Source organism: Prionailurus viverrinus, chromosome C2 (assembly GCF_022837055.1).
Source record: "Prionailurus viverrinus isolate Anna chromosome C2, UM_Priviv_1.0, whole genome shotgun sequence".
NCBI classification, from domain to species: Eukaryota; Metazoa; Chordata; class Mammalia; order Carnivora; family Felidae; genus Prionailurus; species Prionailurus viverrinus.
In genome coordinates this window covers 808047-880135 of record NC_062569.1, presented here as the reverse complement: position 1 = coordinate 880135, position 72089 = coordinate 808047, and the positions used below count along the sequence as shown (strand labels likewise).

General features: G+C 43.9%; 1 long non-coding RNA gene and 1 pseudogene across 3 annotated transcripts in view; one reads left to right on the top strand and one right to left on the bottom strand.

Moving 5' to 3' along the window:
- Positions 1-1352, top strand: part of LOC125175161 (uncharacterized) — a 5006-nt gene extending 3654 nt beyond the window's left edge. For 2 of the 3 annotated variants that reach the window (XR_007155679.1, XR_007155677.1), the window contains exons 4-5: positions 145-207; positions 819-1352. This is a non-coding gene — a long non-coding RNA (uncharacterized LOC125175161). The remainder of the gene's footprint in view (positions 1-144; positions 208-818) is intronic. The other variant, XR_007155678.1, reaches the window with a different exon arrangement.
- A 12088-nt stretch (positions 1353-13440) lies between these two features.
- LOC125175081 (60 kDa heat shock protein, mitochondrial-like) lies at positions 13441-69763 on the bottom strand (annotated as a pseudogene).
- Positions 69764-72089: the final 2326 nt, after the last annotated feature.

The following is a 72089-nucleotide window of genomic DNA, read 5'->3' as shown; positions in this document are numbered from 1 at the left end:
TATCCATCGTCCTGCGCGTGGCCCGTCTGAGAAGACTGCTTGGCCTGGCCTCCCTCGTCCAATGTGGCCATGTGACTAGATTCTGCTCCGGGGTGATGAGTGGGAGTGGTGTGGGCAGTTTCTCCGTAGTGTCTTCTGTTCTAGGCCGGCTTCCCCGGAAGTAGATGCTGACAACAAGAGTCCAGCACAAGCTGTTTACTTGAGAAGGTGATTCTAGGAAGCATGAGGAGGGGAGGAGGGGAAGTGTGTCGGTCTGGATTTTCTAAGTAGGTGCCAAGTGGAATTACACGTACGAGGATTTTATTAAGGGAAGCACGTATGGGAGGGACAGCGGGGTGGGAGCCAGATGAGGCCAGAAGGGCTGGCGGACCAGCCGGCAAAGGTGAGTCTGGCCCGAAGTGAAGAAGAGGAGGAAGGCCTTACACTGCCTGCCAGGCTGAGGAGAGGTAGCAAAGCCGGCATCAGGGGGCCCCAGTTCCCCTGGGAACGACCTGCGTTGGGGTCCTTGTGACAGTCAGCGACTGGAGCAGTCCGCGGGAAGAAGGCCTTGCGCGGGCACAGCCGGGGGCTTCGTGGCACGGCGGCCAGCCTTGGTAACTGTGCCCTTCGGGTTGGAGGCCAGTCCTGGGTGCATCCTCCCGCCACTGCGGGAAGCGAGGCAGCGAGGGAAGGGACGTTAAGAGTGCACCCCGGGCCGCGGAGGCACCACCTGCTGGCATCCTCTGGGGACCGGGTCAGCCCCCACCCGAGGGGCGTACAGCTGAGGGGTGACACGCCCCCACCTGTTGAAACTGCTGACGGGTTTGTCTTCGCTACAGGAGCTGCGCGCGCAAGACACCTTGAGAAAGTGGTTTTGAGGAAGCGTTTCCACTGGCTCCTGCGTGGAATCTTTCCCGCAGAGTTGCTAACAAACTGAACGTACGACTGACTGGGGTTATGCATCCTCTTTCTTCGTGCTCCTCACCTCCCGCCCCCCTCATTTCTGCTGGAGAATTGGAAAAGCGTGAAATGCCCCCCAGAGTGAAGAACACAGCACAGGGGACTCTGGGTAATCCACCCCTGCCCGCTGTAAGGACACGCTACCCAGTCCCGGATCATAGCCTTTTCTCTTTACAACTCCGCGAGGAAACTTACGGTCGGGAGGAAAACGACAAAAACAGAAAAACAAACTAGGAAGAAATACACCAGAGCAAGTACGGGCTGGAAGGTGGTGGAATTACGGATATTTTTCTCTTATTCCATAATTGAATGCGGTTCTAACTCTTTTACTTAAATGTTTGTAGTAAGGCTATTTTTCTACTTTTCTGTATGCTTAAATACTTCCATAATAAAAATTGTATTTTAATTTCAAAGCAATTGTTCCTCTTAGCCTTCCCATTTTTGCAACCCTGATATCCACTGCTTGCTTCCTGGTCTTCCTTTCACGGCCCCATTCTCCCTGCCATCAAGACCCGAAAGATACCATTGGTTCCAAATCCTTGGTGGTTCATTAGGGACACAGGTGATCTTGGGTAGATGGCAAGCCTCGGTCGTTCCCGGCTGGGCAGTTCCCTGAATCTAAGGGGTGATGATGGTGGGGGCTCACCTGAGGGGAAGCTGGCAGGTGAAATTTTGTCTGAGCTTCTATTCGGTCCTCTGAAGAAACGTCATTTTCTCCAGCAAAACCGACTAGCTAGTCATCCAATCTGTGTCCTCTTCTCCCCGGGAACAACCGCGGGACCATATTTCCCAGATCCCCTTGCAGTTCATAAGTATCCATGTGACGGCAGCCCGTGGAACAGGAATGGAAATGACGGCACCATTTCCAGAACTCAAGGTGTTAGGAGCTTGGGTCCCTAATCGCTACTTGGAGGGGAGCTGCCCACACAGCAGGAACACCTATTCTGGACTTCACTTGGTAGAGGCAATTTTTTTTTTTTATTTTTTTTTTTCAGCGTTTATTTATTTATTTTTTTGGGACAGAGAGAGACAGAGCATGAACGGGGGAGGGGCAGAGAGAGAGGGAGAGACAGAATCGGAAACAGGCTCCAGGCTCTGAGCCATCAGCCCAGAGCCTGACGCGGGGCTCAAACTCACGGACCGCGAGATCGTGACCTGGCTGAAGTCGGACGCTTAACCGACCGCGCCACCCAGGCGCCCCATTAGTAACGTTTTTTGTTTTTTGTTTTTTGTTTTTAAAGGATTTTTGCTTTTTTTTTTTTTTAATTTTTTTTTCAACGTTTATTTATTTTTGGGACAGAGACAGAGCATGAACGGGGGGAGGGGCAGAGAGAGAGGGAGAGACAGAATCGGAAACAGGCTCCAGGCTCTGAGCCATCAGCCCAGAGCCTGACGCGGGGCTCAAACTCACGGACCGCGAGATCGTGACCTGGCTGAAGTCGGACCCTTAACCGACTGCGCCACCCAGGCGCCCCGGTAGAGGCAATTTTATTAAGCCATAGAAATATGGCAATTTTATTAAGCCTTAGAAATATGTGTTTGTTACAGCAGTGAGCCTACCACAACTAATACACTGTTAATGTCTCATATCTGCCAAGTTGGCTCTCGATCCACAGAGTCCAAGGTGAGTTTGACTGCAGAGAGCAGTGGAGCTCCGCTTTTTCAAAGACTTGCAACCTGGACTCGTTTGCAATCATAATACAATGGAGAGGCGGTGCCCTTGTTGTTCCCAATCTCGTAACGTCCTCTAGATTGCAGTAACTCTCTCCAGTTGGAGCAGCTTTAGACAAGGAATCCTGGTCATGTGTCCCTAATTGACGACAGTGTGATGCATGAATCACTCAACCCCTGCGAGCCTCGGAAGATATCCAGTTCATTTGAGAGACAGCCAATCACAACAATACTAATAGCTAACTGTGTGCTGAGTGAGAGAGGCTGAGCACTTTGAATAGATTAACTCATTCAATCTACATAGGGGCCAGGGATGCGCATTATAGCCTCACCATTTTGGGAACAGGAGACACCGAGGCACAGAAAGATTAGAACATCGCCCAACGCCACAGCTAATAAATCAGTTTCAAACACAAGCAACCTAATTCCAGTGCCAGAAACAAAATTCTCAGGATTCCAAAATGCTGTTTTTGTACCAGGATGAAATCTTCCTGGGATTGCAGTGCTCCTGATGCTGGCCTTGTGATCACCCTGTACTTGGTCATTCCAACCATCCTACTCTTGACATCCAGACTCCTCCTTTTGATGGCTCCTGCTCTGGAAATGTACAGCCTTGCAAGGGATGACACGATCCCCCTCTTCCTTGATCTACTTAATCTGATTAGACACAAATTGTAATATGCCTTGATTCAGGGAACTTCCCTTTGCCAAATTAAGTCCCCTGAGATCTCTCACACACAGACCTTGATTTATGAACACCAGACTCTTTCAGTCCTCTGTGATTTTCTTTATTGAAACCATGCAATGCCAGCTCTCGAGCAAAAGAGAGCTGGTGATAAAATCTTGGTTTCCTATGAATTCAGAGAATTCAGGGAACATCAGAGATTATGTGTTTCAAACACAGAGTAAAACACTTTGACTCCACTCACCGGGATGACAATTAGAATATGACAACCAGACAAGCCCTGGGCTTTAATAGGACACTTGGTCTAGTACCAAAAATACTAATAAAATGATCTGTTACGATTATTTTCCGTAATTCAACATTTCTCTCACAAAATGCCTCATCTACTCTGAATTTCTCCAAGTGCCGTACACGGTGCATGAGGATAAAAATATTTGCCAGTTATTAAGCATCCATTGTGTTCCCAGCACCATGCCAAGCGGACATCATGTACTTACTGTATCATCCCCATTTTCGAGATAAGGAAACTGACATTCATGCAGGTTACCTTACCTGTCCAAGGTGCGGTGGGTAGAATAATGCCCCCTGCAAAGATGTCCATGTCCTAACCCCCAGAGCCTGTGAATGGTTACCCTGCAAGGCAAAAGGCACATGGGAGGCATGATTAAGTTAAGGACCTTGAGATGGGAAGATTATCTTGGATTATTGCAAGAGTCCTTATGAGGAAAAGAGTTAGGCAGAAGAGTCAGAAAAGGAAGTGCAACAAGGAAGCAGAGGTCAGGGAGATGTGGGGTCATGAGTCCAGGAGCATACAGACAGCCTCTAGAAGCTGGAAAGGAGGGGCACCTGGGTGGCTCAGTCGGCTGAGCTTCCGACTTTGGCTCAGGTCATGATCTTGGTTTGTGTGTTCAAGCCCTGTGTCGGGCTCTGTGTTGACAGCTCAGAACCTGGAGCCTGCTTTGGATTCTGTGTGTCTCTCTCTCTCTGTCCCTTCCCCATACACACTCTTATCTCTCTCAAAAATAAGTAAACGTTAAAAAAAAAATAGAAGAAGAAGAAGAAGCTAGAAAGGAAAGAAAATGGATTCTTCCCTAGAGCCTCCAGGAAGAATAAAACCCTGTCAACTGACTTTAGACATATGACCTCCAGAACTATTTGTGTTGCTTTATTCTACTAAGTTTGTAACGATTTGTTACGGCAGCAATAGGAAACTGCTAAGCAATGTCACATGGATGTTGAGTGGTAAAGGCAGGATTTGAACACTGTTCCCTATGATGGCAGAGACCATGCTCTTTATCTGTAAGTTAAAAGGCCTTGGAACTTAAGTCTATGGTGTTTGAAATCTGGGGTTTATGTTACAGAAAATATTATATTAAGAAACAGAATATGCAACCCTAAAGATTTTTTTAAACATAAAATAGGAGGGTCGAAAAATACAATAGACCAAAAGAACAAACAGAGGGCATAGAACTCGGGTCATCTTTATATGGCAAACTGGTTCAATGATGAAGGTAGTGTCACAAAGCCGTGGGTCAGGATGGATTGTTTAGTTGTGACAAGAAACAGGAGTTAAAAAACAGTAATAAAGTATGTGTAATAAAGTAAGGCTACAGCCTGTCCTCATACCCTGACAGGGATGACTCCAGATTGATTAAAGTTTTAGATGTAAAAGGGAAGATGGTAAGGCTAATAGAGGAACATGTATGAGAAAGATCTTCAGAGCCAAAGGTGAGCAACCAGAAGGCAAATAAAGAACAATGGATCTAATTATATTAGGTAAAATGATTTCTGTTTGGTAAACAAATATGAACAGGTATCAGCCTGGGAAAATATAGTCACCATGATCTAAAAAGGTAAAGAATTTTTATACTTTACAAAGAGCTCCTGCAAATTAATAAGAAAAGCACAAGAAACCTCATAGAGAGTGGGGAAAGGATATGTGTAGTCAATTCACAGGCGAGATCCTCAAACTCGTATTAATGCAGTCAGGTTAATGCAACTGAAACAGTGGACATAACATATTACACCCATCAGAACAGAGGATAAATAGAAAGGCAATCAACAATGAGGGCCGATGGCGTTGTGAGGAGATGGGAAATTCTGTTCACTGCTGGTGTTAGGGTGTACTGAGATGGTCATTCAGGGAACCTATCTGGCTTATGCCCTAGGACCGATGGCTCCTCTCCTAGATAATATCCTAAGGACCTGCTCAGATAGGGTTGCCGGGGGCATTTATAAGGACACTCACATCTGTGTTATCGGGTAGGAAAGAGTTGGAGGCAACCCAGGGGCGGGTCCTTGGACACACTGGATAACGTGATGTTATCCACAGGGCACACTCTTAAAACACAGTGCTGACTGAAAAAAAGAAAGAAACAGCAAGTTTCAGTACCATATACACAAATTAAAACACAATAACACTATATTCTACAAAGAAGCATAACTTATCCAAGGGCTTTCATCCAACACGTTGAAGTGGATGCCTAGGGGAAGAAAGGAATAGAAGGAGAGATCAGTGATAAAAAGGAAGACAAATCAATAGGACAGGAGCAATGATTCCTACAGAGCAATGATGCTAATATGTTGTAACTTCAGTTCTTTCTACACCTAAAATAATAAAAATAATAGTTCCAAGCAGGGGAGGGGTTCTCACTAAGCTGTGCCATACTACAGAAGCAGGTCCCCCGGGGAAGTCACTTTTCCCTGCCATGTTGGTTAGAAAATGTGAAGTGTTGACAGGTACCTAATGTCACCTGATTCTGTAAAGCACTCTGAGACTTAAGAAGCACAGAAACAGAATAACCTGCATCTTAAAGAGGCCTCTTAAAGTAAATCCACTTAAAATGGGAACCAAATGTCATTTCAAGTAGTGAAAAAAAAAATCAGAACAGCATCTTTTTAAGCTTCCAAAGTGAAACAAAACATTTCAGAGATGTTTTGTCTCCTGCCTTACACAACTGTACTATTAATGCAGTGCTGGTCTGCTGTATCGCCCGGAGCTGGCGGCCATGTGACAACTCTTTGTTAGATGAGCAAACGACAAATGATGACCGGCTCTTAGGACACAGGTGGAATCGAGTGTTACTTTTTTCTCCAGAGCTTGCCATCATTCTTTTTCTCAACTTTTAACTAGTTTAACTCTGCAAGATGTTTTGGTTTTGCTGGGTTTGCATGTGACTGTAGCGATCTGTCACCTCACATTTATCAACCTTGTGATAGATAGGCACAGCCACTGTGATTTCTCTTCGCAATTGATCTGCATTATATCTGTAGGGCCGGCGTAGACAGGGGCATTTCGACGGGAACCGATTACACAAGTGATGGTTGAGAAGTGACTTTTTGATCCTGACGTTCACTTCTGCTCACCATGCAACCCTGTTTCTCTGAGAACTCAAATAAAGAATGCTCAACTGGGTGTTGTATGGAAACCAATTTGACAATAAATTTCATATTAAAAAAAAAGAATGCTCAGGTTACAGAGATACTCTTTCCTATCTCCACTTTGCAGGTTCTCAGTGGTTGAATGCCCACCCAAAGTCTCATGGCTGAAAAGTGGCAAACCACAGAAAGCGCCATGGGAGGGAGCCTCGTCCCTCATATGACCCCCAAGCAGCTCTATTAGGGGGTCTCTGTCATTGGTCCCACTTTACAGACGTGGTGCCATTGAGGCTCCGAGAGATTAACTGCCCATCAGGAATCTTAATAAGTGGAACGCAGTTTGAACCCAGGCCAATTTTGGATTTTCATTCCTGGCTACTGCTTCTCTGCCTCCTCTGGTTTCTCAACTCTTAATTTTCCCCCCAATGTTTGTGTTGTGATAAGATACACATAACATGAAGTTTACCGTCTTAGTGATTTCAAAGTGCACGGTCCCGTAGTATTAAACTGCTATGTAATCACCACCACCATCCATCTCCATAGCTTTTTTCACTTTATGAAATCAAAGCTCTGTACCTGTTAAACTGCAACTTCCCATTCCCCTCCCCTCCCAGCCCCCAGCAGCTCCCATTCCACTTTCTGTCTTTGTGATTCTAACTGCTCTAAGTCCTTCATAAAGTGGAATCTTGGAATATCCCTCTTCTTCTCACTGGCTTATTTCACTCGGCATAATGTCCTCAGGTTCATCCATGTTGCAGCATATTCCAGAATTGCCTTTCTCTTTAAGGCTGAATGATATTCCATTGTCCGTATACACCACATTTTGCTTCTTTGTTCATCCATCAATAGACATTTGGGTTGTTTCTACCTTTTGGCTCTTGTGAATAATGCTGCTATGACCATGGGTGTACAAATACCTCTTCGAGACCCTGCTTTCATTTTGGGGGGATACATGCCCACAAGAGGGATCGCTGGGTCATATGGTAATTCTAGCTCTAATTTTTTGAGGAACCTCCACACTTTTCCCCAGCAGCCAGGCCACTTCACATTTCCACGAATAGCACACAAGGATTCCCTTTTCTCCACATCCTTGCCAACGTCTGTTACTTTCCAATATCTTGATAGTAGCCATCCGCATGGTCTGAGGGGGTATCTCATTACAGTTTGGATTTGCATCTCCCTCATGACCAGAGACATTGAGCATCTTCTCAAGTGCTTATTGGCCATCCGTATATCTTCTTTGGAGACATGTCTGTTCAAGTCCTTTGCCTGTCTTTGATTGATTTATTTGGTTTTTATTGTTGTTGTTAGGTTTTAGGAATTCTGTACATACTCTGGAGATTACTCCCTTATTGGATATATCAGTGACAGATATCTCCTCCCATTCTGCGCATTGCCTTTTGCTTTGTGATCATGTCTCTTGGTGCACAAAGTTTTAAAAGTTTCATGAAGTCCAGTTGGTCTCCGATTTTTAAGTCTTGTTCCCAATCTCATTCCTACCCTCTTCACGCCATTTCCTTTGCAACTGTTTGGAAAGTTTGTCTGAAGAAACAGCATGGTTGATACTCATCTCTCTGATGGCAGATCCCAGCTTGTTTTCACAAGGCCGTACAGGGTGAGCGCTGTTATTACTAAGTCTTTATTGACATCATGCTGCACATGTGTCACAGCCCGAGTCCTCCCCACTCCAAAAGCAGACTCTGAAATGAGGACTTGGGTGCAGGTGATTTCTCTGGGAGGCGATTCCGGAAAGTGGGAGTGAGGGAGGTGGGACAGGGAGAAAGGAAAATCGTCACGTCGAGGACGTCACTATGAGCAACTGGGGTTAAAGACCCCAGTAGACATTCTTGGGATCTTAGGGGACGCTTCTCAGAATTGTCCCCTGCAGGTCTCCATGTATCCATTAGTTCCTGTCCTCCATGGACTGACACTCTCTTGCATGTCTGGGCTGTGCATGGTGGGTGCTGAGGTGACCCCCAGATTTCCCTGCAGAGAGGAAGACTTATTCCCCCGGTGCTGGTAGTGTTGCCTAAGAATGTCTGTCCACTATCAGCCGTCCTGGGGATGTCTCAGGGGAGGAAAACTGCCTCATCCAAGGACCCACTTCCTTCCAGGGGACAGTCTGTCAATGCTGAGAGATAGGGGTCTAACCCACCCCCTTAAGCTGGGCAATTCTGCAGGGCCATCCCAGCTCCAGGGCGTGCTGAAGGGTCAGCTCAGGGTCTCCTTGGGACAGCGTCATGCCGGACTTCTTCCTCCGCCCACACCTGCGTCCACACCCCCTTCCTCGGGGGTTGATGCCCAGAGCCCTCCCCCGTGAGCCAGACCTGGCACAACATGTTTCCATGCTACATGTGGGCCTTCCCTTTGGGGCAAGGGAAGCCCCAGAGAGGGAAGCAGAGAGCACACAGTTTGTGGAGGGATGCTGCAGGCCGAAGCGGCGAGGGGACTCATGGCTCAGCAGGGCTGCAACTGCACGAGTCTTCAGGGGGTAGGAGGCAGAGCTGATCCCCAAACTGTCGGAGAAACCTGGGTCTTGCCCTCCGGAAGCTTAATGATAGAAATAACTCATTGCCATTATTTTTGAGCACCTCAGTATGCTCAGGTAAAATGATGCATTTCGCACCTGAAGGCAAAGTGGAAAGTTCTGACATCAAGAGCAGTCATGATAACAGACAAAGGCTAAGGACACATTGGCCACTGAGCCAAAAGCAAAAGTCCTGTTCCTTTCATAAGCTCAGCAGCTGACTTCCTGTCTCGTGCCTTTGGCCCCCCGCAGTGATGCTGGTGAGAGCTGGAGTCAGCGACATCCCACTGCTGCCTTCCAAGCACTGCACGGAGAGTGTCTGTCACCAAGGAGGGCCTGCGGTCAGCTCTTTTCCACCCAAGTCGCTGGGAGGAGCTGAGGCCCTCGCGGGGGAGCTGAGGCAGGAGCACGGAAGAAGGGGGGAGAACGGCACTACTGATCTCATTGTGGGCTTACCTGGTCCTCTGCCTGTGCCCAATGCTCTACGCTTTGCTTTGTTTTAATCCCCGTTTCAGATCTCCCACAATTCCTTTAAAGGAACTCTCCAGAAGGGAAGCCAGAAGGGAAGACAGCAGGGTTGAAACTCTAATAGGGGATATAGGGATTTTCTTTCATTTACCTAAGAACAAAATACAAGGAAAGATTATAATAGTGAAGAAAGTGATTGCAGCAGAGATGGTGGAAACACTGGCTGGACCAGAAAGATGCTGAAGGACCTTCAGAGTTATTGAATTGCACTCAAGGCATTTCCTTAATCGCTCGACTGTGGGCTGGGGGCCACTTCCTAAGGAATATTTATGAAGTCTGGGGGTCTGAGAGTCCGGAGATGTTCCAAATGACATCCGGGGAAAGAGAGAGTCCTCAACAAGACAACAAAGGTAACAATTGTGGAAGGGCTGCGCAATATCTCGCAGCACCTCTAGTTCTGTTCTTTTGGCAAGAGCCAAGCAGAGTAGCGTGTGCAACCTCTTTCTTCCCTTCCAAATGGAAATGAAGATAACAGTGTTCATGAGAAGGAACTTTTGCAGGCCCCTGAGTAGCTGACTGGGCAAGAGTGAGGCTCGGAATTCCCCATGGCAAAGTGAGAGGTGGTGGAAGCTTCTGGCAAAGCAGGCATTGTGGTTTGACAAAATCAGGTACCCGTTGCCAAAGGGAAGCATTGTTGGGACTTCTCTAGATCATCCGGAAGAAAAAGGCAAAATTATGTGGCTGTCCCGTCACTGCCGACTACTTTTAACCCATTCTCCAATTTACCCAACTGGGAGAGGCTTCGACTGGATTAGTCAGGCAATATCGTCACTGCCAGATTCTTCTTCACTGAAGGAAATTAACCTGCCGTGAATTCCTGTGACGCTGTGAGTTTCTGGAGGGCGAGGACTGTGTCCTGTCCTCTTGTGCCTGTGCTGTGCTTAGCATATAACATATGCTCGGGGTCCATTGGCTGCATGGGTAAAGGGACCTGGAGGTTGCTGATGTGAATACCCAACCTTCATAATTCTCCCTCTTGGCCATCTGTCCTTGTTCCTGCTCCCCACCCACAAATGACTCAGAGGCTTGTTTCTTGAGACCATATTAGCTACTATTGGCATCTGCTTTTGGCCTGGACTTTCCAGATAATCATATTCGAGAGATCTCCAAAATGAGCGGTTAGTGGGAAATAAAGATCAGAAATGAATGGCACTTATATTCCAATAGCAGAAATCCTAAGCAATGAGAAGAGAAACGCAGGAGGCAAGGCAGAGGGAGTATGCAGCAGAGGGGGATCCAGTAACACTGGTTTTGTAAAATTTAATAAAACGTATAATTGACCCTCATTAGATTTATTCACATTACAAAGAGAAAGCTGTTTGCTAATGAGAAAAGCTTTATTCCCCAAATTTCAGATCACGAATTCATTTCCCCTCTTCCTTGCTGGTTTGGCACATTTTTAAATGGCTTGGTTAAAACAATTATTAATCCTAAATTAAATATCCATGACAATTAATCCCCCAAGAGCCAAGGAAAGTTGCTACTGTTTCCTATCTCATTTTCTCTGTGGCCAAGTTGTTACTTGCTCTCTCTAAGGCTACTTGTGAGCTTTATTAAAGCAGAAGAAATATACTCTAGGTTAAAGGGGAGAAAATAAACAAAAATAAAACAGGGACGGTGAAAATGTTTGTTAATTAGGCCACAGGCGGGCATTTTTAGCTTTGTTTTACGGTGCACTTCTTATTAAGGATTATAGTTAAAATTGAAGGGGCAAACGTTTATTACTAGCTGTGTACCTCATCTGTAAAATACGGATAATAATTGCGCCTCACAAATTGTTGCGAGGCTTAAATGAGTTAACCTATGTAAATTGCTTAGAACAGCGCAGAGCACCCCACAAGGCCTGGCCTATGTCGGCTGTTATCATGATGTCCCCGTTTTGTTCTTTCCAGGCATTTCGGCTGTTATTTTGGCATTATATCAAATATCTTAAAAAATATCTCTTCGGCATATCATTTGGAGAGACTCTGAGAAACTAATTTTCTCTTAAAAAACCATGTAGTTTCTTCTGTTTGAAATAAAAGTAATTATAGATCTTCCTGTGCTTACCCTGGGGTTGCATCCCAATACACCGATCATGAGTTGAAAATATCATTAGGTCGAAAATGCAGTTAATGCCCCAAACCTACCAAACATCATAGCTTAGCCTAGTTCACCTTAAACGTGCTGAAAACAAGTACATCAGCTAGGGTTGCACAAAATCATCTAACACAAAGCCTGTTTTATAACAAAGCGTTGAATGCCTCATGTAATTTACTGAGTCTACACTGAAAGTGACAAACAGAATAGTCAGAATTGTTGAGCCTCCCGACCGCGTGGCTGACCCCGAGCTGTGCTCGCGGCCGCTGTCCAGCATCCCGAGGGAGGGTCGCGCATATCGCTCGCCCGTGCAAAGATCCAAATTCAAACTTCAAAGTACAGTTTCTTCCGAGTGCACGCCACTTTCACACCATCGCGAAGTTGGAAAATTGTAAGTTGAACCGTCACAAATCGGAGACAGTGCACGTACTTGTTATACGCAATTTTCCGGGCCGGAAAAACCGGACAGTGTTTTAAATGGCTTATCTAGCTCATAAATCATTCCTTTCGTTATACGTTTTCCTGTTTCAAAGTTTCAGCAACATTAGCTGCTAAAGTCAGCTGCGGCAGCTACTAGACTTGCCCCTGGTGCCACGAGTAACGACAGAAGCAGGCAACTGCGTGCAGCGGGTCTCGGTCGTGTATTTCTGCCCAGGTCCTGCCCTCCCCGGGAGGAATGGGGCCAATTGTTCTTTGTTGATTGTAACAAATCTGAACACGGACAGATTGGAGCGAGGGTATTTTATTTTCGTTTGGGGACATCTATCTTTTTCCCTCAGAGGGAAGCTTCATTTGCATTTTGCCAGTCACGCGCAGATGCTGCGTCTAGAAGCCTGAGTCAAGGGAGAGCACACTCCCCGGGGTGCCTTTAAGCACCCCTCGCTGAGTGCCCCTCTAATCGGGTGCCCTCTTGGGCCACGCTTTGATTTAGTCCCAGGTGACCCCCAGACCAAGCCCCGCCTCGTCCACACACACTCTTTTCCAATTCTCCTTCTCACTGTTCCATTCTTGTTGCACAAACTTCAAGTCATTTCAACGTAGGACCAGTGCAGCTTCTGGGAGCAAGAGGCTCAGAGGGCCAGCACGTAGGAGGCGAGGGTTTCCCGAAGCAGCTTTCATTCTGAGCTGGAGATGAGTTGCTCTTTGGGTTCCGGTGCAAGTCCACGCACTTATCTGCCGGTTTCTCGAAGGTAAACTAGACCATCTGCCCGCGGCCGGTCACCCTGATAGGGAAATGGGCAATGTGTACCCGTCTCATGTCCTCACGGCCGCTTTGCGAGGTAGGTATCGCTGCAGCTCGGAGACACCCAAGTAGAGTGGTTTAGCCACAGTAAGAGTTTTCTTTCCCTCGTGTGGCACAAAGTCCAGACAATTAGTAGCCCAAGGCTGGTGCAGCTGCTTGAGGGGTTCGCGGTCAGGAACCCGAGACCCTGCGCCAGCAGCCCGAGCACGCGTCTCCTGTCCTCATTGTCGCAGGACGGCTGCCCCTCCTTCAAGAACAGCCTCTGTGGCCCCAGGCGAGAGGAAAGGGAAGGGCAGAGAGTAAAAGGCATGTGCCAGCTGAGTCTGTCCCTATTTGTAAGGAAAGCAGTAACTCTTCTCGAAGCCACGTCAGCAGGCTTCTGGCCACCTCTCACTGACAGGAGCCGGCCATGTGGTCACCACTGGGCGAAGGCAGCCTGGGCCGGGAGCGCTTCATCTGGGACAACACCTCTCCGAAAAAGGTACGGATGGACAGGGAATGGAACTGGCGGTGGAGCAGAGTCTGCTCAGGACTAGTATTCCTGTTTCGCTGATGAGGAAACAGCTTTGGAGAAGCGTCAGGACCTGCTCGAGGCCACGCACCTGGTCAGATCCGCCGTCTGGGCACGGGCACGTATGAAGTGTTGCGGAGGGCAGGAGCGCGAGGGAACCAGGTCGCTGTTCCTCCCCCACCGTGGCACAGACACAGCTGGAATTCAGATGTAAGGAATGGTTGATTTTTGTGTTCCTGGGCAATCTCTTTCATTTATTTGCCAGGGGTGTGGCTATAGTTTGTGCTTCCCCCGTTGTACTGATGGCAAAAACCTCAGGTGACTTAATCCGACGATTTACTTGGTCGGTGGTGGAACTGGGAACCGTGCCAGGTTCCCGATCGGTTGAAGGGAGATGAGCGTTGCGCCCTGTTGGATGCGCCGATGTGCTGCCCTGCTCTATGAAAGACAGCCCGGAAAAATCGAAGAGGTCGAATGCCTCTGGGATCAATAACAGCATCTCCATCATGTACTTTGGTGAGGTTAACTCCGGAATTTAACGTTTCTTGCAGGGTTGCTGGACGTGGGTCTGTGACCATTCAGAAAGCTGGGAGGTGTTCTGGCAGATGGGCAGCAGGGTTCCTTGGTTCCTTCTTCGGGGCTGTGTAGAACATACCGGTTGGAAGGAGGTTGCTGCCAGCCTTGCGAGCCGTCTCTATCTACCAGTTCATTTCAGTGTCTCCTTCGATTCATATAGTACTATATATACATGAATAGCGTTGGATTCTAGTTCAGGTCAGAAGAATCCCAACATCCAAATGCAAATCTCCGTAGGTTATTGATGCATAAAGGTGGACCCTTGGCTCAAAATACTGTGCAGCTCTAACCTAGCCACTCCCACCGCGTGCCTCGGTCCCTGGATGTCTCAGCCACTTCCAGGCCTCCACCTCCAGGCCTTTGCTGGGTGAGGCCATCCACTGGGCGTGACCTTTCTCCTTACCTCGACCTCCGTCAGAGGAGCCCCTTTGCACCCTTCCAGTCCCAGGTTAGCCATCCCTCGTCCTGTAGGGCAGGATTAGGACTCCTTCTGAAGGACTTCCCTAGTCCAAAGTCAGAACGAGCCACATTGTATGGTTAGCAGATAACTGGGGTGATCATGCCATTCACTTAAACTGGAACCCTCAAGAAGCAGTGGCAATGCTGTTAGTAATCGCACAAGAATGACCAGCATAGACGAGGACATGTGCTCAACCCCACTGATGTCAGAGATGTTAAAATATGAACATGAAAAAGGATACATCTTCTAATCAGTGAAATATGGCATTTAACGTTTCGGATCGTTCGGACAAGCAAAAATCGGGTCTTCTATGGCCTTTGTGCGTTTTCTATTGTTATTGGCTGTTTGTTTTGTTTTATTCTTTTATCCTTTTTTAAAAATGTTTTTATTTATTTTTGACAGAGACGGAGCACACAAGAGTGCAAGCAGGGGAGTGGCAGAGAAAGAGGGGGACACAGGCTCTGAAGCAGGCTGTCAGCAGAGAGCCTGATGAGGGCTCAAACTCACTAACCCCGTGAGATCATGACCTGAGTGGAAGTCAGACACTGAACTAACTGAGCCACCCAGGCGCCCCTGTTTGTTTTTTCCCTTAAGTGACAGAACCTCACATCTCATACGGTGAATGCTTGGGGCAGAATTTGATCAGTGTATCTGGAAGATTCTTGGTTGGCACTGTGTGTCAAAGGCCTTAAAATCATTCATACCCTTTGACTCCACATTTCTATCTCTGGGAATCTATCCTATTGAAATATTCAAAGTCTTCCAAAAAATGTTGCTTATGTTTATCATAGCATTAGTGAAAAACAGGAAATAATTGAAATATTCAACCTATAAAGTAGGTTAAATAAATTATGGTACAAATTGATAGGATTTGCAGATAGACTACAAAGGGCCATTGAAAAATTATTTTGTAGAAGTCGATTTAATGGAATTTTGTTAAGCAGGAAAAGATTTACAAAATATTCAGACAATTCATTTTTATTTGTAAAATGTTTGTAAAAAGGGACCTATAGATGTTTTCTCTATATGTCAGAAAAGGTGGAAGGATATATACACTAAAAATTGTTTATGACAATTTGTTTTTCCCTGTATGCTTTTAAAATATTTTCCAGATGTAAATATAAATAACTTGAAATTATAAGAAAAGAACCTAATGTGTACTTTTATATTAAAAAAAAAAACCATTTTAGGTGGTGTTTCTGTGTTTCTATATTTCACCTGACTCCAGGAAAAGGGATATTCTTTTGAAACACATTCTCCCCAAGACTGGAAGCTGGTTTGGGATAACGAAGCTGAGCATCTTGTCTGCCTAAACATATTTTCTTTTTGGCATACAAAGAGCCAAATTTGTACCTAAGATCACACTTTTGTAGTGTTCTTCTAAAGAATGTTTTCTGGGGTTCTTCTAAAATTCTTTCTCATGGAGCTGTACCAAACTGACCTCAGGGCCACCTTAATAAGCATCTAGAAAACTGTGTGCACTTTCCAGCAGAAAAGCTGACTCCCTCCAGGTCTTACGGCCCAAGATCCCAGCCGCCTTGCAGAATGATGATGTCATACCGTGGCCAACGGCCGCAGGGGGCACAGCTTTTCCAATGCCCGTCCCCACGCCTTAGCCTCAAGCCTCTTGAACATCAGAAGATCTGTACTGAACGTCACAGAGTCAAATGTAGGAGGGGTGTTTCTATGTCGGGTAATTTCCTGTTGTCTTTCATTTCCACCCTTCCACATGCTACTCTGTAAGTCCAGGGCTGGAGGACGACAAAATACATTCCCAGTCTCCCTGCTGCAGATACCGTGCTAGACTCGGCCAACAGAGACATCAGCTGGAGATCAGATAGGAGGACCAAGAGAGAAGCTCTCTGCTCTGGTTCCTGTGTGGCGGCGTCGTAGCAGTAGGAAAGGGTGATTCCAGATTCAGCAGGGAAACCCCAACAGCCCATTTCTGCAGTTCCAGTCTTGGTCTAAGGATGTTCCGCATCTTCCCAGCACAGCAGCAGGTGCGAGCTCATGGGCTCCAGCCCAGAGGTACAAGTAGTTTCTGATCTCAGGGTATCGCTCCTTTCCCCATTGTTCTTCCACCCCTTCTAAGGCCTCCATAACCAATTTGCTTAAAAAAAAAAAAAGTTTAGTTAACATCTGTCCCCACACTTAGTTACAAAGAAAACATCTATCCTCTTAGCAAGTTTCAAATATGCAGCACAATATTATCAACTACAGTCACCGTGCTGTACATGATATCCCCATGACTTATTTCTTTTATAGGTGAAATTTTGTCCTTTTAACACTCTTAACCCATTTTGCCTACCCCCCCCCCCAAGCTCCTGCCACATCTGGCAACCACTAATATGTTCTCTGTATCTATGATTTTGATTTTTGTTTGTTTTAGATCCCACATATAAGCGAGATCATATGGTATTTGCCTTTCTCTGCCTGACTTATTTCACTTAGCATAATCCTTATCCATGTTGCCTTAGATGGCAAGATTTCATTATTTTTTATGGCTGAATAGTATTCCATTTCTACCTTCTTTATCAGTGGACAGTTAGGTTGTTTCCATATCTTGCCTGTCATAAATAATGCTACCATGAACATGGGGGTACAGACACCTTGTCAAATCAGTGTTTTCATTTTCTTTTTTTTTTTTTAATATTTATTTATTTTTGAGAGAGAGAGAGAGAGAAACAGAGTGCGACTGAGGGAGGGACAGAAAGAGAGGGAGACGCAGAATTCGAAGCAGGCTCCAGGCTCCGAGCTGTCAGCCCAGACACTGACACAGGGCTCAAACCCACAAACTGTAACAACCTGACCTGAGCTGAAGTCAGCTGGTTAACTGTTAACTGACTGAGCCACCCAGGCGCCCCAGTGTTTTCATTTTCTTTGGATAAATACCTACGAATAGAATTGTTGCATCAAACGGCATTTCTATTTTTAATTTTTTGAGGAACCTCCATACTGTTTTCCATCATGGCTGCACGAATTTACATTCCCACCAACAGTTGCACGAGAGTTGCCTTTTCTCCGCATCCTCACCAACGCTTATTAGTTCTTGTCTTTTTGTAACAGCAATTCTAACAGGTATGAATGAGATGATTATTTCATTTTGGTTTTGCTTTGCATTTCCTTGATGGTTAGTGATGCTGAGCACCTTTTCATATACCTGTTGGGCATCTGTGTGTCTTCTTTGGAGAAATGTCTATTCAAATCCTCGGCCCATTTTTTTAATCGGAATTTTTTTTTTGCTATTGCATGAGTTGTATGAGTTCCTTATATATTTTTGTTATAGACTCCTTATCATATATATTATTTGTAAATATTTTCTCCCATCAGTATGTTGCCTTTTCATTTTGTTGAGGATTTCCTTTGCTCTGTCAATTTTCTGTATTAGGTTTTGTTTGAGATACCTAGATGGTTTTTAAATTCTTGATTGGACCATGAGTGATATACAATAATAGCTCAGATGATCAAGTTTATGGCGTTTATATTTTAACATTCTGAAAACTGATACTTCAACACCTTCCAAGAAGTTGGAAAGCCTACTTGGAAAATCTTCCACCTCCCCCACCCTTTGAATGCCCTTTGCCTTTGAGATGGGAGCAAAACCTTGCTGTGGCAACTGTTGGATGTATAAGGGGGCACAGGCCATAAAGGTTTTGAATAGCCGTGACCAGGCTGCAACCATCCATAGTTACCCACTTCCTCTTCTAAGACCCAGAAAAAGCCTGGACAGAAAAAAACACCTATCTTTGCTATCCAAATGAAGTATGCCCAAGGGTAATTTGGGGTGGGGCCTGGGGGAGGGGTGTCGCGTCCTGGGAAGGAGGGAAAGGAAGGGCTTACAGAGGAAAATGTGGAAGCTAAGGTTTGAGCAGTGAGAACGGGAAATGAGGGAGCACCGCTGTGGGACACTCTAGAGGCCTTGTCCCCTAACAAGGAGAGTTAGCTACATAAATCCTCTGAGTCTATACGATTCGGGAGCCTTACATTGGGATTCCTCCTAAAGGCATTGTGAAAACACCATCAGAGGTCACTTAACATTTAGTATACAGAAAACTAGCAAAGCAGTGTTTTCAAAAGGGCAACTGCCCTCACCCCCCCACCCCCCCCCCCCCCCTAAACAGCACACACACCGTATTGACTTCTGATGGACTCTAGCCCATTTCTCTCGACTGGCAGAAGAAATCCCAAGCTGGAGTCCCTTCATTTCTCCCTCTTGCCAAAAGGGCAGTGTGGGGCGCCCCCAATCCTGTGAGACAGAAAGGAGGGGCCTGGAATGAAGCTATGGTCCAATATTGGGGTAACCGAGGGCCAGTTCCTCTGCTTGTCATTTCTATGTCCCAGCAGAACTGCATATAGTCGGCACTCAATAAATATTTATTGACTCAAATTTGGTATGCACTTCTGTGCATGCCACCCCCTCTGCCTCTTCTCTGCAAGTCTACCAACTGGAAAACACTTTGCAATTCTGTTTCTGAGCCAATACACATCATCATTTCTTTTACAGACCTTCTGGGACTTGGATTAGTTTTAAGAAATCCACTAGCATTAGGGAGTCCTATGAGAGGGTGCGAGGATAAAGAAAGACAGTCACTGATCAATATATTTTTGCTGACTGGTGTGCAGCTTGGATGTTAACTAGTATCAATGGCAACGAAGTGGCTCACTTCTTGGGTGAGACTAACTTGAAATCTCTTTAGAAGAAAGAGGGCATGAGATGAGCTTTCCCTTCTGAGAAGTAGATTGGCAGGGCTTACTAATTAAAGTTAAAAGCAAATGTCTGAGTCACACTTCCTGGCTTTCTGGCTCCTTCCTTTTGGTCTCCCACTTATTTCTAAAACATGTGCTGCTCCACTGGAAAACACTGCCGATAACACATTTGACACTAATGCAGACACTAATGATTTTAAGTTTTTCCAACCAAATCTGAGAGTTTGTCTGTGATACAAATAAATATGTGCCTTGGGCTGTGATTCTTTCAGTTAAATTCTTGGGAATTCCACACACTCGTTTCCCCCTTTCCCTCTAAAGCATAAAGGTTTTCACAAACGCAGGGTGTACGCATTGGAGGAGGGCGTGATGTGGGAACTTACTGAACTCCGGGTTGATAAAATCCCGTGGGGCTTTGAGAGTGACTGCTCCCACTTTTCTCAAAGTATGCTGAGAGGAAACTTGCAATTCGTGGTTGCATAGCACACACTTCAAAAGGAGCCTCCTTATGGTTTTGTAATTGATTTTCAATTTTTTAAGTGAAACAATACTGCAAGTCTGGCAATAAAAAGCATTGATTTCTTTCTTCCTCATTACCAAGCCACAGGTCCACGCCCCAGAGGCAACCATTTAGTTCAGCTGTTTGTCCCAGTACTTACCCTCCTATTTCTAAATAACATGCTATGCTGCAATTTCTTGATTTACCAGTGTTGGAAATGATTTATTGACGTCCTATTAGGTTAGATAAGGATTTGGCACTCTTACAGATCACCTCCTTCCCTTTCCATTCTACCCATTTTCCTAAGATGCTATTTCAGGAACTAAAACAGTTAGCCAGTGTTTACATTTTTACAAGTATGTAAATATTGGTCACTTCTAAAGCAGGATGGCACTTTCATCTTCTCATCTCTTGTACAAGTTTTTGTTTTTCCTGGAGTTGACCACTGCCTCTATTTTTTCCATTTACTTCATTTTTCTATGTATCCATGTCTATTTTCCCCCCGTATCTTACAATGGATCTGTCAAGTATAATCAAATAATATATATTTTTTTAAAATGTTAATGTTTTAAACTTTATTTTGGAGAGGGGGGAAGGGGCAGAGAGAGGGGGGAGGAGACAGAGGATCTAAAGCAGGCTCTGTGCTGACAGCAGTGAGCCTGATCCAATGTAGGGCTTGAACTCATGAACTGTGAGATCATGACCCAAGCCAAAGTCGGATGCTTAACCAATTCAGCCACCCAGGCACCCCATGTTTTCTAAATGACCAAGTATATAGGTGCTTTATTAGTTCTCTTGATTTTCTAAAGGCCTCTCTTCCACGGCCCTCTATCCTTCTTTATTCTGGACTAGGTATAGACTACTCCCAAGGTTCCCTTCATGATTCTTCTGTGTTGTTTCCTTTGTTTGATGAATCTAAAGTTTTCCTCTTTGCTTTCCTCTCTGCTTTCTTCCTTCTTTGCTTAAGCACATCCTCCAGTAGTTTCCCAATACTGGTTGCTTGAGAAGCAAATTTCTTGAGTTTGTACCCACCTAAAAATTTTGTTTTCAAATTTGATTGATAGTTTGGAAATGTAGATTCTTTGATTCAAAATCAAATCAATCATACTTTTAAATTCATTGCTTCCATTATGCTGTTGGGAAGATCAGTGTCATTTGGCAGCCCAATATTTTGTGTAGGATCTATTTTTTCTCCTTGTTGGAAGCTGTCACAAGTTTTTGTTATTCCTGGTGTGCTTGGTGTGGATCTTTTCCACTTCCCGAACTGGATGAGTAATGTGCTCTTTCAAGTTCTGGAAATTTTTCTTGTAATGTTTAATAATTCCCTTCTTTCTCTTTCTCTCATTTTTCTTTTTCTCATTTCTCTTTCTGGAATTCTGGATCATTTATGTAATTGTCTTCTTTGCCCTATCATTCATATTTTTGACTTTTTGTCCTATTCTCTGGGAATTTTCCTATACTTTATCTTCTAGTTCTGTTATCTAATTTTTTTATCATTTTAGTTACATTTTAAAGTTTTCAGACTACTTTCGTATTTTCTGTTGTTCCTTTTCCATGGTATTCTGTCTGTCTGTCTGTCTCTCTCTCTCTTTTTTGACTGAAATATGTTTTCTTTTATTTTTAAGAGGATCAGTTTAGTGAGTAGGTACATTCATGTAGTGGGGGACAGGGTCCAGGAGTGTTTTTCTCCACTTTGAGCGGGCAGGGCTTGTAGACTAGTCAGTGTCCAAGGGCTATTGGGTTGCATTCAGGCCGGCCTCGCCCCCAGTGCCAGGATCGGGAGGCTTTCCTTCAAAGTCTGCAGATTCTCTAGAGAAGAATCTTTCAGTCTTCTGCCTGGAGTAGAGGTGTCTAGATGCCCACAGTTAGGGACAAGGTAAGGCAACAAGAAAGGAACTGCTCAGGATACAGACTTTCATTCCATCTGCTACCGTGAGCCCCATACCTCTCTGGCACCTCTCATGTGCTCATGTCACTGAATCTGAAAAGTCTGAAAGGAATCTTTTTTTCTAGAAAAGAAACTTCTCATCTCTTGAGGGTAACAGTGGGTGAGACCCAGGGTTCATCCACTCCGTATATAGACAAAGCTAGTGTTTTACCCCTGCTTTGCCCTTCAACTTCTGCGGTTTGGTGTTTTAGGGCCCTGGGATTTTTCATACTTCTGCAGGGTGGGCTCACTCCTTCTCAGCACTCAGGCTATGACTGCCTCCATGTGCAAAGTCAGAGACCATGGCTCCAAATCCTGTTTGCTTCCAAAGATTTTTAGAAGTCTCTTGTCTATGTCTTTTTGCTTCTTGTTTTCTCTAAAATGAATCTAATTTTATTTCCTTGCTGTCATTTTAGGGGAGTTTCAGCAGGAAGCAAAGATAAAGGCTTCTGTAAAATATTTGCAAATCATGTATCTAATAAAGGTCCAGTCTGTTACAACTCAACAATAAAATGACAGACAACTCAATTTAAAAATGGGGAAAGGATTTGAATGAACATTCTTGCAAAGAAAGTATACAAATGGCCAATAAGCACATGAGAAGATGCTTATCATTAGTCATCAGGGAAATATGAATGAATGTCACAGTGAAATACCACTAGGATGGAGACAAAGTACCAAGTGCTGGCAAGGATGTAGAGAAATTGGCACCCTCATACATCACAGGTGCTGTCAGGAATGTAAAATAGGGCAACATTTTCCTTCAACAGCAAAAAAAAGAATCTAGGATCAGACTATTGATCATTAGTCCATCTACCTGGTCATTGCTTCATTTTTTCAAAAGGTGTTTATTGAGCACCTGCTATTTGCCACACAGTGTTTTAGATACTACTGGGATTCAGTTGGGAGCACTGCTCTGTGCTCATGAGGTTTTTAGTCAAGATGGACACTAATCAAATTGCACAAATACTCAATTATAACTGCGATAAATGCTGCAAAGGAAAAGCACTCTGCTTCTGTAGGGGGGTGTAATAGGAGGGCCCACCTGGGCTGTGTGAGGACTGGGGAAGCATCCCTCAGAAAGTAACTTTGAACTGAAATGAAGGTGAAGGAGAGTGTTCTAGACAGGAGTAAAGACCCCGAGGAAAGAGTATGTAGGGAGTGTTGGAGGAACTTCATGAAAAAAACACATGTCTGTTTCTTGGAAAGCACAGCTCAGAAAAGAGTGAGTTGAGGCTGAAGCAGTGTTCCAGGGGCAGAAATATCCTTAAGGCCATAGCCACAATTTTGGTCTTTATTATAAAGGTAATAATAGGTCATGGAATGTTTTTTTTTTTTTTTAATTTTTTTTTCAACGTTTATTTATTTTTGGGACAGAGAGAGACAGAGCATGAATGGGGGAGGGGCAGAGAGAGAGGGAGACACAGAATCGGAAACAGGCTCCAGGCTCTGAGCCATCAGCCCAGAGCCTGACGCGGGGCTCGAACTCACGGACCGCGAGATCGTGACCTGGCTGAAGTCGGACGCTTAACCGACTGCGCCACCCAGGCGTCCCTGTCATGGAATGGTTTTAAGCAAAGGAGAGATATGATCCAATTTCTATTTCTTTGTTTGGAAAGCTACCCTGGGCTTCTGAATGCAGAAAAAGTTGAGGGGAGCAAGCCTCAATGAGAAGTCATTGTTAGAGCTGTCCAAGTGAGAAAGCCAGTAGGTAGGCAAAGGCTTGGGATGGAGATGGAGGGAAGTGCTATTTAGGTGGTGTTAGTGGGCTTTGACAATGGATGGGATATAAGGTGTAAGGACAAGGGAGTTGTCCAGAGGAATTATTGGTGCCATTTGGGGAAAAGAAAGGTTTGTGGGGGAGGGGAGGGAGACCACAAGTTTGGTCCTTGACTTGTGTGTGAGGAATTTGAGCCATAGGAGTAGAAACGCTGGGGACAGAGGGGCAGCTGGATATGGGGGCAGACATGGAGCGAAGTGGGCCGGAAGTGTATATGGGGATGTCATGGGCATGCAAACTATTGACATTTGCTTCCTGTGCAGTTGTCACTGCCTTAACAAGGGCAAGGTGACAACAGTTAGGCAGCAGGAGACCTCAACCGAAATCTACTTTTCTCAAATGAAATCAGTAAACATGCTGACAGTTCACGGTGTACAAGGCTCCATCCTAGAGGCTGACAGGGAGTTAGAGTGTAGAATTGACACTGTAGCTGAAAAACAAATAAATAAGAACCAACCCAAATAAGAATACAGAAGCCAAGGAGCGGACCACCACCATGAGATGTCCTGAACGGCATGCAGTGACTGCTGAGCATGAAGTACAACCATGAGCCTCCTGGGTTGTCTGACCAGCTGAAAATAATACCACAGTGTCCACACTCCTGCGTCATCAGGAGCTTTGCTGCCACATTTCCATTACCTCTCCTTTTGCTGTAGAAAATAGCAAATGCCATATTCTTTCTTCCATCCAATACCCCTCCGTTCCTGTGTTCCTCCCTCTCTTTCTCATGCTCTGTCCTTCCTCATCACCAGGCATCTAGAAGCAGAGATACCCACTTTCTGTGTCCAGGGGCAGCATGGACTCATAAAATGTGAAAATGAACCTCTGTGTCTGAAAAGCATCAAATCCAACTTTTTATTAAAGTGAGGAAGGGAGGGCTTTTTTTCAGTAAAAATCACAATCCTTCCCAATAGCCTCCAAGAGGCTCCTGCTTACATCCTGTTGACCAGAACTATGTCTTGTGGCCCCCTGTAGCTAAAAAATATTCATCTTCCATACTGGAGATCGGTATTGAAAAAAAAGTATCGGAATTGGTGTTGGGTTATTCAATCACCAGAGTCTGCTGTTGCCTCTTCTTTGTTTCTGTAACAGACAGTCAGGAAGTCGTACCTATAAGTAGATGATAGATTGATCCAGTCAATCAACACCTGTCAGGTGTGTGTATATATGCACTATATGTAATGTTTATCTTCACATATATATACATATGCATATATATTATACATACACACATAGAGAAATACATATATAATAAGGTCAGGTGAGCTAAAGTTTCCACTTTACATTTATTGCGAAAAAAGACAATTTCATCTTAAGAAAAAAACAAAAATATTTTTATTTTTGAGAAAAAAACTATTTTTCTTTTTTACTGAGAGACTGTGTGTTCAGGATTTTGCGGACACTATTTTGAATCCTTAAGAACAACCAATGCAGACATTATTGTCCCCATTTCGTAGCTGGGGTCTAACAATATACCACTGCTTAGCCGGGTAGAGCAGGATTTGGCCTTATTCCTCTTTGATTTCAAAGCCAAGGGAACACAGAATCCAGGACAAGGAATCCCCAGAGGAGAACAGGCAACCCTGGGAAGAACATCTGAGAACTGCTCACTCCCAGGTGGGCAGAAATGCTGAGAAGTTGCACGTTGGAGAATTGGTGCCACTGAGTGGGGACCCAGCAAGGAGCTTCCTTCCCCGGGTTTCCATCCTGGCTTCTCTCTGGAGAATCATCTAAAGCCCTTAAATTTCTCTGCGTCCTAGAGCAGAGGGTCTTTCTCATCTTAGGCGCATTGGAAACTTTTTTCTCTGGTGAGAAATAATTGCTCCCCTGCCAATCAGAACCAATGAGCAGAGGCCTGAATCCATGCTAAATCCCAGGTAACTCAAGTACCAACCAAATTGTTCCAAACTTGCCACCTACGTGCCAGGTGTGATGCTGGATTGTGTCCTACATTGTGGGGGGAAAGTGTTGCTACAAAAAATGGCATTGGGGTCATTAGCAGTTGTAACAATGTTAATTCCTCAAATTTTATTCCTGAATGCGGTTATGTAAGAGAATGTCCTTTTTCTTAGAAGGTACATGTATAGTATTTAAGGGTCTACGGTCTTGGTCTCTGCAATTGGCTCTCAAATGTTTGGCAAAAATAAGAAAGGAATGAATAATGTATATATTTCATATGGTTCAACCTTATAAACGGAAAGAGAGAAAAAAAATGATAAGGCAAAATGACAAAATGTGCACATCAGGTGAACAAAATGTGAGCTCCAGGTCAAAGATTTGTTGGGGTCCACTGAAATATTTAGGTCTGAGAAACTTTTCCTAAACAAAGGGTTAAGTTTTTAAAGGCTCTAAGGTGGAGTAACATGCTGTTGTGCAGTGGGCATACTAGAACACTCTGTAGTAGGGAGATGCTGTAATTTCCAAGTTCTGCATAGGTGTTGCCTCCCTTTCTCCACAAAGCATTCTCCAAGCAGACCTTGAATCCTGCCCAGATCATTTCAAAATCCCTCACAAGGTTCTCAAAAGCTGCGTGTCTCAGAAGTGTTGCTAATGGGCTCATCTGCTAGGAGTTACCTTGACATTTGACTTATGGCTTTCCCTCATTCTCAGTTTGCTGTGAAAGACGAAGTGGTTTTCCAAACTTGGCAGAGTTCAATGGCCTTTCAAGGCAGAGTCTTTAGCTAGAGTTCCATGGCCTTGCACTTCACATCTGGAAGTTCCATTATGTTTTCCCAAGCTTCTCTGCTAGGAGTCGCTCCACCTACTACTACCATTAATATTACATGTTTTGGCAAAGAACCTCAGAGTAAGTGCTTCTAGAAATTGCCCCATCAGGTGGATCTTCCCTGAGGCCTTCCTCAGAGTGCATCTTCCTGAGCCTGCTGAACTGGTGACACTGAGAAGGGGTTCACTCAGCTAAAGCTCTAAGACTCATCAGCCCACTTGGGTGGTGAGCGGTGGGGGGGGGGGGGGGGCGGGGGCGGGGAGCTACAATTCCCAGAAGTTGTCACCACCTCTATCTCATAGAGGGGTTTGGGTTCAGTGTGATTTCCAGAACCCAGAAGAAGGGAGTTGTAAGGAACAACCTGCTATGAGAAGGGTATAGGCTAGACAGAAGCATGCTCACTGAGAGAGAGCCCTGGCCTCATGCATCCCACCTCTCACCTTCTTCAGGAACTCCCCTGCCAAAGTCAGTTGGAAGCCGGAGGCTAAAGACCCCATAGAGGCAAGTCCCTGGAGCAAAGAGTGTGAGTCGGGAGGGGCAGCTGGAATACATCTAGCATATTCTATTTCCTCATCTGTAAAATGAAAATAATAAAAATAACAATAAACAAGACAATGTAAGTAGACAGTCAACTTAGTGCCTGTTGTTTTTATTACATTCCAGAAAGGAAGTCTTTATAGGAGAACTCTTCCAGGAGGGAGTTCTGTTCTTTTTGCTTTGCTTTGCCAGGAAGGAGTCAAGAAAACCCCACTAGTGTTGCTAATGTTGCTAGTTGAACTAATTTCTGATTTCAAAACTTACCACAAAGCTACAGTAATCAAGACAGTGTGATATTGGCATAAGGACAAACATAGCTCAATGGAGAGCGAGGAGTCCAGAAATAAACCCTTGCATTTTTTAGTCAACTGATTTTTGACAAAGGTGCGAAGACAATTCAATCGGGGAAAGAAGTTTTCAGCAACTTGGTATCTATGTGCAAAAGAATGAATCGGGAATCCTACCTCATACTAGATACAAAAATTAACCCAAAATGAATCTAAGAGCTAAAACGATAAACTCCAAGAAGAAAAAACTGGCGTAAATCTTCATCGCCTTAGATTAGGCAAAGATTTCTTAGAACACTTAAGGCACAAGCAATCAAAGAAAAGATAGATTAATTTGACTACATCAAAATTTAAAACGTTTGTGCTTCAAAGAATACTATCAAGAAATTGAAGACAACCCTGGAGTATATATTGCGAGTTATATATACATCCAGAATATATAAAGAATACTTACAACTCAATAGTCAAAAGACAAGTAAGCCACAAAGGATTTGAGTAGACATTTCTACAAAGAAGATATGCAAATAGTCAATGACAAACACATTAAGATGCTCAATATCATTAGTGACTAGGGAGGTGCATATCAAACCCATAGTGACATACCACTTCTCACCTGCAAGGCAAGGAGAGCTATGATAAAAAAGACGTACAACGTCAAGTGTTGGCAATGATGTGGAGAAATTGGAACCCTTATAAACTGCTAGTGGGAATGTAAAATGGTGCAGCTTCTGTGGAAAACTGTTCAGTAGTCCCTCGCCAAGTTTAATATGGAGTTAACATATGACCCAGCAATTTCACTCTTGGGTAGATACCAAAGAGAACTGAAAATATGTTTACACAAAAAGTTGTACACGAATAACCATAGCATCATTATTTATAACAGCCAAATGTGGAAACAACCCAAATGTCCATCAGCTGATAAACTGGTAAGTGAAATATGGTTTATCTGTACCATGGATTATCATTCAGCCCCCCCCCCCCAAATACAAAGATGAAGTATTAAAACATGCCACAACATGGATGAACCTTGAAAACATAACACTAAGTGAAAGGAACCAGACCAAACAATCACATGTTACATAATTCCACGTATATGAAATATCAAAAGTAGGTAAATTTATGGAGGTAGAAAGTAAATTAGTGGTTTCCAGAGGAAAGAGGGAGGAGTAAATGGGGAGTCACTAGTAATGGATAAAGGGTATCTTTTCTGAGATGATGAAAATGGAATTACATTGTGAAGATAGTTGTGCAAGCTTGTAAATATGCTAAAACCCACCAAATTATACACTTTAAAATGGTGAATTTTGTGGTATGTGAATTATATCTCAATAAAGCCATTTTCAAAAAAAACATTGGACAAGTTGATATAGGGGAAAAGAAAATTAATAGAAAAAAGGTAGAGCTGAGATACCCACCCAGAAATTGCACAGAGGGAAAAAGAGATGGAAAATATGAAAGAAAAATGAAGAGATATGAATAAAAGACTGAGTAGGACCAACATAGCCTCAAGGAGAATATAGAATGAATGGAGAAGAATCATGTTCAAAGACATAAAGAATCAAAGTTCTTAGATTGAACTTTGTATCTCAGATTAAACACAAATGAAGTCACACCTTGTTATAATGTCATAAAATAGCAGTACATCAAATACAAATAGATTATCCCAAAAGGTGCTAGAGATCAAAGAAGTATTGCTGTCAATGTGCTTGGCTGTTCTTTTGGAAGTAGGCATCTTAAAAGAATTATGGTTGCCTCCAAACAAAGTGGTACCTTCAAAACGCTGAAGGAAAAGAACTCTCCAACCAAACTTCTATGCTAGCTAAACTATGACCCAAAAATGCCAGCAAGGCCATAGATATGTTCTGAAAGAAACACTAAAGTATGTGCTTCAGCAGGAAAACAAAAGCGAACCTGGAATAGCGGAATGGAAGAACCATTAAGGAGCAAAGAATTGGTTAAGTGTTGGCAAATCTAGACAAATGTTTCTGGACGTGATCTGTTTGTGATCCTTTTGGGATGATGGTGTTGGGTCACTCTACTCCACTCACACTGGCAGTAAGCATTTGAGTATGATTTTCATTGGTCTTATTTGCAGCCAATATACGTTATGAGGCCTACATTTTTGCAAGAAATATTAGTTTCTTCCTCCTTTAGTTTTGGGCAGTTTCTCCCCAAAGACCCTAAGCTCTGTAAGAGTGGAAATTGTGCCCACCTTGCTCATCTGTGCCTCCCTGATTCCAGGATGAGGAACTCGGTATGTGTTCCATGCACCTCAGTTGAATGAATAAATGAACTTGACCAATGAGTACAATCTTGAGTTTGTTGTCTGCCTTTTGTCTCTCTCACCTTGCTTGCTCTGCCACTGTCTAGACACCCTCCTCGCCTCAGGTTAGGTGTTCCTCTAGAACACCTTCCTCTCTGCCAGCTCTGTCTCACCATGCCTGGCTGCCCCTCTGTGCATATGCCATCACCCCACCCCAGACCTCCTGATGGCTCCCCAGGTGAGTGCCCTTGCACTGGCCTGAGCTCTGCTCCTCTGGACTGCCATGACTACCTTGGGCAAGAGCGCCTACTTGCTTTGCCCCACCTAATGGCTGCAGAGTGAATTGCGTTTTGAGAATGGAAGGGAAAAACAGGAAGAGAAGGGAAGCCAAGGGGAAGTGAGAGGAGAAGAGGAGGAGGACGAGCTATTTTTTTGTTTTCTAATCAATCCTGTTTCCTTCACAAAAACTATATTTTGTCTTGAACCGTGATCAATTCTATTCGTGTGGTTCCCTCTCTGCATGCAATCCCTCTGGAATTGCCCCTACACTTGCCTTCTGAAAATCTATTCGTTCTCTAACACAGAAGACAAACGTCTCTCTGGGGTCTCCGCTGATCACACACACACGTGCACACACACACACGCACACACCTGCACATATGCACAGGCACACAAAGAGAACTGTTCACTAGATCACCTGAGTTCCTAAAGCCCTGTGCACAGCTTCTGTAATAACATTTAAGAGATTATATGATGATTGATTGTTCACAGTCAGCCCCCACTAGACTGGGAATTCTTTAAAGTCTGAAGTCCTCTTTTGCTAGCACCGCCCCCCCACCCAGGCTGGCATTGAGTGAGTACTGAATGAACTGCCAGTTGCTTTGGCATACACGGGCAACCTTAGTGTTGGAGAGCTGGTGGAGTTTGAGGCACTCCTTGAGTGGTGGTGTGCCTTTTTTTCAGCTTCTTTAAACTTTCGTGGGCAGCTTTAGATAGCAACCATTTTATTCTAAACTCAGATACGTTCTGTAGGACAGGAGGGGGCTGATTCAACCCGATCTTATGCGACGACTAACAACTACCAGAAATTCACCCACAGCATTCTCATGAGAACTCCGGTGCTCAGCAGCAAATTAATTACTATGGCTCATCAGTAAAAATCTATGCATTTTCAGCCTCTATTAGACTACAAATAAATTAACATGACAAAATTTTCAATTCAGAAAACAATGCCAACATATGAAGAACTGCATAAAGCAACCCGAGTGCAATTAGAGAGGAAGAATCCAGTACACCCTACAGGAATCTCTCTGACCCTGAATTCCTGCAGAGGAAAGGTACCCAAGTGTGCAGCACTGGCGCTAATTTAAATGTCTTTCCTGTAATTTTGAATTCAGGAACTCAGGTTGCCCTGGTATTCCTTGCTTCGCAGCCTCGGAGAACTTGTCATCCTCTATCATTTGTGTTTAGTTTCACAGTTAAATGTACACACCAGAAGCAACCCTCCATCCTCTTTTATTTACTTCTTTCCCTTTCTCTCTCCCTCCTCAGACGGCACTGGGTAGGGTGGGCCTGGCTCCGTTCCAAGGTTCACTGAACATCTGGAACAATTTTTCTATTGTTCTTTATCTGAGTTTGAAAAACCGCAAATAACTTTGCTAAGCACCATTTTCCCTTAATTTTTAAGCCTGCCCAGATTTCAGATGTATTTCTGTCCCCTGCTTCTGATTCACGTATACCTTACTCATCGAAGCTCACTTGCATTTTCCATCTTCTTTATGACCCATTTGCTACCCAAGATGTTTGGGCAATCTTTGCAGTCTTTTTCAGCATAGTTTAACCTTTTTTCTTCCAGGAAAGTAGACCACTGACAGATTAAAGGAATAGGCATCAGGAACGCCCGGCTCTCACACTCCCTCCCTGTAACACCACCCAAGAAAAGCTGATGGTAAGTCCAGATCCTGAAACCATGTAGTGAAGTGTACCTGCTTGGCAAAGAGGCCCCGCTGGGCACAAAACAGAGGGTTATTAGTGCTGTGTTGTAATTCATGTAGAGAAACTATAAGGATTAAATGAAAGGATTTTTGTACACATAATGAAAGTATACATCACAAACATGCTCAAAGAATGGCTTAAATTTTTTTTAAGTTTATTCATTTTGAGAAAGAGAGAGAGAGCATGAGCAGGGGAGGGGCAGAGAGAGAGGGGGAGGGTGAATCCCAAGCAGGCTCCGCACTGTCAGTGCAGAGCCCAATGTGGGACTCAATCTCACTAACCATGAGATCATGACCCGAGCTGAAATCAAGAGTCAGACGCTAACCAACCTAGCCACCGGGGCGCCCATGAATGGGTTTTTTAAAAAACATTTTTGTTGTGGTAAAACATGCATAGCATAAAACTTACTGTTTTAACCATTTTCAAGTGTATAAGTCAGTAGCATTAAGCAAACACCACCACCATCCATCTCCAGAAGTCTGCAACATCCCCAGCCGAAGCTCTGTGCCCATCAAATACTAACTCTCCATGCACCCCTGCTGCCACCCCCGGGGAGCCACCACTCTGCTTTCTGTCTCTATGAATTTGTCTATTCCAGGGACTTCCTACAAACGGAATCATATAATATTTGTTCTTTGGGTCTGGCTTATTTTACTTAGCATAATACACTCAGGTTTCTACCATGTTTGAGAACATCGTTCCTTTTTAAGGCTGAATAGTACTCCACTATGTGTACGTATAGACCACATTTTGCTTATCGGTTCATTCATCAATGGACATTTGGGCTCTTTCCACCTTTTCACTACTGTGAATAATGCTGCAATGAACTTTGCTGCACAAATACTTGTTCAAGTCTCTTTCAATTCTTTGGGGGTATACAACTAGGAGTAGAATTGCTGGATCATATGGTAATTCTATTTTTAATGCTTTGAGGAACCGCCATAACGTTTTCCATAGCAGCTGCACCATTTTACATTCTGACTAGCAATGCCGAATGATGTGGGGTTTTTTTAACTGTCTACATTATCAATGCCTGTGTAGCCCCACCAACAAGAACATGAGGGACAATCTGTTTTTCTCAGGAGAAGGGCCAAGGGCCAAGGTGGCGATTGCATCGCCCTTGTATTCAGGATGTCTGTCGTTAAAGAAATAACCGTAAAGGTACCCAGAACGCTCTTTCTAGTATACTGTTGTTAGACGTTCATAGCCAAATGCAGAGGTGTTCCGGCTAGATTGCATTGCACTTTTATCGTATGTGTGTATCCAACAATCACATCCCAGCTACATTTCCCTCTCTGTGCACTCTCCTCCCTGCCAACTAAGCCACCCAGTGAACTTTTGTGTCCAGTTAGGAAGCATCCCCTTCCTCAAATAGCAAGTAGCCCCTGGCCTCACACCCAGGCTCTCCTCCCGATTTCTGCTTGCTTCTCACTTGGGGGAAGGACGGTGCTAATGTCCTATCCTCTGGGAGTCCCCAGGCTGGTCCCCGTCCTCAGTGGGACCAGCTGACAGATGGGAGGGGCAAAACGAACTTCTCAGTGAAAGCTTTGCATGGGCTTGAAGAGCAAGCTCATCTCTGTGTGTGGTTCTTTGGTTCTCCCCATCATCACCATTGATACCTTATTATACCTCACCCCCAGCCAGGTTCTCTGGCCCAGGAACAGACTTCTATACAGTTAGGAGCTGGGAGGGTGTAGGAAGTGTCCTATGACAGACTGAACCCCCGGGAGGGACCCCACTTGACCAGTGAATCAGGAACAGGCCCCCGTCACCATGTAGACATCCGAGTGCCCCTGATCCATACAGTGTTGGCTGTACCGGTGACCCTTACAGGGCCTGCTGAAACTATGATCGACTCCCCTGCTCAGGAATGGCGGTTCTAGCTCTGATTAGTTTTTCTTGTGAGGGGTGGGGGTGGGGGTGGGGTCACGTAACTGCAGACAGATGAGCCTCACAGGCTGTAAACTGGGCCAGGGTGGCCCGTTTCAAAGGCATTAAGGAGGGAGCCAAGAAAGCAAAGAGGCAATTTCCTCTGGCCACATCACAGAAATGTTGGGCAGGTTGCATCTAAATGATTGCAAAGAGCCTGGAAAACTCCAGGCCACAGGCAAACCACAGCCACGAATAATTACACCCCCACAGTATCAGGGTGAGGAGGGTTTCCCACGGTCTCAGGATGAGAGCTCCCAGCTCAGCGTGTGGTCCCCAGACAAGGTCAGAAAGTCAGGGTGGGAGTGACTGGAAACTAGATAGGACCCTGGGAGAAAGGGACCGTCAGTCAGGAACTGAATAGCATCCTGACTATCAGGAGATGCTGGGAACCAGGCAACAGGCAGAAATGCTGGGGAGATCCGATGAGGACCACACGTGGAGTGTTGGAGAGAACATCACTTTGGGGTCAGCCAGACATGGGTTCACATTCCAGCTCTGCCACTGTCTTCTTCTGTGATCTCTCCCCCCACCCACACACAGACTCTGACAGGAGGAGTTGGAGGCAGGTAGTTGATTTGGGAGATAAGGCCAAGAGACCTCATCTTGGGGAAATGAGGGAGAGAAAAAGATATGGCAGGAGTTATCCAGCAGTTAGCGCTGTGGGAACGGAGGCACAGGGCTGTTCCCTGGGAGAGATGTCCACCAACACCCTTCCATCATCAGTCGAGGCTGCTAACTCTGTGGCCTTGGGAAATGGGGCACTTAGGTGGAAAGTTCATGGGGTTGCCATAGGCAGATTTTAGTATGGAAACGTGTTGACGGGATATGGGTGGGCTCCAGCAGATACTTACTTCCCTTGGGACCTTGGACAACCCACATCACATGCTCTGTGCCACCACGCATAGTACAGACAAAAGCCGCCTTCTTCTGAGGAAAGTGGGTCCTGCTCGACCGGAGGCTCTTTGTTCTGCCAACAACCTCATAGGCTTGGTTCAGCTCCTTGGGTGTGGAGGCCACAGTGCCCAGCCTACACGACCTTGCAGAGCAGAGGGAGGAGAGCCGAGAGCGCCTGGGTGAGCAGGAGGGAGGGGTTGTGGGAGGAGAGGTGATAGGATGGAAGAGGGGAGGCCAGAGAGAGGGCAAAGTCATGTGAATCCTGCAGCCCAGAGTCTGTAGTGAAGTCTACAGAACTCGAGAAGAACCCAGTGCGGGTGGATGCGCCAGGCACCCGTGAGGGGCTGGTTCCATGATCAAACTGGTGTGGGGACAAGTAGGGACAGCAGGTCTGAATGGGTGAGCCAGGAACAGAGGCCTGAGAGCTCCTAGGGACCGGTGGAGATTCTGAAGAAGGCTTTGGGTCTCTCTAGGCCGTGCTAGTGTCCATGTTCACCCAAAGCGGCTTCTGAAATAAGGATTTGGGTGCATGTGGTTTGCTCAGCGAGGTGATCCAGAGATGGGAGTGTGTTAATGAGTGGGTGTCCACCGTGGTCAACCGGTGATCCCCCCTGCCAGGAATAGTTCTCTGAGGAACTATGTGGAACAACCTCAGGGTTGTCCCAGGAGGAATAGAAAGCTAACTTTAACTAGAGGCCGCCTGTTTGGGTGAGAGCTGTCCCTCGGGTGTGAAACCCCCACACTTGTAGGCTGCCATGCCCAGGCTGAGCAAGCTCCTGTGCTGCCTGGGAGGGCCTCAGTTAGGGAGCGGGAGGACGCAGACACTGGGAGTGGCAGCTGTCACACGTGGGGACTCCTCTCAGCATCATGTGAACCCTGAGGTGAGCAGTGGGAACATGTAGCTTCGGGTACACCTACCTAGAGCTCTGAGGGCAAGATGGTCCCAACAGCATGTGGGGCGCAAAGATAATGATCTTTCTTAATGGCGAAGGTGTCTGGAGGCCAGTGGCTATTGGTAACAGGTGAAGCCAGAGTCCCCAGATGTTCAGGTATTCCAGCAGGCAGACAATTAAGGGCTTCATGGAAGTCTGGCCACACACAGGAAGAGGACGGCAACCTCCAAACAGGGCAGGGGAGACCAGCATGATTCCTGATCCTTTTCCCTAAACTTTTTTTGTCTTTAATCCATTTAGAGTTTACTTTCTTGAATGGTGTAAGATAGGGGTCCAGTTATGTTCTCTAGCACGTGGATATCCAGTTTTCCCAACACGACTTATTTAAGAGATTATTCTTGGGAGCACCTGGGAGGCTCAGTCGGTTAAGTACCTGACTTCGGCTCAGGTCGTGATCTCACTGTTCTTGAGTTCGAGCCCCACGTTGGGCTCTGTGCTGACAGCTCAGAGCCTGGAGCCTGCTTTGGATTCTGTGTCTCCCTCTCTCTGTCTCTCCACTGCTCATACTTTGTCTCTCTCTGTCTCTGAAAAATAAATAAACGTTAAAAAAAGAGATTAGTCTTTGCCTATTGTATATTCTTGTCCCCCTGTTGGAGATAAGCTGATTGTAATGTATAGGTTTATTTCTGGCCTCTCTACTCAGTTCCTAAGTACCTTGTTCTATGTATGTTTTTTTATGCCAGTGCCACATAGTTTTGATCATGATAGCTTTGTAACATCATGGAAGTCAGAAAGTATGAGGCCTCCAGCTTTGTTCTTCTTGCTCGAGAATACTAATCAGGGCTTTTGAGGTTCCATAAGAATTTTAGGATTCAAAAAATTCTGTGAAAAGTGACATCGGAATTTTGATAGAGATTGCATTGAATCTGTAGATCACTTTGGGTAGTAGGGACATTTAACCGATATTAATTCTTCCAATCCCAAAACGTGAAATATCTTTTAAAATTGTCTCCTTCACTTTCTCTCCCCAATGTCTTATCGATGTATAGGTCTTTCACTTCCTTGGTTAAGTCTATTCCTAAGGATTTTGTCATTTGTAATATTGTTATAAATGGGATCGCTTTCAGATAGTTTGTTGTTAGTGCATAGAAACCCAAATGATTTTTGAATGTTAATTTTTTCATCCTGAACATTTACTAAGCTCACTTATTAGTTCTCACAGCTGTTCAGTGGAGTCTTTAGGGTTATATATACATAAGATAAGGTCATCTGCAGACAGAGACAATTTTATGTCTTTGTTTCCAGTTTGGATGCTTTTATTCCTTTTTCCTGCCTAATTGCTGTGGCGGTACTTCCAGTGCCATGTCGGATAAAAGCGGAAAGAGTAAGTACTTACCTTGTGGTCCTAATGTTCCTTATTCCTCTTTCATTGTCGAATATGATGTTAATTACGGACTTGTCATATTTGGCCGTTCTGTTGAAGTTTATTCCTTCTACACCTACTTTGTCGACAGTTTTAATCATGAAAAGATGTTAAATTTTGTCAAGTGCTTTTTCTGCACATATTGACATGATCGTATGATTTTTATCCTTCATTCTGTTAATGCAATGTATCACACTGATTGATTTGTGGGTGCTGAACCATTTTTACATCCCAGGAATAAATCTTACTGAACAATGATGTATGATCATTTTACTGTGCTCTTAAACTTAATTGCTATTATTTGGTTGAGGATTCTTGCCTCTGTGTTCATCAAGGCTATTGGCTTAGAATTTTCTTTCCTTAGAGTGTCCTTATCTGACTTTGGTATCAGGATAATACTGGCCTCATAAAATATGTTTGGAAATATTCCTCCCTCTTTATTTTTTTTAAGAAAAGTTTGAGGATTGGTAATTTCATAGGACCAGTGAAACCATCTAGTTCTGTGCTTTTATTTGTCAAGAGATTTTTGCTTACTCATTCAATCTCCTTGCTTGCTATTGGTCTGTCCATGCTTAGTTATTTTTAAAGAAAATAAACATTGAGTTCAGGGGGGACAATTAGAACCACGAGCAACTATATCCATTAAGATGAAGTTAGTCTGTAGCAAGAGACACAAAGCATCATGGCTTAGACAAGATAAAAGGGTATCGCTCTATTAGGTAAAAGGTTGGAGCTCTTCAGCTGGGGGCTTGTGTGATGAGCTCTCTGATGAAGTCTGGAGGGACCCAGGCTCCTTCCAGCTCCCTGTAGTTCCACTCCTGTGTGGCCCAGGCAAGTAAGCCTGACATTCCATTCCATGCACAAGATGGAGGAAATGACCAGAAGAGGGAGAAGGACAAAGGGCACGCACAGGCTGTTTTGAAGGAAGGTTCCCAGAAATAGCTGTACCATCATTTCAGTCACATCACCTTAGTCCATTCCGAATCTCATGACCATGCCCATCTTCAGGACAGGCTGGACACATGGTCTGTTTTCTGTGTGACCACATACCCAACTAGAAATCCTCTCACTGAGGAAGAAGGAGAAAAGGAATGTTGGATTTCACCAGCCACCTGGGCTGCGGCAAACTTGCTGGCCACCTTCCAACTGGGGATGCTTAGCCAAAGGTGGTTAACTGGACACGGAGAACATAAAATATGTATTTCATAGATGTACTGAGCAATGAGCTCAGACACTCCTGCGCCCTCCCGTCTCACATGATAGTTTCGCCCTTGTGGCGAGTGTGATTGGTGCCCCACCTCCTCCCTTGCACCCTCCTGAGCTCACCTGCGGCTGTGGGAAACAGTTCCTGCGTGAGGTGGCCACCTCTGATAGACACGTGGTCCTTCCTCCTTACCCGAGACTTTCTCCTGCACGTGAGAACTCGCTCCGCCACAAGCACAAGTGACATTTGGAGGCATTAATATACCTGGAGCGACCCTCAAGAGGGACCTAGGAATCAACTGGCTCATGCCACAGGCCCCCAGAATTCTGGGAGAATTCTGAGAGTGTTCATCGTGGTTTCTCAGATGTGCCCCAGCAGGACGGATGCCCGCTGATCAACGGTTACCATACCCGCTCCTGTTATTTCCTCCACCCTGCTTCTTCCTCCCCACCGTGTTACCCAGATAAACTCCCTGCACCCACGTCTTTATCTCAGGGTCAGCTTCTGGAAGAACCCAAATGAAGACACCTTCACACACCTTCCCTGTGGTCACCTAGATAGTGGCTAAGTCAGAATTCAAACTCCGATCTCTAGGCTTTCAGGCCAAGTGTTTTTTTCCACAGTGCCAGAACGAGAACGTAGGAACATTTTTAAAACCACTCTGTCAACAAATTGCAGCGCTGAAACTGTTGACCCGATTTCTGAACCAAATCCTAGGCCCACAAAGAGTGAACGGAGTAAATGAACATGCAGAGAAGACTCCGTCTATGTATTAAAGATAATGACCAGGACTGGTTTTGCTGATGAATGGAGCCTGGGCCTCCTCCTGCCCAGTAATTCTGGGGACCGCTGTTTGATTTGATCATCGTGTTTGTCTTTGTTAGGATGCTATGCACCGTGGCAGGAGCTGCTGTGCTGACAGGAAGGAGCTCCGCCCTGGTGAACCCCAGAGACTGTGCACCCCAAGGCCAGGACACAAAGAGACCCTGTGGGGGAAGTGCCAAGGGTCATCCAGGACCCAGTCAAACCCTGTGGCACAGGAGGTGGGCACAACCAGCCTCCCACAGCCAAATGCTACCATCCATTCCCTGTCAAACACATGTGCGGGTAAACTGAGGCAGATGACTGAGAACCGGCCAGGGGTTGGAGTCCTGCACAGCAAAGGAGGAGAAGGGAGTGACAATCGGATGGAGCCAGCTGAGAGCCTGGGGGACGTGGCCCTGAGATCCTGCCCCCTGCCCTGTCCCAAGTCCCCGTCTCCTCGGCTCCTGCATTCCTGGCTCTGATTGTCATTCATAGACTGCAGTATGTACACATGCCTCAACCAGATTTGGTACCCCCAGCATTAATAATGGTTCCTCTTCTTCTTCTTCTTATTATTATTATTTTACTATTATTACCACTATTTTGCTCTAATAATATTGAGAGCATCAACTCCTTCTGTTTTCTTTGGCTGAATGTTTATATGGCAATGGTTTACTTTTAATATTACCTTTAAGCTTGACAACAGTCAATAATCCCATTGCACAGATGAATAAACTGAGCCACAGCAGGGTTAAGTAATTTGGCCAAGACCACACAGCCAATAGTTCCAGCCTGTCTGCCCCCAAGGCCACGTTTCTGACACCATGCCACATCGCCTCTTGGTGGGCTTTCCCGGGCCAGCGGGGTTACAGTGCTCAGACCCCAACAGGAATGTCGGTTTTGACTCTCACCAGTGAAGACCAGATGACCTGATTCCCTGCCTGCCCTTCCAAGTTAGGAGGCTGACATGAGGCCGAGGTGGGTGAGGGGGAGTCAGGGTCCCCTTACCCTTCGGCCTTCCAGTGAAGCCTGCTTGCCCTTCCCCAGGTACCTGGAACAAAGCCTCGGAAAGCCCTGTCCAGGACCACAGAGGGCCTCCAAAGGGCTTCAGACCCTCCAGTAGGCAAGGTGGGCTTCACGCCTGGGTAGCTGCCACTGTCCAGCCCTGGAGCGGGCCCAGCAATGGCTATGCCTGCCTCAGGCTTTCTCCAGAATACGTTCCAAAAACGAACCTCCTTGGAGAAATAAGGGTTATGAGAGGGAAGAAAGAAAGAGCAAAAGTGGGGGCAGAAGTATCAACAAATGATCTGGGATTCATTCCTTTGAGACAGCAGACTCCTTAAATTTTTCTACATTGCATCCTGGTGGTTAAGTGCTGCTGGCACCAAAGGCTTCTGGGAATGAGCAGGGTGTTGGGGGTGGAGGGAAGGACCATCCCACCGAGGCTACAAGCCCACTCCTGCAGGGTCTGAGCTCCAAGGACGTCTCTGTGCTCCTTTGGGCGTCCCCCTGCCTTCTAAATCATCAGCTGTAAACCTTCAGGCCCTGCCTACTTTCTGTTTAAGGTGTGTATGGTGGGGGCAGGGTGGCTAGCACACGGAGCGCTGGCTGTCAACGAAATGGACAGGTGCGTAAGTGTTCGTGAATCCCAAGGACCAGAGCAGTGACTGGAGCCAGGGTTTTCCCATTGCTATTAAAAGGCCAGTGAGCAGTAGGCTGTCTGCTGGAAGCCTCCAGAAAACGAACACAGCAGCTAAGGAGCTGTGATGGATGGGGGCCGGTGTGCTAACAGCAGAGGAAGGGGCCCTGGGGCGAGAACAACAGGTCTGTGCTTGGCAGACCACAACTGGGAAGGTGCAAAAGGAAGTTTTCTTTGTTTCTTTGTGAAAGAGCTGAGCAAGGCTCTCAACAGGGATGATATGCTTTTGAGCTTTTACGCACCATTATAAGAGGCCAAGCCCCAATGCCCGTGGCGCATTTGCCAACACCCATTGGTCAAAGTGTCATGCGGCCGAGCCCATATTCCAAGGGTGGAGGAATGACGAGAAGTTGCAAAGTCACGCTGCAAAGGGGCACTGTGCAGGCATGGGTATAATTAATCGTTTTAGCTATCTTTACAATCTACCACAGACTGGCTCTTACCTCCAAGATTATTTGAGATTATTTTTGTCTCACTCCGGTTCATCGTCCAAGATGGCTCTAAGTGAACTGAATGGGGCACTGTTATAAGTGATGGGAGTGGGGAATTGGGAATACTGGTACAAGGCATGTGTTACCCGTGAGGCGGTATACTGTTGTTTGAAAGTGGACTTGAATTAGTTGTAAATGCATTTTGTAAACTCTAGGGCCATGACTAAAAATACTGTTTTAAAGAAATGTAATTGATATATTAAGAGAGAAGATAATTTGGAATCATAGAAAATGCTCAGTTAAAACCAAAGAAGGCAGGAAAGGGGAGGAGGATGTTTTTAAAGCACCAAAGATCAAGAACGACAAGTAGAAGACAGATACAAATATGGTAGTCATTAGTTCAACCAAATCAATATTCACTTTAAATGTGAATCATCTAAATATACCAATTAAAAGAAGAGTTTTATCCACTGACAGAGTAGATTAAAAAACAATATCCTACTACATAAGCATTGTTTACACACACACAAGAACATTTTAAGTGGTTTAAAAGATCACTCTAGGGCCATTACAGTGGTGCCACCATAAGCCCAAAGAACAAGGTCCAAGTTCTCTAAAATGGCATTTAGTGGTTTTACAATCTGGCCCCCACCTGCCTACTCGACACCACTCACCCTGCACTCCAGAAGCCTAACTAATTGCACATTTATACCTCCATGCCTTTTCACCTTCTCCTCCCTCCACCTGGAAACCCTTGCTCTTTCTTTGTTCACTTAATAAATATCAGTGGACTTACATTATGTGAGAATTTAATTGACAAAAAGTATCTTGCTGAGGGGCGCCGAGGCGGCTCAGTACGTTGAGCGTCTGACTTCGGCTCAGGTCGTGATCTCACGGATCGTGGGTTCGAGGCCCGTGTCGGTCTCTGTGCTGACAGCTCAGAGCCTGGAGCCTGCTTTGGAGTCTCCCTGCCCCTCCCCCGCTCATACTCCATCTCTCTCTCTCTCTCTCTCTCAAAAATGAACATTAAGAATTTTCTTAAAAATTAAAAAAATTATCTTGCTGAAAGAGAGAAAATTTTAGACACTGCCAGTGATGCTGAGAAGGATTCTAGTATCAAAAGTGTACTTTCAACTGTATGTCAGTTTTTACCTTTTGTGCCAACCCTGGATCCTCCCTCTTCCTGCAAGGCATCATTCCAGCGTACTACTTAAGTGTCCTTCAAGACGGGCAGACAAGGTGCCTGCTCATAAAGCTTCCTTGGATGTCTCAGGCTGTTGTTTTCCCCTCCAAGTTCTTACAGCAGTTTGTGTCTCTATCTATTCTGGCACTGCCCCACTGTGTGGTGATTATTTATTTCAGGTAGACTGAGAGATCCCTGGAAGGAGAGAGAACATCTTGTTCAGCTTTGTACTTTCTTGAGTCCCTCTCTCCTGCCCATGCCCAAGTACAGTAGCTGGAACCCAACGGGGGATCATAGTAGGACGGGTGGATGGGTAAGGGGATGGGTGAATGAACGGACGGATGTGATCTCATTTGAGTTCCCCCAAGGCAGACCCAGTATGAGGACTTGGATGCAGGTAGTTTCTCTAGAGGTGACCCTACGGAACCGAAATGGTGGGGGGAGGGGAAGGGACGGGAGGGGGAGCTTAATCCCACCGACTTGGGATTCCTCCATAAGGAGGAACCTATTGGCTCAGAGGGGTCTCACAGCTGAATAAGAAGCCAAGATATTGTGAAACTCTTCCCATCCCCCCTAGTTTGATGGTAACTGTCCTACTCTCCTGTACTTCCCAGTCTCTTCCACCGCAACTAAGCAATTTCCTGTGGTGTGGGGAAAGCCCTCAGGCAGCCCGTCAACAGCATCTGCTGCAAATGTACATGTACCAGCAGATGGAGCCCTCAGTAATATTGAGCGTTAGAGTGAGAATGTTTTCCCAAGCCCATTCGAACCTGCACACACTGTGTTCATCGCAGATGGTCGACAATTACCTACTTACTTGCTATCTGAAGTGCTGCACTCTGCCCACGGTGTGGTTCAAGTGGAAAGGTGTTTAGTCCTATGCCCCCCACACCCTGGGGGATAGTGTGTCTGTCACTCTGACCAATGGTCTAAGCCACTGATGTTATGTAGTACAGCTCCACACTCCGCTCAGCAAATGGTCACTATGTCCTCAAGGTCCTTCCCACCCACATAAAAATTCCAAAAACAGGATGGATCCCCAACAGGGAATCACCTCCCAAGCCCCATCATACAAATGACAAAGAGCTTAAACATGGATGTCCAGGAAGGAAGTGCCATGTTGTTACAACAAAGCTGTACGGTTTTGCTGATTTTCCTTCTAGATCTGATGGTCTTTCCGGCTGTGTGGAAACTATGTACGGAGGAGATAAAGAGCAGTTTGGGGTGGCGGAGGGAAAGAGAAAGAGCTGTGTAAGCACGGTTAATAGAATTGCTGGGTTGAGACATTTTCTATTGTTTTGTTTTTCTTTTGCATTATAGGATACAACAGAGGAGGGTTGGAAGTATTACTCAAAGAGTGCCTGGGTGGCTCAGACGGTTAAGCCTTTGACTCTTGATTTTGGCTCAGGTCATGATTCTGCCTTGGGATCCCTGCTTGGGATTCTCCTTTCTCCCTCTCTCTCTGCCCCTCCCCCCTCATCCCCTGCCCCTCCCTGTGCAAGTGCTCTCAAATAAATAAACTTAAAAAAAAAAAAAAGGAAGTATTACTCGAAAAGGAATTCTTTTAAGCTGAGAAAGAAACCCAGTGTTGTTTTGACTTTGTATTTTTCTTGTTAGTTAACTGGAAACATTTACTCACCTGGAGCTTGGACAAGGATGTTGGACAGAAGTTCAGCAGAGCACTCTGGACTGGAGAGAACTTCCTTCAGAAGACAGTAGGCATCTGAGCTAAAAGGTTCTTGGAAGAAAGCAGAACCTGCCCCAGGGTTCTTGTTTGGGAGTGCTCCCTGGGAGCCGAGGCGAGCAGGGGGAGGGGCTGAACAAGAATGTGGTTAGCTCAGCCTGTCCCCCTGGGAGCTCCAGAGCATGAATTGCACCGGAGTTGTCCCCCTTGAGGGAAAGGGGCTGACCTTTAATGTTTATTTATTTATTTTTATTTATTGAAAGAGTGGGGGACGGGGATGGGAAAGGGGCAGAGAGAGACACACACACACACAGAATACAAAGCAGGCTCCAGGCCCTGAGCCATCAGCAGAGAGCCCACTGGGGGGACATCTTGACCTGAGCCCTAGTCGAAGTCGTTCACTTAACCGACTGAGCCACCCAGGCATCCCAGGGCTGACCTTTAAAATCTCACGTCATTCAGTCATTGGTCGGGTTTGTGGGTGTCAAGGTGGCTTGTAATCTTGAGGAATGTGGAGGTGGGGGTGGCTCCCGTTCCTGTGGGGGGGGCAGCCGTGTCCCACTGGCAGCAGGCCAGGACAGGTACACTTGCTCTGTGAAGGGATCTGAGTGGACCACCAGCAACATCCTCCGCTGGAAGAAACACCACACCTGCTCCATATGAATAGCCGACGCCAAGAAACACAGCCGAGTCACCATAAAGCAAGGTTCATTATGTGATCTTGGCATTGACACTGCTGTTTCCCAGCTTGTCATAAAAGATGGGTTCCCCAAGTGCTTTCTCTCGGTTTCCTGTGGGTGAAATAAGATCCCTTACGTCCTTCCCATCCATTAGATTCTGATATTTTAATGATTCTAATCAATAGAAGACTATCTGGCTCTATTGAGCTTTCCAGGTTGAAATGTGTGTTTCTGAGCTACTGCTTATATGTGCCTGGGTCTTTTATTTATTTTTTTTTTATTTTTTTTTTTCAACGTTTATTTATTTTTGGGGCAGAGAGAGACAGAGCATGAACGGGGGGAGGGGCAGAGAGAGAGGGAGACACAGAGTCGGAAACAGGCTCCAGGTTCTGAGCTGTCAGCACAGAGCCCGACGGGGGGCTTAAACTCACGGACCGCGAGGTCATGACCTGAGCCGAAGTCGGACGCTTAACCGACTGCGCCACCCAGGCGCCCCTGTGCCTGGGTCTTTTAAACTGAGAACCAGACCCGGGGCAGGGGGAAAGGTAGCTTGCTGCATCCAAAAGGAATCAAATCCAAGCTCTCTTAAGTGGAGCATGAATCAGAAACATAAATGAGAAGCAGATTTATATACTTCCCCAAACTACCGAAACAAAGAAAAGCCTGCACGTTGGAAGAATCTTGAAATTTTGGTGCAGTTTCACTTGGTTTGAGTCACTCGTGGACATTTGTCTCCAATAAGCAGCTGATTCAGTTCCGTCATGATGTTCTCACATCTCTGTTCTATTTCTTCACTCTTCACTCAGAATCTCCTTGGTTACCTTTTCAATTTGCCCCTTCAAGGTGGAGGAGGGAGGGCGGGCAGGGGGCTAGTTTTCGAATCTGCTGAGTGCATAGACAGGGAAGGGGTTGGTGGGAAGAAATGATTGTTGTTCAGCCGCAAGCTTCTCTGGTTGTTTTTCTTTCATATTAAAGAATGAAATTCACTCCTTCCCGCCTCTCTTGTCCTCGTCACTGCTCCCGGAAGCAAACCACACTGAAGTCGCTTTGGCATTGCCATATACCCTCCACATTCCAGGCATGGTCCTGGGAAACTGCAGGGGAGTAGATCACAGTCGTCTCTGCGGCTCAGGCCACGTGCAGTCCCAGGCGGGTGCCAAGGGCACGGAGACGGGCTTCATTTTCCCGAGGACTTCCAGGCGGCACTGACACTGCAGCTGGCAGTCAGTGATGTCTCCTGGGCTACAAAGGGACACGGGGCCTGCTGTTCATTCTGGCAGGATCTCGTCAATTATTTTACAAGGCTGTCTCAGGATGACTTCCCCCTCTTTCCCTTGAAATATTTGCTTACATACATTTTCTCACTTTTCTTTCCGCCTTCCCACCCTTCCCACATACACACTCAGAAATAGCTCACTTCTCTAGAGTGGCAGGCTGGGGCTCCCAGCTCTCTAGGCAGGGCTGTCGAAGCCTGTGGTCTCTCCCTGGAGCTGGCAAGCCGCCGAGGGGGGAGAGAGGGCTCTGGCCTCGAACCAAAAACGTAATTACTGACATGCTTAGCATCCATTGACTCTTCTCCTATGAGGGCGTTGCTAATGAGATAATCCACCACACAGGACTTTTCCTGTATTCACGTTGCAGAGAGAAAGAGAGCGAGAGACAGAATGGGGACCCAAAGATTCAAAGCCCCAGGAATGGGCTCGGGTAGCCCTTGGGAAGATCCATGAAAAGTGCGAGCAAAGCCTAAGCCCTTTGACCCAGCAGAAGTCTAGACTTAAGTACCCATACTCATAGCATGCACTCTCGTCACAAAGATCCGAAACAACAGCAAAAAAAGTAGAAGAAGAAGAAGAAAGGAAGGAACGAAGGACCGAAGGCAGAAAGCAAGAAAGCAAGATTAAATGTTTGACTCTAAAATTAAGCGAACTCACATAGTTCTAAGCCCTGGCCAGAAACCCATGCTCAGATGAGAGATGTGCCCAATGACATCTGAGGTCCGAAACTCCGTGGGAGATGTGTGGGGATGCCAGGTGCATTCCTGGCACAGCGCTAGTGGAAGTGCAAGTGCAAATGATGACGACAAAGTGAGTGCTGCGGGTCGGGTGGGGACCATAGTGCGGGAAGGACTGATGTCAGGTACAGGAGGCACCTGCTGCTGCATTTGCCCCAGGTAAGTTTAGCCACATGTAGGAAAATGGCCAGGGCTGCCAAAAGCTTCTCTCAAGAGGAGCCCAAAATTCAAAATTTTATATGGAATCTCTGATTTTTCAATACCTACATAGTTTTCAACACCATACAGGCCAAATAACATACCAGTTATGAGTTGGATCTGGCCTGAAGCCTTTGAGATGATTCTCACATGTGAATAAAAGCCGCCAAGCGAAAGGCCTGATGCCCATGAACTTTGCAGACCTTCACAGGGATTATACGCACCACTCCAAGGAGATGCCGGAGACATTGCTCACATTACCTGCCGTTGGGATTCTCCAGTGATACTGCTGGACTCACAGACACTGAAGGGAGCCAGACCTGCAGCGTGAGGCTGTGTTTCTCCGTCAGGCCAGGATGACTCAGGAAGCCGGCCTTGGGCTGAGCCAAAGACACTGCAGACTTGCTCGCTAAGAAACGGCCCGACGCCTGTGCAAGTGGTGCAGGGGACAGTCCTCCACCCGCAGCCACCCACTGCTCAGTGGTTGGCCAGAGAGCAGCGTGACCCTCTAGTCTGCAGATTCCGTGTGGAATCCCAGTATCCGACTGATACATGACAGGACTGAGGAGCAGAGGTGCCCCCACTGAGCCCCTCCTGTCCTGTCCTGTCCTATAGACACAGTCTGGAGCCCCAGAACCTCACCCAACACGCAGCCAGGAAGCTTGCTCCAGCCCCCTAGTCCCTGTGGAAGCCCGCAGCCCTCCCTATGATTTCTATGAATTCTCAAGCCTTGTGTTCTCAATGCCTCTCAGGGTTGCCTCTGCTTTTGCTCAGTCTCTACAGTTGCCAGATGTTTTAATAGATTCTCCCGAGGACACGAATGAACGTGGTCAACGCTTTCCTTTACCTCTCAGGCATCCTCCTTCTTCCTCTGCCACCAGGAGGAAAGCAAAATCCCTCCCCATGTGGCATGCATAGCAACATGGCAAGCATCATGTTTTCGAGTGCTTGCACCTGCCCTTGAGGCCTCACCTGCTCCCCCCAGCTACTGATCCAAGGGCTATACTCAGGACCGGCTTTGTGGGCCTGTGACCCATGCAGTTGCTTGGGACCCCACACTAAAAGGGCCCCGAACTGGTTCAAGCCTCTGTTGTCACCATATAGAAGTTGTTAATAATTTTTGAATGAAAGCGTCCACGTTTTCTTTGCATTGGGCCTGGCCAATCATGTAGTCAGTCTTGCTGTACTTGTCTAAACCACACAGTGCCCTAGGAGGAATGGTAGCACACGATAATGGTCTCTAGTCCCACACCCCTCACTGGGCCCCAGTCTCTTCACCTATGAAATGGTCAGGGAGCAAGAATTCCTGTCCCCTCCAAGGTCCTTCTAGCTGGACTAAGATGCAAATTGACATGAGACTGGAGGTTAACGGGGGAAATCAAATTTCATAGCATATGTACGGGGAATCCACACAGACATCGAAATTCCAAAGACAGGTGCAATGAGGTGGTTATGTCATCCCAAACTAAGAGAAGGGGACAAGGGTCTGGAACTTCAGAGAGAAAGAATACAATTCACAGGAAGATAAAAAAAAAAAAGAGTAAATGTTTGGTAAACACTTGTTTGCTGGGCCACTTGGAAACAATGGGACATAGAGGACAGATCAAATAGGCCTTAAGAAAACCAAAAACCAAAAACCAAAAAGCAGGCCTTGCCAGGTTCCTCCCCTGTCCACCGTACCTAGTTCATACAATGAACTTGTCTATGGTGATGGCACTCTTCCTGGAGCAGGTCTTCTATCTAAACTTTTAGGCAGTTGTAGGGGACATAAAGAGTTTTTTGAGAATCCGCTATTTTTTAAAAAAATGTTTGTTTGTTGATTTTAAGGGGGGGCGGGGAGAGAGACAATCAGAAGCACACTCCATGCTGTCAGCACAGAGCCCGATGAGGGGCTTGATCTCACGACCCTGAGATCATGACTATGGGATCATGACCTGAACCAAAATCTGCAGTCGGATGCTTAACCAACTGAGCCACCCAGGCACCCCTGATTGCTTTTTAACCGAAAGTAATCTTCTTACAGAAGTGGCCCGTCCGGGGGTGACCTGCCTTTTGTCCCCAACAATGGTAGTACCAATCTCAAAGGACACTTGCAGGGATTAGCCGTGACCATGAATGGGAGGGGTGGCACAGGGCCGGGCACAGTGCAGAAGCTGCCATTACCGGTTCCCCTGGGCCCTGCGGGCAAAGCAGAAAGGAGCTATGATGGGGAAGATGTGGGTGCAGGGGCCACATGGAGGTGGCCCACGCCACAGGGGGCGGGGCTTGAACTGCAGGACCCGTGAGGAGGCTCCCTGTTAATAAAAAAACACCCTTTATTGGGAACATATTGCACACCAGGCACTTTCCATTCATTACAACTCCTCCGTACAGCTTTCTGAAAGATACGCAATATGTGATGTTCCCATTCTATAGATGGGAAACTGAGTCATGGAGGGCAATTTACTCAGGTCCGGAGTGCTGAGTTGCAGGACTGGAATCTATCCGGACCTCATTCTGTCTGACTGGAACCCCCCTGCTCTTTCTGCCCTGCCATGTATGGGCAACAAAAGTACAGGGTCATGGCCTCCTCTTTGAGCCTGGGAAACCATGCTGCCATTCCTGTCATGAAGAAGCTCACAGCCTTGGCTCAGCAGGTCTACAGCAGATATCTGGCCAACGAATGACAAGAATGACCAGAAGGGAGAGAAGTGCGGTGACCACATCACTGAGCATCCAAACCAGGACCCTTCTGAGTCTGGACACAAGGACCAACAAGGACTGTAGCACGTACAATGGGGCATCTGGTTACCCTGGAGAGAACTGAGCTGACTGACATTCTCATTATTCCCAGGAGATTTACTTTTTCATTGTTTAAAGATTCTCAGAAGATATCCAACATATCTTTTTTTTTTTTTTTTTTGGTTCTTTTCTGGGCTGACCTCTCCTCCAGTCGGTTCCTGAATTCTGCACAAGCCACTCACCGTGGAGGGTTTTCTGCCCACCGGCCAGGCTCTGTGTCTAGTTGGCCCTCACTCAGCCCATGTGCACAGCTCCCCACCCCAAACAGGGGAGCCGTGCTGGGCACAGTGGCTTGCCATTGGACTGTTTCAGGGTGGGATGGCGCCCCTGTGCCTCCTAAGCTGAACTTCCAGGCTGATCTGTTGCTCTAGGGTGAAACACTCATTCAGTCTTCCACAGAAGGCAGAGAATTCACTTGTCTTGTACTCACTACTGCCCAGGAGACAATGCAGCCTGCTTCCAGGCCCACTGCAGGAGGCCAGAGATAGTTATGTTCAAAGAAGTTTCCAGTTTCTGGATTGTTTTTCTTCCCACAAATTTAACTTTTTAAAATTTCACATGTAGAGAAAAGTTGCGAGACTAGGACAAGGAACACGCATGTACTCTTTACTTAGAGTCACTGATGCTAAACTTTGTCCCTCCACCACCTCCACTTGGGAGCATACATGCAACGCTTATTGAGAAGTAACACCTGTGAGCAATAAAAGCGAAGAAGCAGGATTGAGCAGCAAGACCATCCACTTGGTGTGCAAGTGGCCCAAGTTTTGGGCAACCTAAAGGAGCGTTCCAGAGCAAAGAGTGGCCATTAGAAAAGTTCTGTGCTGGGCCAGATGGTCAGGCCCTAGAGCACTCTCCATGCTCAGTCATCAGCTGGGCATGAATAGATGGGGGGCCTGGGCTCACTGCATCCTCCTAGCTGAGGGCGAGTCCTTTCTTGAGGGAAGATCCAAGTGCAGCCCCATAGCTGCCAGAGGGCCCCACCTCAGGCTCAGTGGGCCCACAACCACACACAACTGTACCAGAGTCTTGGGGACACCTACAGCATTTCCTGTTTGCACACAGCCCCAAATGTCCCTGACACAGGGAGCAGAAGTGATGGGTGCCGGCCTGGAGGGCACAGCGCTCACCTCTACACCCGAGCTACCCAGTGAGCACTTGCAACTCTGCCTGAGGGCATTTTGGGGCATGGGAGCATGTTGTGTGTATAGACAGTGGAGGCCAGAAATGCTGCAGAGTTGCTGACCCTGGAAGCAGCCCTTGAAGAGCAATAGGACGAGGTATGTCCTGAAGAGTGTCTCAGAGACCCCAGTGGGAACCAGGCCTTGGTTGCCTTCCATGGAGACCTGTGGAGAAAAGCACCCTGTAGGAACCCGCTTCTGTACACTGACTCACTTCCCCAATCCCCTCGAGGGCCTTCCTTGGCTCTCCTCCGAAATTAACCACTTGCACTTGAATTTCTTATCTCGGGGTCTGCCTCTCGGGGGACCCGACTGAAAGCAATGCCCACGTATTTGCCATTTTGGGGTCGTGCCGAAGTGAATGGTTGCAAAGGAGGCCAGGCAGAGGCTAATCAGTAAGCCAGCGTGTGGGGCTAGCAGACCTTGTGGCTGCTCGCCTCACCCAGGCCTGGTCGCTTCCATGAGGTCTGAAGGAGGCACTTACGCTTGTCCGTCTTACTCTGTGACATCTGATAGATGTCAGAGCATTGACACCCAGCAAGTGACTCTTAATGGGAGAAGAAGGGGAGTTTGTCGAACACAGCTCAGAATCACCTTCCTGGTGGGCTAATTAGAGTCATTAATGTGGGGCACTTAGCCCTCACCGTCTCGGAGATCCCCAGTGGGATTTGCCCGGTGCCACTCAGGATCTAGTTTGACCTCTTTCCCTGTTTACTCTCCTTACTTCTTCCCAGGATCATATCCCAAATGAACAACTTTGGCCCATATCTTTGTCTCTGGGTCTACTTTCAGGGAAACACAAACTAAGATGTCCCCACTTTTCAGATGAGGAAACTGAGGCTGCGAGGCATCGAGGAATCTATTCAAGGTTGAACAGCTGTGATTGTAGCCCCGGGCAGCCTGGCTCCGGAACCTGAGTTCTTAATCTCTAGTGCAGGGGCTCTGGAGCCGAGCCATGCGCTAGAATCATCCAGAGGGTATGCTAAACCCAGATTGCTGGGCCCCACCCTCACTGCCCAGAGTTTCTAGGGTCTAGGTGAGGCCCTAGAATTTTCATTCCTAACCAGTTTCCGGTAATATTACTGATGCTCCCACACCACACCACGAGAACCACTGCTATCACATTTAAGCCTCAGTAATTAGCAGCCTATCATCCTGCTGACGGAAATGCTTGTTCAAATGGATCCATCTTGTCAAGATGGTGGGGCCTGTCCCTATGCAGGTTGCACGCCGCAGTGTGGCTACTACCCTCCACGGCGTGCTCACACACGTCCTTACCACACTCTGGTGGCACAGACGCTCCTACCACGCCTTGTGGCACGCTTACACTCTTGCCACGTTCCGTGACGTGCTCCAACATACTACATCTGCACTCCAGCCCGCCTTGTTTGAGTGCCCTACGGCAGGCATTGTGCAAGCCACTGCGGGATACAGAAACCTGTAAGAAGAATGTCTCCTCTCAGAGAATGTGGGTCCAGCCTAGGGCGGAGCATTCGAAACCCAGTCCAGACTGTGATACTAGGCAATTTTCAAGACGGTGGAGAATCTGAAGCCCGGTTAGTACCTCAGAACAGAGAGGCCAAGGACCGGAAATTCACCAAATCCGTCATCAGAGGAAGTGGGAAGTCGAGCCTTGGCGTGGTGGCCACAGGACTGTGGCGAACTGTGGGCACTGCTCTTGGTTGCTGACTCCTGTGTTATCTGCAGGTAATTAGCAAAGCTCGTGGGGCGGCATCCGAATGAGACTCCATCAGAAAGCCCAAGTCTCTTGCAGTTTTGATACTGACATTGGAACCCATTACTCTACAGTCTTCATTGTGCTCGCAAAAGGAGATTAATTCATGGGATGAAAAGCAACCATATTAATGGACGGGACAATATAAATTTGTATTCAGTGAGGCAAATCAGCAGTGCTCCACAACTACCAGAGCGGGAGGCAAAGAATGGCATGTTAAATTACTCCTGTCTTGGGCTGTCAATTTAAACCACCTTTTGTGCATTCTTTTCTTTGACCAAATACATGTGCATTTCATGCACAGTGTGAAGGCAATACCCGCTAACCTGCAGCGCTAGCCCCTCCCCCAAATATAAAGGGTTCAATAGCAAAGGCTTGTAAGTTTAAACAGAGTTGCTTTTATTGGAAGCATTTTCGTGTATAAATATAAGGTAGCTATTAATGTGTGTTGTGTGCATGTGTGCGTGACTTAGTTGCAATTAAAAAAAAAAAGAAAGACTGCAGTGGTTTGAATGATAATGATTTGCAACTAAAAACCCATTAGCCCTGTCTATGCCTGATGCTAAATATACCAAACGTCAGGATGTGGTGGACGGGAAGGACAGCCTTAAAATAGTTCCTTTGAAAATAGCCCCTCCGGACAGTTTTTCTCCACAGATCTATCTCCTTGACATATATTCCTGGGAAATAAAGCCATGATCAGGGTACAGGGTCAATTCTACAGAGGGAGGAACAGATCTGATTCTTTCACAGTGTGAGACCCCGGGGATTCCAGGCCAGGGGTCCCCACACCTGGGGCTGCCCTCCAAGCCCTGGTCCCAGGACACCTGGATCACTGCCCCCTCTCACGCTGGCGAGACAGCTGACCTCACGGTCAGGTGCAGGTCTGCTGCAGTCCTTCTCTGAAGCTGTTAATATGCAGCATCTAATGTGCAGATAGGGCCAGGAGAGGATAAACAGGCTTCAGGACTTCAGGGTAAACAGGGGGCTGAAGGACTCCCCTCCGAAGGGAGTTACCTGAAGCGGTTGGGGGTTTGGCCAGGCTTCCAGCTTCCGGCCTCCACCTTGCTTTTCCCGGGGGCTCTCTCTGCTGCCTTGTGCCCACGCTGCTGGCTTCATAGCAGGCTCTGAGTGCCAGGGAATTCACTTCCCATAGGGGCAACCCTCACCCGAGGAAGGGTTGCACAAATACTCCAGCAACTTTGCCGTCGGGTGAGACAGATCTGAGGCATATGTTTTACATTTATTCTTGGAGTTGCTCAAAGGAATAAAATTCCAGAGCCGTCCAGTGGTAACCTGGCCGCTCCACATCCTTTATTGACTGCCTTCACTCCCGCATCTTGCTTCACCAGTGCCCTCCTGGAATTTCCTGGTCTCAATGCCCAAATAAGCTATTTGTACGTGAGTCTCATCGCAAGGTCGGCTTCTGGAGGAACCCAAAGCAGTGCAAATGTACGACTTCTATTAGAGCCATTCCAAGTCCTTATTTACTTATTTTTCCAGAATACAGATGAAAACCATAAGGGAAAGTGCCAGATATTTGATTTTTATATGCTATAATTATATAATGTCTTATGCCTATTATAATTATGCATATAATTAGGTACCATGACCTAATGGTAGAAGCTGGGAATTTGATTGATAGAGAGGAAAGACGTTTAGCAGAAACAGAACAGCATCTGCCTCTAGATAGCTTCTCTACATTTTCCTTATGTTACAAGGGTTGCTTTGGTTCTTATTCGGCACCCAGGGAACTCTAGTAGGTCCAACAAGCCCACTAGGAAGGTTTCTGTATAAAGATTCCTTTGCCAGGGGTTGAGGAGCATAAAGACTTTGGGACTATTGGTCCAGACGAAGAACCAGGCTCGGAAAGGACCGAGGCTGCCCCTTCACCCTCCCTGGCATGCCGGCCATGTCCCAGAGGCGGGACTTGGCTCATGGGCTGGCGGCAGCAGTGGCACTTGGGAACTTGCTGGAAATGTGGGTTCTCAGCCTCATCTGTAGACCTACTCATCAGGAGTTGCGTTTCAGTACACTCGATCTTAGCAAAAAGACCGAGAAGCGATTGGAGTTGCACTGCAGTAGACCCCAGGTGCTCTGTGAGCCATCTGCCTCTGGAAAGGGGATGACGTAGAACTGGAAGGTGGGAAAGACTGGGCTATTGCTTTTAACTGGGTGGACATATGACTTTAACAAAAATGTAAAAACCACTATTTAGAAAGGGAAATAGATGTTTGAGAATGCAATGTAAAGGTATAAAGTATAAAAACAAAAGACCTAAAAGTTTTAAAAGACGCAATATGCGTGAAGGCAGAGTGAGGGCAGAGGACTAGAATACATTGGCCAAGTGCCGGATCTCTCCTATAGAGAAGAAATGCTATTTAGAAGAAATGTGGATAACTACTGGGAAAAAAAATGAGAGCAGAATCATGTTAAAGTTCTTGGCTCCAGGAGCAGTATTAGCAGAGAGGTGATGGCCAGGTTAGGCTTTTATTTTTTATTTTGGGCTTTTCTGTACTGTTTGAACTTTTATTGGCATATGCATACATTATTTCCTTTGCTACTTATAACACGAAGTCTTAAAAGAAGAAGAGAGCTAAATAAAACATTGGTACAAGGGCAAGAGTGTTCTTTAGAATATAAAAGACTGGGACATATTTATAGGTAGACAATAAAAACATTAAAAGACACTAAGGATAGAAGAAAAAAAGTGGCAGATAGAGCTTGGTTTTTTAATCGTGTCTGTGCCTGAACCTCCGAAGAACCTTGGTTGGAACTTTTTTTTCCCCCCCCTGAATCCCCGAACATCACTACACAACTTTTCTTTCTTAAAATTGATTCTTTCCTTTCTCAATTGCAGAAGCCACCTCCACCTCCCTTCCTCAAAAATCATCGATGTTGTTAGTTGGGCACGTTTTGTTCCTGTGTTGGTTAGCCAACATCCAAAACAACATTCTGGTGGCAGACAGCAACAGACATTTCTCGCTTCATGTCTACTGTGGTCAGTTTGGCAGCCCTACTCATTTTGACCAGGTTTGCCCACAAGTCAGGGGGTCACCTATCAGCCGATCTAGGATCTGGGAGAACTGTGGAGACTGGACTCTCCTCCCCCAGCAGGCTAGCCTGGGTATGTTCTGTGAGTAATGGAAGAGGCCTTGGAGCAAGCCAGCCCCCTGGCACCGGTCTCTCTCAAGCTTCCACTCGCATCAAAATTATCAACAGCCCATGGATTCAAAGCAAATCACATGACTGAAGTCAGAGACAGAAAGGGATGGGGAAACGAAGACACATAGCAAAGGGTACAGACACAGGAAGTAACGAAGAATCAGGGTCTTCACTGCAATGAATCGCACCACTAGATTAGGAGCCGACAAGTTATGGACCACAGGCTGAATCTGGCCTACCACCTGATTTTGTAAATAAAGTTTTATTGAAAGACAGCCATGTTTATTCATTTATATACTGTCCGTGGCTACTTTTATACTATGATGGGAAAGTATTCACAACAGAAGTAATATTATTAAACAAGATGTTTGTTTAGTTTGAGAGACAGAGAGAGAGCGTGCATCATGAGTGGGGGAGGGGTAGACAGCAGCGGAGGGATAGAGCGAGAGGGAGACAGAGAATCCCAAGCAGGCTCTGCACTATCAGCACAGAGCCTGACACGGGGCTCTAACCCAGGAACCGTGAGATCCTGACCTGAGCAGAAACCAGGAGTCCGATGCTTAACCACCTGAGGCACCCAGGTGCCCCACAGCAGAAGTAATATTAACACAAGTATCTACCACTAGGCCCTTTATAAAAGAAAAATATGCTAACTCATGTTCTAGACCTTTTTCTAGTCATTTATACACACACACACATATATATATTTATACATATGTCGTGTTAACTGGATGTTAAATGTTTTCCATAAAGGGGAAGCCATACATATTCTGTGATTTCTTTTTCTGCTTCCTTGGAGATCTTTTCATGTCAGCACGTATAAGTCTACCTCGTTCTTTTTTAAACTTCTGCATAGTTTTCTGCCGTGTGACTATACCATGGCATATTTAACCATGGACACGCTCACCCCCACCTGCCTTTTATTTTCTTCCACTATCACAAAAGTAGTGCAGTGGCTACCCTTACACAGGCCTCTTGGCACACACGTGGAATGTATCTCTCCGGGATAAAAACTAGACATAAACGGAGTGGATCAAGGGTGTATCTATTATTTTCTAATGCAAACAACCAGCAAAGATAAAGTAAGTTTAAGTGAGTACCAATGTATCACTATCTACCATTCCACCATTAGCATTTTTTGTATACTTGTTTTATGATACATCCAACCCACTTCTCTATCAATCCACTACTCCTTCTAGTTTTCTGATGCATTTCCAATTTGAGAAAACAGTTCACTTCCCTCTAAATGCTTCCGCTTGCATGGAGTTGACTACTGTCAAATATTTTTCAGAGTCTTAATTTCTTTTTACATAAAATTCATGTACAATAAAATACTCGGATATTAAGTGAACGTTCACGGAGTTTTGACAGATGTTATGCCCCTGTCACGCTGAGATCCATCAAAATATAGAAAATAAACATCCTTTAAGGTTTCTTCATTCCACTTCCTGGTCCCTTCCCCTCCCCCCACAAAGAAGCAACTGAGTTTCCTGAATTGTTTTTCACCCTTTTGCCTGTTGAACATCATTTAAATGGAATCCTACATCCTCACCAACGTTGAGTATTATCATGCTTTTTAATTTGAGCCGATTTGGGAGATCTATAGCGGTATCTTACTGTGATTTTAAATTGTATTTCTCTAATGGCAATTGACAGCAAACGTTTTCAAGTGCTTGTTGGATAGTCCTGTATTTTCTTTTGTAAGGCATCTTCAAGTCTTTTGCCCATTTCCCTCCAGTATTTGTCTTTCAATTGTTTTCAACATTAACTGTGTGTGTGTGTGTGTTACTGTATTGTATCTGTGTCTTAAGGGAATTTATTTATTTGTTTGTCTTATTTGAGTATAGTTGACACACAATGTTACATTAGTTCAGGTATACAACATAGTGATTCAACAAGTTTATACAGTATGCTGTGCTCACTACACATGTAGCTGCCATCTGTCTTGATAAATTGCTATTACAGTATCACTGACTATATTCCTTCCGCTGTGACTTTTATTCCCATGACTCACTCATTCCATAACAAAGCCCATACTTCTCACACCCCTTGACTCATTTTGTCCCTCGCCACCCCTTTCTCCTCTAGTAACTATCAATTTCTTCTCTGTATTCATATGTCTGATTCTGCTTTTTATTTATTCCTTTGTTTTGTTTTGTTTCAAACTTCTTTATATAGGCGGAATCTCAGACCTTTGTCAGTTACATGTTTTGCAAATATTTTCTTCAGTTTGTGGCTTGCCTATTTACTTCCTTCACAGTGTCTTTTCATGATATGTTTTAAATTTTGATAAAATATAATTTTTCAATTTTTTAAAAGGTTATTGCTTTCTGTAACCTAGGAAACATATCCCTACCCCAATTCATAAAGATATGCTTTCATTTTTTTTCAGAAACAATTTATGGTTTTAGCTTCAATGTTTAGGTCTAGGAGCTGTCTTGAGATAGTTTCGAAGTATAAAGTGAATTAGAATAGAATTTTATTTTTTTCCCATATGGATAACCTGCTCCATTTGTTGAAAAAAAATCCTCTCTACATTGGATTATTTTAGCATCTTTGTTAAAAATCAAGCAGCTTCATAAGCTTGAATGTATTTCTGGGCTCATTGTTCTGTGTCATTGACCTAATTGCTGACCTCTATACCAGTATGACTCTGTCTTGATTGTAAGTTTTGTGGCTTTGCTATCTCTTCTCGGGTTTGCTTTGGATATTCAAGGTTATTTGCATTTGCATATAAATTTTAAAATGTAGTTGTTAATTTCTTTTTAAAAACATCTGCTTTTAAAATGGAGAGAAATCTGAAGACTAATTTAGGGGTAATTCGCATTTTACCAATATTGGATTTTCCAATTAATTAACATGATATATTTTACCAGTTATTTAGGTCTTTTAAAACTTATCTCAGCATATTTTCCAGTTTTCAGTGTAAAGTTCTTGTGTAGCTTTTGTTAACATTTATCCTAAATATTTTACTTTTATATTTTTTCAAGCAATGGAATTCATTTTCTAAAATTTCATTTCCAATTATTTGCTGCTGGCACATAAAAATGTATTTCATTTTGGTATATTTAACCTTACTATATTAACTTCTGAGTTCAATAGTTATTTTATAGACTCCTATTGAATTTATGTCATCTGAAAATGACAGTTGTATGCCCCTCTTTCCAAATATTATGTCCTTTACTTATTTTTTCTTGCCTTACTTCAATGGCTAGCATCTCTAGTACAATGGTGAATAGAAGTGGTCAAGGTGGGCATTCTTGCCCCATTACCAGTTTTAGTGGGAAACGGTCAAAATTTTACCACTAAGCATGATGTTAGCTATAGGTTTTCAATAGATTGTTTTATCAGGTTGAGGAATATCCTTCTATTTCTGGTTTTCTGTGAGTTGTTATTACAGACAGATGATGGCTATTGGCAAATTCTTTATCTGCATCTATTCAGATGATCATATGGGTCGTGTCTTTATTTTGTTAATATGATGAATTGCAGTGATTGATTTTCTTTAATGCTACACCAACCTGGTAATCCTCAGATAAACATTACTTGGTCATGATACATTATTCTTTTAATGTAATGTTTGACCCCATTTGCTAATACTTAATTAAGGAAATATGTATCTATATTCATGAGGGATATTGGCCTGTAAATTTTTGGGGGGAATACCTTTGTGATATTTTGGTATTAGGGTTAAATTAACCTCACAAAATAATCTGGGAAGTATTACCTGTTCCTCTATTTTTTGACAGAGTTTGTATAAGATTGATGTTATTTCTAATATGTTTGGTACAATTCATGAATGAAACTATCTGGGCCTAAAACTTTGTGTGCCACAGGTTTTTTTTTTTTAATGATTATTTCAATTTCTTTATACTTTATAGGGCTAATCAAATTTTCTCTTACATCTTACGTCCACCTTGGTCATTAGTATTTGTCAAGAAATTTGAAAGAATTTTTCCATTTTATCTGATTTGTCGGATACATTGGCATAAAAGTGCTAATATTCTTTTATTATCCTTTTTGTGCTTGTAGGACTGGTAGCAATATCCTTCCTTTCATTCCAGATATTGGTAACTTGTGTTCTCTCCTCTTTTTTTTTTTTTTTTTTTTTGTCTTCATCTGTCTAGCTGTTGGGTTGATCTTTTCAAGAAACCAACTTTTAGTTTTGTTAATTTATTCTATTCTTTGTCAATTTTTATTTCATTGATTTCTGCTCTTTTAAATTTTAAAGTGTACTACCTAATAGATTTCTAAAAAAGCTATTATTATTCACACCCAACAACAATCTACAAGAGGATGCAATTCTCCTTTACCTGCTTTAATTTAGGATATTTATCAACATATAACATTTAAATAATTGGATTGGATAAGACTAATTCTTCATTACTTTAATTTTTATTTTCCCAATTACTCTTGAGATTGAGTGTTGTCACATGTTTATTGGTGATTTTTCTTTCCTTTCCTATGAACTGTTTATTCATAGTTCCCCATTTCTAATTGGGCTGTATTGATTTTTTTCTTGGGTTGGTAATTTTTATATACCTCTATATCAATTCATTGTTTTGCAATGTAACTGCATTTTTTAGGTTAATAGCATGCAATTTAATTTTCTTTATAACATCTTTTATCACACTATAGTTTTTTAATGTGGACAATTTTTCTTTTTCTGTGAGCTTGGGTTTTCTTTTTTTTTTTTAAGACTCCAAATACAAGTGAGACTATGAAGTATTTGTCTTTCTTTAACTCACTTCACTTAGCATAATGCCTTTAAGATCCATCCATGTTGTTACAAAGGGTAGGATTTCCTCACTTTTTATGGCTGAATAATATTCCACACAGTGGAATATGTATAGGTACACAAATATACATATACACATACGTATACACAATGGAATATATATCGATATCTATATATCTCTCTCTATATATAACAACTTCTTTATCCATTCATCCATTAATGAACATTTAGGATGTTTCCATGTCTTAGCTATTGTAAATAATGCTGCTATAAACATGAAGGTGAAGATATCTTTTTGACAGTGTTTTCATTTCCTTTGGAAATGTTCCCAGAAGTGGAACTGCTGGACCATATAGTAGTTCTATTTTTAATTTTTTGAGAAAACTCCATACTGTTTTTCATAGTGGAAATCCCAGTCTGCAACGCACAAGGTTCCCTTTATCCATATCCACTCCAGCATTCGTTGTCTTTTATCTTTTTTATGATGGCTATTCTAACAGGTATGAGGTGACATCTTATTGTACCATATTATTGCATTTCCCTAATGACTAGTGGATGTTGAACATTTTTTCATGTACCTATTAGCCTTTAATATATTTAAATATCTATTCAGGTCCTTAAAAACCCATTTTTTAAATTGGGTTACTTGGGGGGTCTTTTGCTATTGGATTATATGTCAATCTTATCCTTCTTAACTACCAACTTTCACATGTCATATTAAGTGTATCCCTTATAAACAGTATCTATCTGGCTTTATTAAGCTATTAATCTTTAAACAGGTGAATTTAAACCATTCACAATTGTTTTGATTACTGATATGTTAGGGTTCATTTTATCTTATTTTATGTTTTCACTTTCTCATACATTTTTTGTTGTTTCTGTTTCCCTATTCCTTTATTGACCTGATTGCATTTTTTGTTTTATCTTTTCTGATAGTCTATTAGATGTACTCTATTTTCTTAGTTATTATTCTGAAATTGTAACACACACAGTTAAGCTTGTATTTACCTAATAATTTTTAGGTTCACTGTCTATATCCTTGCCCTAAGAAGATAAAGTATTTGGCATAGTTTTTCCTTTCTTAATATCATTCTCACCTTCTGATTTACTTCCTCTATCACATTTGTTTATCATCAATCATTATTTAGTCTAATGATAAATCTTACTAAGGATTTTTCTCACCAATGCTTTTTTGTATCCGATTTCTTTCTCTTTGATTCATTTTTTTCCTTATGTAAGAATACGTCTTTCAGTACATCTTTCAGATAAAGCGAATGCTTACGTCCCTGAAGTGTCATTCCAATCTCACACTTACTTGAGAGTTTGGCATCCTGTGCCTTTACAACTTCAAAGATGTTACCCCATCACCTTCTTGTGACCCTGGTGGCCTGTAAGAAATCTGATATGAATATAATCATTATTCTCTTGTAGGTAATATCTCTGGAAGATTTAGGGTTTGATTTCTTCTTTTGTGTTCTGAAAATTCACTACAATTTGTCTAAATTTATATGTGAGTGTGTGTGTATTTCGGTAACCCTGCTATATACTTGGTGGGCCCTTTTTATCATATTAAAATCTCATCATTTTAAAGTTTATGTAAGGGAATGTTTTCCTTTTACAGCTTAATTTTCTCTTTCTAGAAACCCTATTCATTAGATGAACATTTAAAATTTTGAATACATCTTTCACATTTTATCTCTTTTTTCATACTTTCAATTCTTACTCCTTTTATGTTGGGAGTAGGGAGAATTTCTTGATTCCATCTTTCAACTCAATTCATTGACTCTATTCATTCTGTTATTCAGGCTAGCTACTGACTGCTTTTTTTTTTTTAATGTCAACAATTGATATATTTTATTTCTAAGATTCTACTTGTTTCTGTTTAATGGGTGTAACACCCTTTAAAAATTTACTCTGCTTTCTCTATTTTTAAAAAATATATGAAATTTATTGTCAAGTTGGTTTCCATATCTGTTTTCTCTATTAACTCCATTTCCTTGGATATATATTTTTTACTTGGTTGAACTTTTAGGATATCATTCCTTCTTCGATCCTGTCTCATTTGCCTTTTACATGCTGAGGATTTCTCACAGTTTCTGATTCACCAAGAGTGTTCCTTGTTTTTATCCAGCATAGTTATGGATTTATTGGTTTTTCTTTCCATTTTCTTTCCTATTTTATTATTTAGGGGCAGGAGGAAGAGGGCAGAAGAGAAGCTCAGTCCCCAGCCATGCTGAGGAGCTTGGATTTTATGCTACTAAAAATCCAGTACCAGTGGACCTTCCCATCTCCTTCCCCACCTCACCACTCAATGTCTGCACTGGAGTCATGCAAAAACGTTGGAGCTTCTTCATTTTTCCATGTATCCGCAGGCCCTCATGTCTTTACAACTCTATACCTTCGTTATTAAAATCTCTTCCCTCCATGTGCTAATTTTCTACTCATCTTTTAAGACCTAGCACAGACATTATCTCCCCAGTGACGCATTCATGGACTTCCCATCAGGGTAGTGAGCGCTGGCTCCCCCTAGTTTATACCTTTCTCATGACACTTGGTTCACTGTGCTACAGGGTCCAGTTTTAAAATTTATTGATGTGCTTTTTTTTTTCCTTTGCTAATCTTTGTCTTACAGCAGGGATTGGCAATTTTTCTGTAAAAAGCCAGATGGTAAATACTTTAGGCTTTACCAACCATATAGTGTATGCTATTAACTCCTCAACTCTGACATTAGAGCATAAAGCAGCCAAAGATAATGCATAAATAAACAAGTGTTTCTATTTATTCCAATAAATGTTTATTTCTAATAAACATGAGTGTTCCAATAACACTATTTACAAAAACGGGCAGTGGGTTGAATTTGACATAAGCCATAAGCTGCTCACCCCTGTCCTAAGGGCATCACATCATCCACATTGTGGGGGAAGAGATTAGAAACAATCAGCAGATGCTGCCAGTGTCTCGCCCGTATCCCCTTACTCTCACAGTACTTGCTGCTGACTTCAAACGCCAACATGGGCATTTCTATGCCTAGGGCTTGCTCACACCTAGAGCCCATTTTGCTACCCATGTACCAGACCAGCAGTGCCAGGGAATTAACGCTGCCTAGAAGAGGCTTTCAGCCAGTGTGTATCACTCGCCTCTTGAATGGAGCGACTCTGAGTTGCATGTTTACAAGAGTTAGAACCAGCTGCAATTTTAGAGGGAGCACATTCACACAAGACCACCCTCACTTCTGACACGATTTGCAAGTTTGGGAGTTCCCAAAGCCACGTTACAATAATTCACCAGAAGAACTCAGAGTTTACAGAATGCTGTTATACTCACGGTTACAATTTACTATGGAGAAAAGAAACAAGATTAAAATCAGCCAAGTAAAGAGATGCATAGGGCAGAGTCCAGGAGGGTTCAAGCATATGGCTTCCAGTTGTCCTCTCTCAATGGAGTCATGGAAAGCACTAACTTCTCCCAGCTACCATATGTGATGCTACACGTGGGATATTGTCAACCAGGGAAGCCCCCTGAGTTTTTATTGGGACTCAGTCACATACTGCTTGTGTACCTGACCTTTAGTCTCTAGTTGCCCTAGGGGCAAAACTGATACCATCTGGCCCTAAGACCACCATAAATCATACTGTTACACTGTTTGGTGGTCAAAGCTGCCCGGCAAAAAGGGACACTCTTTCAGGCAGGACATTCCAGTAGCCAAGGGCAAAGGCCAGACTTCTCTCTGGGTGATGTTAATTCTTTACTACACAGCGTTCTACACTGGCTCTTTGAGTTCCTAGAGGGTCTAAGCCCAGTTGCTCATGGTAGTAACTGATGAAGTTTTGGGGGGTGATAGTGAGGTGGGGTCTGGAGCCAATGACCGAGAAAGAATTCTTGAAGACGTCTTTGGTGCAAAAAGGTGATTTTATTGAAGCATGGGACAGGAAGCTGTGGGCAGGAAGAGCTGCCCCAGGACCATGGAGGAGAGACTGGTTGTATACTATGGAGTTGGGGGGAGGTGAAGTCCAGGGGAAATTTCCAATGGGATTTTCATCTGCTAAAGAAGGCTCACAGGATAGTGGGGGGCTTGTTATTGTCAAGCTAAGGGTTCTTTTTCCCTCTAGCAAAGCATTAGCATTAAGACAGTAGGGAGCTCCTGGAGAAACTTTTTACTCTGCCAGCCTCAAGTATTTGTCAATGGGCTGCAGGTTATAAGGAAATTTAATTTTACCTGTTTCCTTACCTGTTTACCTGTGTGCTTAAGCCTTTGTTTCCCACATCGCTACAGAGGAGCTATGGAGACTTAGGTCCTGCAGGACTATGATCGCTATCAGTTAACAATTTGTTTTTTTTCCCCCTTCCTTGTTTTTGGGCACCCAGGAGTTCCGAGGAATATCTCACATATCCCATGGTGGGGGCTGGGGGGAGGGGTGTTTGCGGCCTGTCAGCTTGCCTTATGCTCCCTTAACAGTAACTTCTTGATTATATTCTCTTTAGTGCCTCACTTCATTTCCCAACACATGTACATTCTTCACTCCCATGTTGGTGTTTCCTGGGGTCATTCCCCAAATAAACTAAGTACACTTGAATCATTATCTCATGTTCTTCTTCTGGGGAACCACACGGGGACAAAATGTCACAAAACTTGGCTAATTTTTCAGAAAGACTAATTTTTCAAATTCCTCTAGTTCTTATTTACATTATCATTCTCCTGACCCTGGGAGTCAATGTTCACAGGGTTCTCTACTAATATAGGCAAGATACTTCTGTCAGCCATTAAGACTTAGATGAAATCATAAAGAGGGATAAGACATCCAAACAGAAAAAGAAAGGAAAAGGTCTACCTGTCTCAGTTTCCAAGAGATCGGAAGAAGAGGTTAAGAGCAAAGCAGAAGAGTGAGACAAGCAGGGACCGTCACATGCACAGAGCCACATCCAACGCATCGGAGGAGAACCTCTACCAACTCCCTTTTCTAAGGTGAGGCTTGTAAATCAGTGGTTCTGAAATCTAAGTGTGCATTGAAATCAGAATGACTTGGGAAGAAAATCAGACTGATGAATCTGTTGCCTCTTAGAGTGGGGTCTCAGAATTTGTGTATCTCTCAACAGATATCTGGCTGAATCTAGCATAGCCTGTTACAATTTGAAAGCCATGGGGTGGATGACCTGTGAACTCCCACATCACACTGCCTCACCTCAGTTGACTAAAATTCTGAGTTTAAATATTTGTTGTTATTCTTCACAGTGTGTTTCCTGAAAAGTGCGCCCATTGTCACATCAGTGTTGATCTCATTGAAGGCTCTGAGTCTTATTGTCTTCCTTTGCTTAGGAAAATACTTTTCATTCAAGTAGGAAATGGATTGTGAACATTTGTAAAGAATGCTGACATCTCCCACCCTTCCTACCTCTTCCTTCCACCTGCACCTCCTCAGGGCTGAAAGGAAGAGGGGAAGCCATTGTGTGTCTAAATGGGCTCCCATTTGTACAGTCACAAAACTGTGTGCTTAAGCCTGAGTTTTCACATCAAGCAAATTAGGGGTAATTTTTTGCTTTATAAAAATTATTCTTTGTTGTACAAAAGGATTCAACGCAGGTTTTCTTTTAATATCCAAGTTCTTTAGAGCATTTCAAATATAATTCAGTTTCCAACAATTCGGTGTTGACTCTTTTTTTTTTTAAGGAACACATCGATTGTGTAAAGCCAGGTATGCAAGAAAGTTCCTCATTATTGGTTTTTATGTCTTTGAAGTTCGGGGAGGAAATTCTGTAAATTCATAGTAGACATTGGAGGACCTGGTTATGGTTTCTGGACATGGAATCTCCCATTAAGTTGTTCAGATGAAAAAAAAAAAAGCTAAGGAAAAATATCACAAGCTACCCTTAGACCCTAAAGTCTATATTCATTGTCTACTCTTGGTAACATCATCATTTTAAAGCTGATATCATCCTTAAAATTTTACAAGGCAATAACTATAACTGATATTTCAACTTGAATTTCTTGAGCCCATACTTCCTAAAGGTTTTTAGGTAAGAGATTCCTTAGTTCCCATCTAACAACCCAGAGAACCAAGGTATCGAAGATTGACTGAAAGGCCCAGGGCAACAGATTTATCTGTGCACTATGGAATGCTTAGCACATGCCTAAGTTCATTATTTGATGCTCAATAAATATTTGTCAAATGAAGAATCTGAGTCTTTTATCTGGCTATTTTTGCAGACTTCTCACTTCATTGTGCAGCCTCTCATCAGAGACTAATTGCAACAACCCGCTCATGAGGGACTAGCTACATGGCAGGTTGGAAGATTTACTTCTTGTTTGTGTACTTTGTGTATAAAAATGCAACCCACACACCTAGCCGCTCCATGTGCCTAAGGTGCACAGTCAACTTAAATATTTTCCCAAGGGTGGAGTAGTGTGTGGGGGGGGGGTGCCTTTTTACACATGGACAGATAGCATGTGACCTGTGCAGTCATGTTCTGAAAGGCCTTGTGCATGGCTTGATGCTCTATTTCATCTGTCTTGAAATTCTTCATAATTTTTGAGAAAGGGGCCTGCATTTTCATTTTGCCCTGGGCCCTAAATATGTAGCCAATTCCTCTTGACAGAGAACAACCATAGGAAAAAATAGAACTCTAAAACATCAAGGCTTTTGATATGAATGACACTTAAATCGGTAAGATTTTCAAATGTCATATAAAGAATATCTTTGTTACACAATAGGATATATTCTCTGTGGTGAGAGGGGAGAGTGAATCTTTGTCAGGCAACTCGACATTCCAGGACCTTTTATCTTCTCATTTTAAATGTGAAAGGATCATTAGGGTCCTCTAGCCAACCCACTCAGATTACAGGCAGAGGGGGCTCAGCAAGCCCATGCCCACACAGCTGGCTGAAGGTAGACCCCAGGACTCCCGGGCCCTAACGCCCTTGTACTACATCATGGCTTCTGTATTAGAGGTAGTAGGTCAAAGAATATGTATCTGCCTTTTTGACAGTCTAGACATAAACATTTAAACATTTTTTCAATAGTTGCATTTTACCTTTGCAATGATACAGCTATAGGAATAGTGAAAGCCAAAAACATGTCAAGAGAGGCAAGAAAAAACTAAAGGAAAACCAAGAGGTCAGGTAGTTTTCACTTGGTCCAAATATTTGTCTTTGAAGAGGTAAGTCAATGGGACTGCTAAGGTGACTTATTGCCAAGTTCAGTATTGTCTTCAGTGATCACATAAGTGGGGAGATGAGAAGGTACTTCCTGAGCCGGAAGCATTGATATGCCTTGGCTGTTTTTATTCCTATTTCATACGGTGGAAGAAAATACCCTCTAACTGATGCAGCAGAAAATCTGAGTGAAGCAGGTTAAGGTCACCAAAACTAAATAAAAACAAAATTGGAACGGGGATGGGAGTGTGGAGGGACTCCTGGCAGTAAGCCATTGCAAGCTATATGAAACACCTTTGTAATATAGGGTAAATATTTCTGAAAAATAAACCATAAGCTATTTTTGCATAATTTTATTGTAGTAAAATATACATGACATAAAATTTACTCTTTTATGAGTTGTATAGACCAGTAGCATTAAGTACATTCACAGTGTTGTGCAAACGTCACCACTGTCCACTTGCAGAACTTTTTTTTTTAGTGCTTATTTATCTTTGAGAGAGAAAGAGGGAGAATGCGAGCGGGGTAGGGACAAAGAGAGACAGAGACACAGAATCCGAAACAGGCTCCAGGCTCTGAGCTGTCACCACAGAGTCTGACGCAGGGCTCAAACCCATGAACCATGAGATCATGACCTGAGCTGAAGTTGGATGCTTAATCAACTGAGCCACTCAGGCACCCCAGAACTTTTTCATCATCCCAAACAGAAACTCCTTTTTTTCTTCTTTACCACTGAATCTAGATACTTTTTAAAAATTTAGTTTATTGAAGTGTAATTGACATACAATGTCACATTGGTTTTAGTATACAACATAGTCATTTAACACCTCTATATACTATGCTATGCTCGCCAAAGTATAGCTACCAGTCAACATACAACATCATTACAATATCATTGGCTATATTCCCTAGGCTGTACCTTTCATCCCTGTGATTTATTTATTCCACAATTGGAAGCCTGTGTCTCTCTCTCCCCTTCATCCATTTTGCCCATCTTCCCCACCCCCTCCCTTCTGGCAATCATCAGTCTGCTCTTTGTATTTATGGGTCTGTTTCTGCTTTTTCTGTTTGTTTGTTCATTTGCTTTGTTTTCTTAGATTCTATGTATAAGTGAAACATACAGTATTTGTCTTTCTCTGTCTGATTTATTTCACTTAGCATAATGCCCTCTGGGTCCATCCACGTTGCCACAAATGGCAAGATCACATCCTTTTATGGTTAAGAAATATTCCATTGTGTGTGGAATATTGTGATATGCAAGCTGTATGAAACACCTTTGTAATATAGGGTAAATATTTCTGAAAAATCAAACCATAAGCTATTTTTGCATAATTTCCACACTCCCATCCCCATTCCAATTTTGGTTTTATTTAGTTTTGGTGATCTTAACCTGTGATATATATATATATATATATATATATATATAATATTATATATATGTATAATCATATCTTCTTTATCCATTCATTTATCAACAGACACTTAGGTTGCTTCCATATCATGGCTATTGTAAATAATGGTGCAGTAAACATGGGGATACATATATCTTTTTGAATTAGTGTTTTTGTTTTGTTTGGGCAAATACCCAGTAGTGGAATTACTGGGTAGCATGGCATCATCTCTGGTCACAATGACCTCTCCAACTTTTCCTAAGTCATGAGGCTGAACATCTTCAAGATATAGTCAATCTTTCTCCCAACATTAGACCACCAGTAGCAATAGGCACGTCTTTAATCTAGTTCTTTCTGTTGTTGCCCAAACCTGGTGTTTTGACTGCTACAACCTGAAGACCAACGTTTAGCCTATTCAAACCAGTGTACTTAGAGCTTCTCCATCAACATCATCAGCAGTTATGACTAAAGGCTTACAGTAAGCATTGGCAATTTCAAGAGCAGATCACTGGACAGGACAATAGAAATTTTCTCTTCACTCAGTAGAACATGGGCATCTTGGAATTCACATTTCTGACATGTTGATGTATTAATAAAGTATACAGAACTATAACCTCAATCAAACATCATGCCTTTAATAATTTCTAATTCATCCTTCAGTGTTTTTCCATCCTTTACTGTGATGATACCCTGATACCCTTCCTTTCAACCATTTTTATTGCATAAGAAATAATGTCAATTTCTTTGTCTCCAGTTGCAGAAATCGCAGCAATCTGGACAATTTCTTCAGGGGTTATCACAGGTTTATACTGCTTCTTAAGCGTAACAATTACAGCATCAACAGCTAACATCATATCTCTCCTGATTTCCACGGGATTAGCATCTTTGCTAATCTTCTCAAAGCCTTCCTTGGCAAAAGAGTGTCCTAGTATGAGTAGGAGTAGTGGTACCAGCCTCAGCCTCTTCATTTGTGTTAGTGGCAACATCTTGAACAAGTTTAGCACCAATATTTTTATATTTATCTTTTAAGTCAATGGACTTTGCAATGGTCACACCATCTTCTGTTATTTTGGACTTTCCCGGTTCTATTCAATAGTCACTGTTATTCCCTTTGGCCCCATAGTAATGGCTAAATCATCAGCTTAAAGGTCTCCACTTTGACGCATTAAGGCTCAGGCATCTGCACCAAATTTTGGCATAAGCCCAAGTGGCATAAGGAGCCAGTGCCCTGGACACTGACCTAATTTGGCAAAGGACTGTGAGTAATGGAAGCATTTCTGTGGGGCAGCAACAGAGTGTGCTGGTGGCGAGACAGGCTATTGGAGGCAAGTCAAGGATAGAATGCATGGCATACGTGGCTAGGATTGTATGGTATCTCTATTTTTAATTATTTGAGGTACTTCCATATTGCTCTCCATAGTGGCTGCACCAATTATATTCCCACCAACAGTGCATGAGGACTCCTTTCTCTCCACACCCTCACCAACACTTGTTTCTTTTGGATACTAGCCATTCTGATGGGTGTAAAGTGATACCTCATTGTAGTATTGATTGGCATTCCCCTGATGATTAGTGATGTTGAGCATCTCTTCAATCTGTATGGCTTCTTTGGAAAAGTGTTTATACAGGTCCTGTCCAGTTTTAGTCAGATTATTTGGTTTTTGGGGTGTTGAGTTATGTAAGTTCTTTATATATTGTGGATGTTAACCCCTTTCAGATATATCATTTGTAAATATCTTTTCCCATTCAGTAGATTGCTTTTTTATTTCTTTCATTGATGATTTTCTTCACTGTGCAAAATCCTTTTATTTTGGCCTACTCCCAATAGTTTATTTTTGCCAGACAGAAACTCTTTACCCCTTAAACAACGATTCTCTATTCCTTCCTCTCTCTAGCCCGTAGTAACCTCTATTCTACTTTCCGTGTCTTTAAATTTATCTATTCTCATTATGTCATATAAGTGGAATATAATATTTTCCCTTTTGTATCTGACTTTAAGGCTAGGTAGTATTCCATTTATGTATATACCACATTTTGTTTATTCATGCATCTGTTGGTGGACATTTGAGCTTTTCCATCTTTTGGCTATTGTGAATAATGTGGATGTAAACACTGGCATACAAGTATCTATTTGAGTCTCTGCTTTCAATTCTTTGGGGTATATACCTGGAAGTGGAATTGTTGTATCATGTGGTAAATCTACGTTTAACATTTTGAGGAAACACCAAAACATTTTCCACAGAAGCTGTACCATTTTACATTCCCACCAGAAATGCATAAGGTCCAAGTTTTCCAAATCCTCAAAAACACTTGCTATTTTTCTATTTGTTTATAATAGGCATGTTTGTTTCTAATAGGTGAGAAGTAGTATCTCATTATGATTTTGATTTCCATTTCTGTAATAACTAGGGATGTTGAACCTCTTTTTATTGATTATTAGTATGTCTTCCTTTAAGAAATGTCTATTCAAATCCTTTACCAATTTTTGTATTGGTTCATTTGTTTTTATGTTGTTGAGTTGTAGGACTACTATGTGTAATCTTTTATCATATATACGCTTTGCAAATATATTCCTCCATTCTGTAGGTTGTCTTTCTACTCTGTTGATATGTCCTATAATGCACAAAAGTTTTTTAATTTGGGTGAATTTATCTATTTTTCTTTTGTTACCTATACTTTTGATGTTATAACCAAAAAAATCATTATCAAATCCAGTGTCACGAAACCATATGCTTTTTGTTAGACAAAATGACTTTTAGAATTTTATCAATTGTCAATAACAACAACAAACCTTAAAATGTTTGATGTTTGATGCATGAATGATCCAATTCTGTGATATAGGAAGGTTGATATTTAAGGATGGAAAAAGACATATCATTAAAATATATATATTTTTTAAGTAGCAGGAGTGGCTATATTAATAACAGACAAAATGAACTTCAGAGCAAACAAAATTACTAGAGACAAGGGGGACATTATGTGATGACAAAAAGATCAATCTCAATCTATAGGAAGACATAATCCTTAATATGAATGCACCAAACCACAGTCTCAAAATATATGAAATAAAAGCTGAAAGCTGATAGAGTTTAAAGGAGAAATAGATGCATCTGCAATTATAGTTGGGGACTTCAATATCCCTTTCTCAGTAACAGATAGAATTACTACACAAAGTCATTAAGGACATAGAAGAATTTAACAACATCATCTTATAGGATCTAATCGACATTAATAGAACACTCCACTCAACAATAGCAGAATACACATTTTTTTTCAGGAGTCCATGGAACATTCACCAAGATATACCATATCTTGGTTCAAAATACAAACTTCAACGAACAAAAAAAATTGAATCATAGAGTTTATTCTCTAACCATAATAGAGTAAAATAGAAATCAATAACAGAAAGATAACAGACAAGTCTCCAAACACTTGGAAATTAAACAATATGTTTCTAAATAAGTCATAGATCAGAAGAATTCTCAAAAGAAAAATTTTAATATCATAGAACAGAATGAGAATGAAAATACAACACATAAAACTTTGTAAGACATAGTTAAAGCAGTGCCAAGAGGGAAATTAATAGCACTAAATGCTCACA